Genomic DNA, 72,089 nt, shown 5'->3' on the forward strand with positions numbered 1-72,089 from the left:
CTTAGAGCGCGCGATATAAATTTGATCCCATGCTACGTCGAGGTTGTAGCCTCCCCACTTAGAGTTTTGCTTAACAGGTGTCGTGGGTGATTCCAGACACCGGTAAGTTAAGCTGGTGTGTGCAGGTCAGGCGTGTTTTCAATTAAAAGGCCGTAGGCGGAATTAGTCCCGATGGACTAAATAAATCCGTTACTCGTGGGTAAAGAGTACACCCTCTGCAGAGGTCATATCTATTTGGATAGCCATGTTCATGGGTAAGGACTTCAGTCCGAGATGGGTGTACTGACGGTCTTCGGATGGAGAAACGGCTAAACTAGAATCTAGTGACGGTCTTCGGATGGAGAAACGGCTAGACTATAACTTTGTTTATGACATGTGACGTATGAGGATTATGTTTATTATTATGGACTAACCATTTACATTATTTGAATTATTGAGTACCCCTGGGATGGTTCTACCTCCTGGATATTCACTGTGATTATTCTTATATAAGCCCTCTCTGTGGTGTCGCTCAGACGCCCGACTGCGGCATGCATGTTATTTAATTATTCTTTATAAGCCCTTTTGTGGTGTCGCTCAGACGCCCGACTGCGGCATGCTTGTTGTTTATTTATCCTTTATAAGCCCTTTATGTGGCGTCGCTCAGACGCCCGACTGCGGCATGTTTGTCATTTCTTTAATTATTTATAAGCCCTTTATGTGGCGTCGCTCAGACGCCCGACTGCGGCATGCATGTTATTTAATTATTCTTTATAAGCCCTTTTGTGGTGTCGCTCAGACGCCCGACTGCGGCATGCTTGTTGTTTATTTGTCCTTTATAAGCCCTTTATGTGGCGTCGCTCAGACGCCCGACTGCGGCATGCATGTTATTTAATTATTCTTCATGAGCCCTTTATGTGGTATCGCTCAGACGCCCGACTGAGGCATTATTAATTTATTTGCAACCTTTCGAGGAGTCATTTCAGACACTCGGTCGGTGCATTCTATTTTTTTCTCCTGTATTGCATGTTCATATTTCCCCTATATGCGTGCATCACAGATTTTCGTTTAATTCGTGACAGACGTTATGATCATGAATATTTCGGAGCATGATTATCCCTTGCTATATTATACCCGTGTCCTTAATGTTTGCGAGTACATTCAAAAATACTCACTGGCTTGTCCCTGGCTATTGTCTTGGCCAGATTTCTTGCGTGGAGAGAGCATTGCGATGACAGCCCCAGAGCCTACGCAATGATGATAGCAGCCTCGCGAAGATAGGAATTATCCTGGTCAGTTGTTCTTGTGGGAAATGGAGTCTCATAGACGCAGATGTACCACAAACCGCTTCCGCCATCAACCACCAGAAACCAAGTGTTGTACTCCTAGGCCACAATGGTCTTGTACTACATATTTTGTGCTTTGCTTGGAATTCTTGTATCAAGTTGGTGCCTCATCGGCTAACAGTAATCCTGGGGCTGGTGAGCACAAAGGCCGTTTTCTGGGAAATTAATATCCCGAAAATCCGGTCCTGACAGACTTGGTATCAGAGCCAGGCTGACCATTGGCTAATCCTATCTTAGCCAGGTCAATAAACCTAGGTTAACCAAACCACCAGACCTTAACCTAATCCCGGCCAAGCTTCTCGCGTAAGATAGCCCCACAGTGACCCGACGCCTTTCGGCAGAGGGTGCCCAACCTATCAGCCTAGCCCGTCGATCACGCGCCAGTGACCGACACCTAACACGTCTCATTCGCAAGCGTGCGAAGGAAGACTCCGTCCCCTTTTCCTATAAAAAGGGCGCGCTAGCCTCAACCCAGCACAGCACAGCCTCTTTCCCAAACCAAGCCACGATGCCTGGCCCCATTGTTCACAATGAGACCACAGCAACCAACCTGGGAGGTTTTGTGACCGTGCTCGCAAACCTCACCCGCCGTGCCTATGCATTAGAAGAGCCCCCGGAATATGTTGTGTACCAAGGACCCATGTACGGTGAGAGCCGTCAATTCTGGGCCACTGTACACATCTATGGTAGGGGTCTATCGCCAGAACGCCCCTACAGGTTCACCGGAAGGACAACTTCCTTTGAGCCACAAGCCATCCAGCTAGCAGCTCGAGAAGCTATAGTTCAACTCCGGCACTCGTCGCCCAGAGTTAACTGTCGCTCGTTCTACTACTACCCCAGTCGTGACGGGTCTGGTAGGCCGCCCCAGGTTGCCAACAGAGATCACGAGACAGATCCTGCACTATTGCATCTGGTGCGCTATGTAAGCGCACTAGAGCAACTGTTCGATCAAGTCACCCTTGATCTGATCGCAGCTCGTGGAGAACTAGTTCGACGAGCCCCGACGAGAGGAGAAATGGAGCCCGACGCCGACAACCCAGTCGTGCTGTTCGGACACCCGATCGAGCCCTTGAGGTCTGCCCCAGACATCAACCAGAGTGCTTTGGTGTCCCCAGAAGCGCTTCGTCGCCTTTTGGGAACCCGTTCCAACGGGACGGTGGCCAGCAACCCCCGCGATGGTCATCACCACTACCCCGACCCTGCAGCCCCTCAGCCTCAACTAGCAGATCCCGACGGTGAAACCCGTGGAGAAACCCCGGCGTCCACCAGGCCAGCCCACTTGGACATTAACGAAGTAGACTAAGTCGCTTGAGTAGTATCGAGCCTTAGTTTTCCTACGCCTTGTAATTGTGTGATCTTGTATCCTTATTATTAAATGCTGTCTGCTTGAGCGCCCCTTTTTTTTGAGTAGTAGCTATGCATAGGTATGTCAGCGTACAGATGCATCTTTTAATTTCCGGGCGCAGCTACCAAGACCAACCCCGACGGCACCCACTGTAATGCGTCACATTTATGAGATATGTATATCTGTGGCTTTGACCCAAGAACTGGATCGACAACTAGTTACCCTTCACCACGGTAAATAACCCAGCCCCAATGCTATATAAGAGGCCATCCCGTGACCTTGCCAAGTGCCCCTCACCTTGTGCGCAACACTCACAGCCATTTCTTTGCCATGCCGACCCCCAGTATTTATCTGAGAACTCGAGACGCATCCCCGGGTAGTTTTGTTAGATTATTGTGGGACTTTACCTGCAGTACCATGAGTGCCATCCATCCACCCCAGTACGAGTTGCTCAAATCGAGGATCACCCCATCCACCTCGAAATATTGGGCAGTGGTGCACATCCCTCCCGCATACCCAAACCAAGATCCAACGGAAGTCTCCTTCGTGGGGAAATCCATGCCGACTCCGCATATGGCCATAGAAGCTGCTGCATACGAAGCGCTCGCTCGTCTTCGATTCGCGGTACCCTATGCCAGCGAACGAGGATATTATTATTTTTCCGAGTCGTGCAGCACCCGGAGAAGTTGCATCTTTTCCCGGTGGACGAATTGAGAGGGATCCAGGACTGGCCAACCTTGCCCAGTATGTGATCGCTCAGGACCGTTTGACTCAGCGGGTAATGGGTTATCTCCAGAGCCTCGCTGATTTAAATCCTCAGATCACTATTGGCAGACCACTGAGGCCTGACCAGGAGAGACGCGTTCATCGACTGGTCAACCCGCTTCCCCCGATAGAAGAAGAGTGCGCCCTAGTACCAGAGACGTTTTCTCAGGATCCTGTCCGTTTACCGTTTTTATTGTAGACGTCACCGCTGTGTTTATTATCCCGGTATTTATTTATGTGTTGTAACTTGTGCGTGGTATCCAAAAATTTGTGCGACGGATCCAAATTTTGATTTCAATTATGTGAGCAGTTTTTCTGCTGTTAATTTTGTTTTAACTAATTTTCACTCGCGATAAATTTTGTAATGAGTTCTCTTTCCCCGAGTTGCTAAAGCGTATATATCTTCACGACATAGATTTTATTCGCGCAGCACCGTAACAGCAGACTCACAACTACAACCACTCGACCTCGTGCGCTAATTACAAATTCTCGTACACGTTTTTGCGCCTAACTGATCACACTCGAGGACACCACAGTCTCAGTAAGAGAGATTTGTGAGTAATCATTCGGGCACGAGTTGCCCCAGCACACCGACAACAGTTAGCACTCGATGCCGCACCTAATCCTCGTGATCGCGGCCACCGCGAAGAGCTAACACTCGAGCGGCAGCATCACGACGATCATCCAGGATCATCGCGCACAAGAGCACGGAGAACCCCAGCAACGTCACCAAACCTCCACACACCAGGGCCACGTACCAATCCGGCATTGCCTCCGCCATTAGAGCCTCGTCTCGAGCTCCTGCTAACAGCAATGGAGGAGAAGGGAGAAGAAGTAGAAGCGAGGCCAGGTGTGAGGAAGAAGAGAGGAGCACCGCGATTGTTTTATAGCTCGAGATTGGTGTACGGTGGGCGAGGTCCACCAGCGCCACTCGTCACTCGATCGCCCGTGTTCGGAGGCGAGTCCGCGAGCAGTGCCGACAGTGCACTGGCCCGCGAGGTGAGTGCACGCTGCACCGGCAGCTAGCACGCCGCGCACTACCGCAGTACGGCCTAGATGCCCTACGCGCTAGGCGTGTCGGTGGAGGAAGCACGGGAGAGCACGCGAGAGAGAAGAGAGAGCCAGAGGTAGAAGAAGAGGCCGACAGTGGGCCCTGGGTCCACCTGTCAGCCAGAGAGAGCACTGTGCTCTCGGGTACGACCAGCGTATTTTAATAATTTAGAATTTATTCTAAATTACTGTACCCAGCGTAGAAGCATCTCGTTTTTCCCCCAAACCATGGAATTTTCCGCGCAGCGCCAGTATACCACATTGTGGTTTTACGCCACTTATTGCCCTCTCACTGTAGCCACATCTTTATTGCACAGTGGAATGTTTTCTTTTGATAAGAGCAATGTATGTTCAAAACAACTTTTAACAAATCTCGACGACGAGATTTTTCTTAAGGGGGTTAGTGTTGTGACATCCCAAAATTTTGACCTTGTTTTATAAATTAAAATTTTGCTAGGAAATTAAACTTTTCCATTTGTCTAGATTTACTTTCTGTTATTATGGGTTTTACCTCAAGTGGAAACTTTCCAAAAGTATTATTGGCCTTGTATGCTCTCTCTATGAAACAATTCTTTATCAGTGGATTTAATTGCAAGGTTTGCTTTTTCTTGAGATTTACTCTTTTAAAATGATCTTTCATAAATGTGGAGCCTGTTTGCACTGCGACCATTTGACAAATTCATTTAATATTTCCACCAAAATTTGGGGATGTCATGTGATGTTCCCACATCACTTTTATCGAAAAATATCTTTTGGTTATTGGAGATTTTGAGCTCTACATCAACTTTTCAAATCTGGTCCAGTAGGCATTTTTGCACTGCAACCTATTTAAATATTCCTTTAAAAATTCTTCCAAGTGTTTGGAGATGTCAGTAGATGCATATAATTCAACTTTATACCAAAACCCATTGATGTTCTTTGAAACTTTTGAGTGAATCAACCTCTTTTTCATTCTGGTCCAGTTTGGTGTTTTGTACTGCAACCCTATTTTATTTTGCTCTAGTGCCCATGAGCTTTTTCCTGCTTGTAGCCCTCCCTGCAAAACCCTTATGTCCAGGAGAGTGGACCCATTGGAGGATTGTAAGTGCATGCAATGAGACCTTTTTCTGTCTGTCCAAAACTGTAGTTTTGCAAAACTTGCACTAGCAAGTTTCTGGTTTTGCCCAAATGATCTCGCCATCATCACCTACATCCAGGGAGACCCTGATCTAGAGTTTTTGGCCACTCCAAGAGTTGCCTAGATGCCCTTAGCATTTTGTCGAACACCTTGTGTTCAGGGACAGTTTTGGGCATGTTTCCTAGTTTGCATTATGATCTTGTTAAACTGGCCCAGCAACCTTGTCCACTAAGCCCCTGGCTATCCATCATCCTGCCCTGTTAATTGCCAGCCTCCCTCTCGCACTCTAGGCTGCCCTGGCATTTCGTCGAGCACGTCCCGTGCGTGCTCTGGGCGCGCCCAGAGCGCACGTTTTGCACGCGCGCGCACCGAGCCGCCGCGTCTCACTGCCGCCCTCGTCGCGTCCCGCCCCTGGCCCTTGCTCGCCTGCAGAGCCGCGCACTACACTCGCCCACTCACTAGAACCCTCCGAGCTGCCCCTGGCGCCCTACAGCGCCGCCGTCAGAGCCTTTGGCGGCACGCCGGCTTCGGCAGCGAGCTCCTGCCATGGTCGGCGCCACCCAAGCCACCCGCGCGCGCCAGCTGCCCCTGTGAACAGCTCGAGCTTATACTAGAGCCCGTCGGCACGCGCTCGTCGCCGCCACGTCGCCCTGCGGCTACAGAGCGCCGGTCGCCGGCGTTCTTATACACGGCCGCCACGGGACCAGCGTTTATAAAAGGAGACCCCGAGCTCCTCCGAGCGCTCAGGCGACCTCAGGCCTTCCCCCTAGTGCTCCCCTAGCCGTGGATTGACCGGAAGAGGCCATCTCCCCCACCTCAGGCCGGTTCGGCCGCCGCTGCCTTCCGGTGCCATTCGTCGCAACCAGACACTCCCCCGCTCATCCAGCGCCACCACTCGCTTCCCCTTGTTCTTGCGGAGCTGCCCAGCGGCTCAGCCTCGATCGGAAACCACCGAAGCCCAAAACCCACTTCACTCCCGTAGCCCCCTCCGCCGCGGAGCTCGCCGCCGGCGACTCCTCCCACCACCGTTGACCCAACGGCCACCGAGAGGACCTCCCCGGTCTGGCAGGTCCATCCCCGCCCTCGGATACCCGTGGGGAGCTGCCGTTCGTCGACGGCGATTGCCGGAGTCCCGCCCCGTTCGGCAGAGGAAGAGGAGGGAGAGGGCGGAATAGTCAAACCTGACCAGTGGGCCCCCCTGGACCCACTGTCAGCGACCCAGCCCCGCCGACGCGTGTTTTGGGTGGAGACGTGTTTCGCAAAATACGTTTTCGCTGAACAGAAAGCGTAAGCCCCCGAATACGTTTTCTTTTTCTGGTTTTATTAAAAACAGAATTTTGACCAAACTTTGACTGGCTATATCTTTTAAAATAAAACTCCAAATGAGTTGATTCTTTTTCCTACCTCTCTCAAATTTCATCTAGTTTATTTTAAGATTTATTTGAAAAATATTTGGGACAACTTTTTGTACTGTTTTGAAATGTTTGTTATTTGAATATTTTTCATAATAGGAAATGGAGAGAGAAGAAAACTTTCAAAAAGTACACCCCCTTGCATACTCTTGAAGGCAAGCATTCTGAACTTTGGCATAATGTTTTCGTGAGGTGTTTTGGTACGGTTACAACACCACCTCGACTTGGAGCACACGTTATTTTTATGTAACGATAAAGTCACACGCATGAGTACATATTGGAGATGCTTTACTGTTAGATTGGATATGCTGGTGATAGTGATCATCCTCGCAAGCTTTTCATGCATACCGGCAGGAAGCCGGGAAAGTCGTGGTCTTGGGTAGACACGAGCTTGTCCCTAGTTCCTCGTCGGGACGAGTGTGTCCGGTATGGCATGGTGAGGCTTGATGAGTGGTGAGCCTATCTGTTGATGAAAATATTTTTGGTTATGCTAATCATTCGGAGAATGCTTGGACCACCTGAGTCAGTCGTAGGTCGAGTCTTGTTCAGTCACTTCCCCTACTTGTTTTCTACTACCACTGGTCCCTGCCGCAGGTAGGGTATGGTTCAGTAAGTTGTCAACCCCTTAACAGAGCACACACCGTACAGAGAGGCCATGGTGGAAGATACCGGATGCATCCGGTAGGCATGCCACCTGGTCCGGGGGCATGGGTGTTTCCGGTTGGGACCGAGAGGGGGGCACCCCTTAGAGCGCGCGATATAAATTTGATCCCATGCTACGTCGAGGTTGTAGCCTCCCCACTTAGAGTTTTGCTTAACAGGTGTCGTGGGTGATTCCAGACAACGGTAAGTTAAGCTGGTGTGTGCAGGTCAGGCGTGTTTTCAATTAAAAGGCCGTAGGCGGAATTAGTCCCGATGGACTAAATAAATCTGTTACTCGTGGGTAAAGAGTACACCCTCTGTAGAGGTCATATCTATTTGGATAGCCATGTTCATGGGTAAGGACTTCAGTCTGAGATGGGTCTAGTGACGGTTTTCGGATGGAGAAACGGCTAAACTAGAATCTAGTGACGGTCTTCGGATGGAGAAACGGCTAGACTAGAACTTTGTTTATGACCTGTGACGTATGAGGATTATGTTTATTATTATGGACTAACCATTTACATTATTTGAATTATTGAGTACCCCTGGGATGGTTCTACCTCCTGGATATTCACTGTGATTATTCTTATATAAGCCCTCTCTGTGGTGTCGCTCAGACGCCCGACTGCGGCATGCATGTTATTTAATTATTCTTTATAAGCCCTTTTGTGGTGTCGCTCAGACGCCCGACTGCGGCATGCTAGTTGTTTATTTATCCTTTATAAGCCCTTTATGTGGCGTCGCTCAGACGCCCGATGGCGGCATGTTTGTCATTTCTTTAATTATTTATAAGCCCTTTATGTGGCGTCGCTCAGACGCCCGACTGCGGCATGCATGTTATTTAATTATTCTTTATAAGCCCTTTTGTGGTGTCGCTCAGACGCCCGACTGTGGCATGCTTGTTGTTTATTATCCTTTATAAGCCCTTTATGTGGTGTCGCTCAGACGCCTGACTGCGGCATGTTTGTCATTTCTTTAATTATTTATAAGCCCTTTATGTGGCGTCGCTCAGACGCCCGACTGCGGCATGCATGTTATTTAATTATTCTTCATGAGCCCTTTATGTGGTATCGCTCAGACGCCCAACTGAGGCATTATTAATTTATTTGCAACCTTTCGAGGAGTCATTTCAGACACTCGGTCAGTGCATTCTATTTTTTCTCCCGTATTGCATGTTCATATTTCCCCTGTATGCGTGCATCACAGAGTTTCGTTTAATTCGTGACAAACGTTATGATCATGAATATTTCGGAGCATGATTATCCCTTGCTATATTATACCCGTGTCCTTAATGTTTGCGAGTACATTCGAAAGTACTCACTGGCTTGTCCCTGGCTATTGTCTTGGCCAGATTTCTTGCATGGAGAGAGCATTGCGATGACAGCCCCGGAGCCTACGCAATGATGATAGCAGCCTCGCGAAGATAGGAGTTATCCTGGTCAGCTGTTCTTGTGGGAAATGGAGTCCCATAGACGCAGATGTACCACAAATCACTTCCGCCATCAACCACTAGAAACCAAGTGTTGTACTCCTAGGCCACAATGGTCTTGTACTACATATTTTGTGCTTTGCTTGGAATTCTTGTATCAAGTTGGTGCCTCATCGGCTAATAGTAATCCTGGGGCTGGTGAGCACAAAGGCCGTTTTCTGGGAAATTAATATCCCGAAAATCCAGTCCTGACAGATCAAGGCGCGCCAGTCGAGCTCCTCTCCTGAGATAAGGCCTCGTGAACGGCCAGTCCAACTCGCCATCAGGGTTAGTTATACGTACTCAGCTATCTTTCTCCATTACATTGTGTGTGCTTCCATCAATGATTACAAATGGTAACGAGGAGTGGTGTTGCAGGCTGCTATACAGAGTGAGAGAGATAGAACGGAGAATCTTCTGGCGGAGGCGGCGGAGAGGCAGCGGGAGTTGGAGTTGAGGACGACAAAGATGTTGGAGGAGGAGAGGGCACGGAATGACATGCAGACAAGGGCCATGTACGAGCTCCTTGTGGTAAGTTTCTTCTGCAGATTAGCCAAAACATTCATGTAGTGTTTGTCTCATTACTAACTAGTATGACTGAGTCGTCAAAACCAAATGTGCAGTCTGTGTGCGAGAAGACCGGTCAGACCGCTCCGCCGATGCTAGTGATTGCTCCTGGGACCACGGTGAGTTTAATTTGAATGGACATTACTTGCTAGTCTTAGCATTTGAGTGTCATCATGCTAACGATACATTGGAAATGATATTTGGTGCAGCGTAACTCCAGACAAGCATCGCACGATCCTTCTCCAGCTACCGGGACGAGCTAGCCCGCTCCTACACCTCCATGATCATGGTAAGTTTCTCTAGTGTTTTGCTTAACAAATGCATAAAGACCTAGACTTAGCCTTATTTCCTCCAATATGCTTACCACAATGACCTAGACTTAGCATATTTAGCTTAGTTAGCTCATAAACAATCCATTTTACCCAAGTTAGCTCTAAAATGACCCATTTTACCTTAGTTAGCTCATAAATGATCAATTTTAACCAAGTTAGCTCTAAAATGACCCAGTTTACCTAGACTAGCTCCAAAATGATCCATTTTACCTATGTTAGCTCTAAAATGACCCATTTTACCTAGGTTAGCTCCAAAACGACCCATCTTACCTAGGTTAGCTCCAAAATTATGCATTTTACCCAAGTTAGCTCTAAAATGACCCATTTTACCTAGATTAGCTCATAAAAGATCCATTTCACCTAGGTTAGCTCACAAACGATCAATTTTACCTAAATTAGCTCATAAATGTCATATATTCTTCTTCTTCTTCATTTTCTTCTTCTTCTTGTTCTTCTTCTCCAAAATGACATAAGTTAGCTATAAGTTAGGTCTAATATGCTTAGTTCACTCAAAGATGGCATAATTAGCTAGGTTGGCTCCATTTTACCTAAGTTGGCTCTAATATGCTCAGTTATCTCTACTATGCTTAGTTTCCTATAGGTTAGCTCCAAAATTACTTATGTTAGCACAAAATGACCAGGTTTACATAATAAACTTAATTATAGTCTTCTTCTTCTTCTCCAAAATGACATAAGTTAGCTATAAGTTACCTCTAATATGCTTAGCTCACTCAAAGATGGCATAATTAGCTAGGTTGGCTCCATTTTACCTAAGTTGGCTCTAATATGCTAAGTTATCTCTAATATGCTTAGTTTCCTATAGGTTAACTCCAAAATTACTTATGTTTGCACAAAATGACCAAGTTTACATAATAAGCTTAATTATAGTCTTCTTCTTCTTCTTCTAGTATTCTTCTAGTATTCTTCTAGTCTTCTTCTTCTTCTTCTTCTTCATTTTCTTCTAGGTTAGCTCCATTTTACTTAAGTATGCTTACTTCTTATAGTCTTCTTCTTCTTCTTCTTCATTTTGTTCTTCTTTTTCTAACATCTTGTTTATCATTTTGCAGATTTGATTTAATTCACGGAAGCTTGCATGGATGGAGTGCTTCTTTTGCATTTGTGCTTTCATAGTTGGAGTGCTTGTTTGGATGAACTATGTTTCTTTTGTATCGATGAACTATGCATGTATGGTAGGATGACACTATCGTAATATGTATGGTTGGATGCATGTATGTGGAACTTGCTATGTATGGATATCTCATATGTTTGCTGTGAACTTGCCATGTGAAAAATATATATGTATCATCTATTTGCTGTGAAAATGGTTGGGTATAAGAAAAAACAGAAAAAAGAGGCAATGCAGGCTCTTTGCCGTCTACCACCGACGGCACCGGGCTCTTTGCCGTCCGCCGCGGACGGCAAAGAAGCCACGTGGCAACCACCTGTTCTTCCTGGCAGCTGACCCATTTGGTCAGTTTGCCTACAGTGGCAGACGGCAAAGGCTTGATGCTCTTTGCCGTCAGCGGCGGACGGCAAAGGCTGCTGTTAGACGCCTAACGGACTAACAGCGAATTTATTGTCGTCAGCTTTCTTTGCCATCCACCGCTGATGGCAAAGGCCCCTTTGCCGTCTGCTTCAGAAAGCAGACGGCAAACAAGCTCCTTACCGTAGCCTACTTTGCCAGAGCCTTTTGCCGTCCGCCATCCTTGCCTTTGCCGTCTGCCGTGGCAGACGGCAAAGTAGCTGATTCCTGTAGTGAGTGAAGCATGAGAGAACAATAGTTTCTATAAAACAAATCCACCACCATGCTCTAAAAGATATAAGTGAAGCACTAGAGAAAAAACTATATAACTCAAAAGATATAAGTGAAGCACATAGAGTATTCTAACAATTTCCGAATCATGTGTGTCTCTCTCAAAAGGTGTGTACAGCTAGGATGATTGTGGCAAAGTAAAAAATAAAGACTCAAATAATACAAGACGCTCCAAGCAAAACACATATCATGTTGTGAATAAAAATATAGCTCCAAGTAAAGTTACTGATGGAAGTAGACGAAAATAGGGGATGCCTTCCGGGGCATCCCCAAGCTTTGGCTTTTAGGTGTCCTTAGATTATCTTGGGTGCCATGGGCATCCCCAAGCTTAGGCTCTCGCCACTCCTTGTTCCATAATCCATCAAATCTTTTACCCAAAACTTGAAAACTTTACAACACAAAACTTAACAGAAAATCTCGTGAGCTCCGTTAGCGAAAGAAAACAAAACATAACTTGAAGGTACTGTAATGACCTCATTCTTTATTTATATTGGTGTTAAAACTACTGTATTCCAACTTCTATATGGTTTATAAACTATTTTACTAGCCATAGATTCATCAAAATAAGCAAACAACACACGAAAAACAGAATCTGTCAAAAACAGAACAGTCTGTATTAATCTGTAACTAACGCAAACTTCTGGAACTCCAAAAATTCATCCAAAATAGGACGACCTAGACAATTTGTTTATTCATCAGCAGCAATTGAAATCAATATTTTATCACGTTATGGTGATTTTTAACAATTATTTTTGTGAACAGAAAGTTTCTGGAATTTTCAGCAAGATCAAATAACTATCATCCAAAAAGATCCTATAGGTTAAACTTGGCACAAACAATAATTAAAACATAAAAACACATCTAACCAGAGGCTAGATCAAATATTTATTCCTAAAAAGAAGCAAAAAGCAAAAAAAAATGGGTTGCCTCCCAACAAGCGCTATCGTATAACGCCCCTAGCTAGGCATAATAGCAATGATAGATATAGGTATTGCCATCTTTGGTAGGCAATCCATAAGGGCTCTCATAATAGATTCATAAGGTAATTTTATTTTCTTTCTAGGGAAGTGTTCCATGCCTTTCCTTAACGGAAATTGGAATCTAATATTCCCCTCCTTCATATCAATATTGCACCAATCGTTCTAAGGAAAGGTCTACCAAGAATAATGGGGCATGAAGGATTGCAATCTATATAAAGAACAATAAAATCTACGGGCACATAATTCCTATTTGCAACAATAAGAACATCATTAATTCTTCTCATAGGTTTCTTAATGGTGGAATCCGCAAGGTGCAAGTTCAAAGAGCAATCATCAAAATCATGAAAACCTAGCAAATCACACAAAGTCTTTGGAATCGTGGAAACACTAGAACCCAAATCACACAAAGCATAGCATTCATGATTTTTAATTTTAATTTTAATAGTAGGTTCCCACTCATCATAATGTTTTCTAGGGATAGAAACTTCCAACTCAAGTTTTTCTTCCTAAGATTCCATCAAAGCTTCAACGATATGTTTGGTAAAGGCTTTATCTTGACTATAAGCATGTCGAGAATTTAGCATGGATTGCAACAAGGAAATACAATCTATCAAAGAGCAATTATCATAATTAAATTCCTTGAAATCCAAAATAGTGGGTTCATTAATATCTAGAGTTTTGATCTCTTCAATCCCACTTTTACCAATTTTTGTATCAAGATCTAAAGATTCCGAATTTTTGGAATGCCTTCTAGGTAAAGGTGGATCATATTCAGTCCCATCATTATCAAGATTCATATCGCAAAACAAAGATTTAATAGGGGACACATCAATAACTTTTAGATCTTCATCTTTATTTTCCCAAAAAATTCTGGCTTAGCGGCCATCTTATGAACTAAGGTGGCCTGCTTATCCGAAACTTCAGCTATTAACTTCTCAAGATGAGCAATCTGAGATTTGAAACCATCAAATTCTTTAGACATATCATCAAGCTCTTTATTCGTATAACCCATAAAGATTTTTTGTTCCTTAAGCTCGTTTCTAAATAAATTATTATGCTCAAATTGTAAGACCATAAAACTCCTGACGTTGCTTTCGATCTCTTCTAACCTTTTAAGGTGAAGATCACCAAATCTAGGTAGAGCCATCATGACAAGCAAGCAATCCAACACACGAGCAAACAAGAAGCACGCGAAAAAGAGGCGAACGGAAAAGAGAGGGCGAATAAAACGGCAAGGGTGAAGTGGGGGAGAGGAAAACGAGAGGCAAATGGCAAATAATGTAATGCGGGAGATAAGGGTTTGTGATGGGTACTTGGTATGTTGACTTTTGCGTAGACTCCCCGGCAACGACGCCAGAAATCCTTCTTGCTACCTCTTGAGCACTGCGTTGGTTTTCCCTTGAAGAGGAAAGGGTGATGCAGTAAAGCAGCGTACGTATTCCCTTAGTTTTTGAGAACCAAGGTATCAATCCAGTAGGAGGCCACGCACGAGTCCCTCGCACCTACACAAACAAATAAAATCCTCGCAACCAACGCAATAAAGGGGTTGTCAATCCCTTCACGGTCACTTAGGAAAGTGAGATCTGATAGATATGATAAGATAATATTTTTGGTATTTTTATGATAAAGATGCAAAGTAAAGAAAGCAAAATAAAAACGGCGCCAGAAATAGCTTGTTGTCGGGAGATTAAATATGATGGAAAATAGACCCGGGGGCCATAGGTTTCACTAGTGGCTTCTCTCGAGAGCATAAGTATTACGGTGGGTAAACAAGTTACTGTTGAGCAATTGATTGAATTGAGCATAGTTATGAGAATATCTAGGTATGATCATGTATATAGGCATCACGTCCGTGACAAGTAGACCGACTCCTGCCTGCATCTACTACTATTACTCCACACATCGACCGCTATCCAGCATGCATCTAGAGTATTAAGTTCAAAAGAACAGAGTAACGCTTTAAGTAAGATGACATGATGTAGAGGGATAAACTCATGCAATATGATATAAACCCCATCTTTGTTATCCGCGATGGCAACAATACAATACGTGCATTGCTGCCCCTACTGTCACTGGGAAAGGACACCGCAAGATTGAACCCAAAGCTAAGCACTTCTCCCATTGCAAGAAAGATCAATCTAGTAGGCCAAACCAAACTGATAATTCGAAGAGACTTGCAAAGATAACCAATCATACAAAAAAGAATTCAGAGAAGATTCAAATATTGTTCATAGATAAACTTGATCATAAGCCCACAATTCATCGGTCTCAACAAACACACCGCAAAAGAAGATTACATCGAATAGATCTCCACGAGAATTGTGGATAACTTTTTATTGAGATCCAAAGAGAGAGAAGAAGCCATCTAGCTAATAACTATGGACCCAAAGGTCTGAGGTAAACTACTCACACATCATCCGAGAGGCTATGGTGTTGATGTAGAAGCCCTCCGTGATCAATGCCCCCTCCGGCGGAGCTCCGGAAAAGGCCCCAAGATGGGATCTCACGGGTATAGAAGGTTGCGGCGGTGGAATTAGTTTTTTTGCTCCGTATCTGGTAGTTTGGGGGTACGTAGGCATATATAGGAGGAAGAAGTACGTCGGTGGAGCAACGTGGGCCCCACGAGGGTGGAGAGCGCGCCCGGGGCGTAGGCGCGCCCCCTACCTCGTGCCTTCCTGGTAGCTTTCTTGACGCAGGGTCCAAGTCCTTTGGATTACGTTCCTTCCAAAAATCACGTTCCCGAAGGTTTCATTCCGTTTGGACTCCGTTTGATATTCTTTTTCTGCAAAACTCTTAAATAGGCAAAAAAACAGCAATTCTGGGCTGGGCCTCCGATTAATAGGTTAGTCCCAAAAATAATATAAAATTGTATAATAAAGCCCATCAATGTCCAAAACAGAATATAAGATAGCTTGGAACAATAAAAAATTATAGATACGTTGGAGACGTATCAGACGCACTCACCCTCCTGCAGCTGCGGCTCGAGTTCATTCCCTGGTAGCCTCCGATATCCAGGGGAAATCAAGCCCCCATCTTCCAGATCATCCAGATCTTCTTGCCGGATTGTAGACCGGATCCAGTCCCCCTGAATCCAGCCGGGCGGCAATCCGGACCTTGATGACGACCCCCGACTCATCTTCTTGCCCTTCGACTTCACCGTCGCCGTCGCCTTCTTGGTGCGCTCCAGGGCCGCCGTCTTGTCCTTCCCCATCATCGAGGATTGCTCTCGGGCGGAACAGCAGCGTTGAGAGCGGAGAGGGAAATGATGGAGTTGCAAAGGAGGAGAAGGGGCATAAGGAACACTATGCAATCACATTGACCTCAAGGCCTTTTATGGGTTCACTTACGAGTGGCTGACGCGTGGGACCAAACGATCCTGTCAAATCCCGCAACAGTCGCGCGCTCGGTTCATGGCGAAAAAGGCGGCGCGAGGATCGAGGCGTCCCTGCCTAATCCATCCCGTTTACTGCGGTGCCCTCTGTCCCGTGCGCTTCTCCAAATTTCAAATCCCGTGAGATCCGGGAATGGCAGCGCAACCAATCGCGCCCAAGATTTCATGCCGCTCTAACACCCGAAGCATATCTGCTTAAGTTCACTCGACAAACTCTGAATGGATCAAAGTGACTGAAGAAGGACTCAAAAGTTCTAAGATGATTCGCCGACCCCGGTAAAATGCCCCTGAAGCATAAAATTCGGGTCGGAATCATTTTTCAACCCCTTCTCCACTCGGACCCCGATCCATTCAGGGGCTAATGATGATGACATGTACCTAGGGTGGGGTAATAGCTCTGACCTAGACACCCTTCCCGAGGACACTTCCCTACAGTCAAAGACATTCAAAGGACAACAACACCTACCAACTGAAATTACCACGGAATACATCCCACTCAACCAATAGTTCCACTCGGATAACCCAATTCAATTCGACCAGGATGGCAACGGTCGGGCGTTCACTCTGTAGTCTTAATGATCATTTATATGACTTTATTGCTGGTGTTACCAGTAATGTCTCCTCTTTATGTACATTGAACCCCTAGTAACGTGGGTTGGCTGGGGTCTTGGCGCACTCTATATAATCCACGCCCTCCACTGAGACAAGGGTTTGCACCCCCTGTAACTTCACGCATAATCCAGTTGACCACCTCCGGGCACCGAGACGTAGGGCTTTTACTTCTTCTGAGAAGGGCCTGAACTCGTAAATCTTGCGTGCACAACCTCATCGTAGCTAGGATCGCCTCCTCCTACATACCCCCTATTCTACTGTCAGACTTAGAACCACGACAGTCGGGGATGAGTGGTGGTCTTTTCCAATCAATCTATCCCCCTAGGGGCATGCGTAGTAGTACTTTGCTTCGAGGGCTAATAAACTCTTGCAATAAGTATGTGAGTTTTTTATGACTAATGTGAGTCCATGGAATTTATGCACCCTTACCTTTCCGCATTTTTCTAGCCTCTTCGGTACCGTGCATTGCCTCTTCTCACCTCGAGTTATGGTGCAAACTTCGCCGATGCATCCAAATCCCGTGATATGATACCCTCTATCACACATAAGCCTCCTTATATCTTACTCAAAACAGCCACCGTACCTACCTATTATGGCATTTCGATAGCCATTCCAAGATATATTGCCATGCAACTTCCACTGTTCTGTTTTATTATGACACATATAATCATTGTCATATTGCTTTGCATGATCATATAGTTGACATAGTATTTGTGGCTCGGCCACCATTCATATTTTTTATACATGTTACGCTAGATCATTGCACGTCCCGGTACACCACCAGAGGCGTTCATATAGAGTCATATTTTTGTTCTAGTATTGATTTGTAAGTAAATAAAAGTGTGATGATCATCATTATTAGAGCATTGTCCCATGTGAGGAAAGGATGATGGAGACTGTGACTCCCCCACAAGTCAGGATGAGACTCCGGACGAAAAAGAGAGAGGCCAAATGAGCCCAAGAAAAAAGAGGCCAAAGTGCCCAACAAAAAAAAGAGAGAAAGAGAAAAAGTGAAAAAAGAGAAAAAAAATGAGAGAAAATGTAACATCCCAAAATTCCAAACTTTGGAACGTTATATTAATTAAGTAATAATGACCACTTGTGTGATTTGTTGTGTGAAATTGAGTGGAATTCGAAACTCTTTGAAAATTAAATGAGAGGGAATAAAATGACTTTCCCAAACTTTCATTCTTGCTTTTGGTTCCATGGAATTCAAAACAAACCCTAGAGTGAAGGTAACAGGACTTCTTCCATTTGAAATAAAAAAGGGGTTTTGAAAAGATTTGAATTACATTTGAAAATAATTCAAACTCAGAAACTTTATGCCACTCAAGGATTTTCAATGAGAGAAGATAATAGGACTTTTTCCAAATTTATGAAATAGAGTGGGGAGTGATGAGTACCGATTTCAAAATTTATTTGAAGTGTTTCTCTCTTATGTTTTAATTTAAAATCATTTCAAAATTCAAATACTTGAGTGAAGGAAACATGATCCTTCAGAATTCAGGAATATTTGAAAATAATTTGGAAGAATAAAACTAAAAGTATTTGCAACAGATTTGGAAATCAAATTCAAATCCAATTTGAAGTTACTAAAAAATATTTTTTCAAATAATTTGTTTGCCTCAAAAGAAATAGTTCATCTTTTTTCCTTATAAAATTCTTAGAATTTTGATATATAATATGCCTATGTAAAATTTAATTTTATTTTCCTTATTCCGTTTTCCTTTCCAGTTTTTATTTAAACTATTATTCGCCCTTGTGCGCAATATAAACTGAAGGCCGGCCCGTAAAAAAATTTATGTATATTTCGAAAAATATTATGATTTTTATTTTCTTTTTCCAAACAAATATATTTGTTTTTTTAACTGAAAAAAAACTGCAGCGCGCGCCCTATGCCTAGGTGCGGCTGGCCGAAGCCATGGAGGCCCCTCTTTTCTCCTGTGTTTCTCTTCTTCATTTACGTTTAGTTTCATATTGCCTAGCCTTTGAAGCCTCTTTTCCACCTATAAATATAGACCCATAGAGCCTCCAAAAATCATCCAACTCAGGATAAATCAATATTTTGGTTTGGCTTCGTAAAAATAAATAGTATTTTTTCTATCCGGCGGGAATTCTGGAAGTCGTCTCGTCTCTGAAGTTGTCTCTTCTCTGCGTTGTGAAGGTATTCTCATCGTTCGCATTTTTCTTTATATCCCGTAGTGTATTATTTTTAGACTAGTATACGTTAGAATAATTAGACTATCATTTAGTCTCTGTTTATACATTAGACTTAGAATTCTTTTAGCCGTACCTATTTTTCTTCTGTAAAACAGCTTGGCCCTGATTTTTCAAATAGCCATAACTTTTTACTCGTTTATCCAAATTAGATTAAACCAGTGCCTACAGTTTCGTCTTGATTCCACCTATCCAGTGAACCTATCACATCAACTTTGTGAAGTTTTCAGATTTCGAATATTTTCTTAGATTCATATTCAAACTTCCATTTGATCATATCTTTTTATCCGTAACTCCGTTTCCGATGAATCCAATTGTGTCGTATTCGTGTCGAATAAATCTTTTCTTTTGTACAATTAGTGTTATCTTTTCAGCATATATTTTTAATCATATCATGTAAACTATAGCGCATTTTCAATTGATTCCTTTTGTAATTTGAATCCCTAGATGTAATCTATCATCTTGAGCCATCACCACACTTTTTCAACGAAATTAGGATCTGATCTTGCAAAATAATTTGATTTGGTTCGTTTGGATTTTGCAATATTTCTTTGCCTTTTCTTTTGGATATGTGAGTGATTGCTTAAGTGTGGTTATAATTTCTTGCTAACGATAGATTGATCGGAGTGTGACGAGTAGAACTATCAGGAATTATGAGTGCGAAGAATCTCCATCAACAGTACAAGGCAAGTTCATACTTTGATCAAATTTTTCCACACCCAGTTTTTACTATGCATTAGTTCACCCTTACAAATTTTCATGAGTTGGATTGAGAATTGTGGGATTTATCATGTAGTTCATGAGGTAGGAACCCATGATTCTTGAAACACCCAGGGTATATTCGTTATTCATATATATTGCTTAGCCAGGCTCGTAGACGGGGATTGGTATGTGAGATTCATGCAACTTATGAGAGAGAAATAATTTTGGGTTAACCTTAAGGTGGAGACATTAACACAACTCTGGGTGGAATGGTTGGGGCACCTCGAGAATCCAGTGCTTGCCGTAGGGGATCCCGGAGGACCCGTGTGATCACCCTACGGAATGCCACCCAGGCTCAAAGGGATCATACGATATTTCTTGCCTAGAAACTTTCATGTGCAGCCACAAGCCATTATGGGCTCTGGCATAGTTGAGTAAGTTGGGTGAAACCTTTCCATGATAGGCTAGCAGATGTAGGGGAATTGTAGGTGTACCGGCCTATCAATCGGTTAAGGGGACCTCTTCGGATAGACTATGTCTCGTTCATCCGGTTCTCAAGCACTAGGCAGTGCGAGGACTACAACGGAGGAGATCGAGTCATGTGGGGAGAAGTGCGCAAACCTCTGCAGAGTGTACAAACTAATCATGATTAGTCGTGTCTCCGGTTATGGACAAATTTGAGTATCTAGAAGTGAATTATTGGTTGATCTCATCACTTTACATAATTATTGTATTGGGTTATTAATAATTTGGGAATTTTGGGATTGAGTTGGAGGAACCTTCTCAATAATGGCATAAACTTGGTAGTAAAATAAAAAATTATTCCTTTGTTGTAGGGAAAAATTAGCTTTATGCAAAATTAAACTTAGAGCCTCCACCAGCCAAATATGCATATGGAGATAGACATTTTCATTATTATTCTCTGGTGTGAAATTGCCAATGCATTCAACATACTGACCTACACGGCTGCAATTTCTCATGTTGCAGGAATCATACGATAAGTAAATGATACGTTAGTGTTACAATGTCTAAACTCAACTTTGCCGTTGGTGTTGTTGGGACTCTACATCTTTGTTGTCATTTCTGCTATATTGATTGAGGTAATAGTATTTATGTTACTTGATACATGTGATTGAACTCTATTATAAATCCTCGAGTACTGTGTGTGTTAGCATACCAATCCAGGGATGACACTTAACATAGAGACTCCGATCCATTCGGGTCAGATCACTACAGAAAAATAGAGAAGGCACAATGTTACTATGCTTTTCCACACTTGTGCTTCAAAGTAGTGTTGGGGAACGTAGTAATTTCAAAAAAAATCCTACGCACACGCAAGATCATGGTGATGCATAGCAACGAGAGGGGAGAGTGTTGTCCATGTACACTCGTAGACCGAAAGCGGAAGCGTTAGCACAACGATGTTGATGTAGTCGTACGTCTTCACGATCCGACCGATCAAGTACCGAACGCACGGCACCTCCGAGTTCAGCACACGTTCAGCCCGACGACGTCCCTCGAACTCCGATCCAGCCGAGTGTTGAGGGAGAGTTTCATCAGCACGACGGCGTGGTGACGATGATGATGTTCTACCGACGTAGGGCTTCGCCTAAGCACCGCTACAGTATTATCGAGGTGGACTATGGTGGAGGGGGGCACCACACACGGCTAAAAGATCAAACGATCAATTGTTGTGTCTAGGGTGCCCCCCTGCCCCCGTATATAAAGGAGCAAGGGGGGAGGTGCGGCCGGCCAGGAGGAGCCGCGCCAGGAGGAGTCCTACTCCCACCGGGAGTAGGACTCCCTCCCTTCCTTGTTGGACAGGAGAGGAGAGGGAAGGAGAGAGGGGGAAAGGAAAGGGGGGGCGCCGCCCCCCCTCCTTGTCCAATTCGGACATGGGGGGAAGGGGCGCGCGGCTGCCCCTTGGCTACCTCTCCTCTTCCACCAATTGGGCCCAGGAGGCCCAATAGCCTCCAGGGGGGTTCCGGTAACCCCCCCCCCCCCCCCCGGTACTCCGGCATATATCCAATAACCCCCGGAACCATTCCGGTGTCCGAGTATAGTGATCCAATATATCAATCTTCATGTCTCGACCATTTCGAGACTCCTCGTCATGTCCGTGATCACATCCGGGACTCCGAACAACCTTCGGTACATCAAAACATATAAACACATAATATAACTGTCATCGAAACGTTAAGCGTGCGGACCCTACGGGTTCGAGAACTATGTAGACATGACCAAGACACGTCTCCGGTCAATAACCAATAGCGGAACCTGGATGCTCATATTGGCTCCCACATATTCTACAAAGATCTTTATCAGTCAGACCGCATAACAACATACGTTGTTCCCTTTGTCATCGGTATGTTACTTGCCCGAGATTCGATCGTCGGTATCTCAATACCTAGTTCAATCTCGTTACCGGCAAGTCTCTTTACTCGTTCCGTAATACATCATCCCACAAGTAACTCATAAGTTGCAATGCTTGAAAGGCTTAAGTGATGTGCATTACTGAGAGGGCCCAGAGATACCTCTCCGACAATCGGAGTGAAAAATCCTAATCTCGAAATACGCCAACCCAACAAGTACCTTTGGAGACACCTGTAGAGCACCTTTATAATCACCCAGTTACGTTGTGATGTTTGATAGCACACAAAGTGTTCCTCCGGTAAACGGGAGTTGCATAATCTCATAGTCATAGGAACAAGTATAAGTCATGAAGAAAGCAATAGCAACATACTAAACGATCGAGTGCAAAGCTAACGGAATGGGTCAAGTCAATCACATCATTCTCCTAATGATGTGATCCCGTTGATCAAATGACAACTCATGTCTATGGCTAGGAAACATAACCATCTTTGACCAACGAGCTAGTCAAGTAGAGGCATACTAGTGACACTCTGTTTGTCTATGTATTCACACAAGTATTATGTTTCCGGTTAATACAATTCTAGCATGAATAATAAACATTTATCATGATATAAGGAAATAAATAATAACTTTATTATTGCCTCTAGGGCATATTTCCTTCAGTCTCTCACTTGCACTAGAGTCAATAATCTAGATTACACAGTAATGATTCTAACACCCATGGAGCCTTGGTGCTGATCATGTTTTGCTCGTGGAAGAGGCTTAGTCAACGGGTCTGCAACATTCAGATACGTATGTTTCTTGCAAATTTCTATGTCTCCCACCTGGACTAAATCCCGGATGGAATTGAAGCGTCTCTTGATGTGCTTGGTTCTCTTGTGAAATCTGGATTCCTTTGCCAAGGCAATTGCACCAGTATTGTCACAAAAGATTTTCATTGGACCCGATGCACTAGGTATGACACCTAGATCAGATATGAACTCCTTCATCCAGACTCCTTCATTTGCTGCTTCCGAAGCAGCTATGTACTCCGCTTCACATGTAGATCCCACCACGACGCTTTGTTTAGAACTGCACCAACTGACAGCTCCACCGTTCAATGTAAACATGTATCCGGTTTGCGATTTAGAATCGTCCGGATCAGTGTCAAAGCTTGCATCAACGTAACCATTTACGATGAGCTCTTTTTCACCTCCATAAACGAGAAACATATCCTTAGTCCTTTTCAGGTATTTCAGGATGTTCTTGACCGCTGTCCAGTGATCCACTCCTGGATTACTTTGGTACCTCCCTGCTAAAATTATAGCAAGGCACACATCAGGTCTGGTACACAGCATTGCATACATGATAGAGCCTATGGCTGAAGCATAGGGAACATCTTTCATCTTCTCTCTATCTTCTGCAGTGGTCGGGCATTGAGTCTTACTCAACTTCACACCTTGTAACACAGGCAAGAACCCTTTCTTTGCTTGATCCATTTTGAACTTCTTCAAAACTTTGTCAAGGTATGTGCTTTGTGAAAGTCCAATTAAGCGTCTTGATCTATCTCTATAGATCTTGATGCCCAATATATACGCAGCTTCACCGAGGTCTTTCATTGAAAAACACTTATTCAAGTATCCCTTTATGCTATTCAGAAATTCTATATCATTTCCAATCAGCAATATGTCATCCACATATAATATTAGAAATGCTACAGAGCTCCCACTCACTTTCTTGTAAATACAGGCTTCTCCAAAAGTCTGTACAAAACAAAATGCTTTGATCACACTATCAAAGCGTTTATTCCAACTCCGAGAGGCTTGCACCAGTCCATAAATGGATCGCTGGAGCTTGCACACTTTGTTAGCTCCCTTTGGATCGAAAAAACCTTCCGGTTGCATCATATACAACTCTTCTTCCAGAAATCCATTCAGGAATGCAGTTTTGACATCCATTTGCCAAATTTCATAATCATAAAATGCGGCAATTGCTAACATGATTCGGATAGACTTACGCATCGCTACGGGTGAGAAGGTCTCATCTAGTCAATCCCTTGAACTTATCGAAAACCTTTTGCAACAAGTCGAGCTTTATAGACAGTAACATTACCGTTAGCGTCAGTCTTCTTCTTGAAGATCCATTTATTCTCAATGGCTTGCCGATCATCGGGCAAGTCAACGAAAGTCCACACTTTGTTCTCATACATGGATCCCATCTCAGATTTCATGGCCTCAAGCCATTTTGCGGAATCTGGCTCACCATCGCTTCTTCATAGTTCGTAGGTTCGTCATGGTCTAGTAACATAACCTCCAGAACAGGATTACCGTACCACTCTGATGCGGATCTTACTCTGGTTGACCTATGAGATTCAGTAACAACTTGATCTGAAGTTCCATGATCATCATCATTAACTTCCTTACTAATTGGTGTAGGCATCACAGAAACCGGTTTCTGCGATGAACTACTTTCCAATAAGGGAGCAGGTATAGTTACCTCATCAAGTTTTACTTTCCTCCCACTCACTTCTTTCGAGAGAAACTCCTTCTACAGAAAGATTCCGAATTTAGCAACAAAAGTCTTGCCTTCGGATCTGTGATAGAAGGTGTACCCAACAGTCTACTTTGGGTATCCTATGAAGACACATTTCTCCGATTTGGGTTCGAGCTTATCAGGTTGAAGCTTATTCACATTAGCATCGCAGCCCCAAACTTTAAGAAACGACAACTTTGGTCTTGCCAAACCACAGTTCATAAGGTGTCGTCTCAATGGATTTTGATGGTGCCCTATTTAACGTGAATGCGGCCGTCTCTAAAGCATAACCCCAAAACGATAGCGGTAAATTAGTAACATACATCATAGATCGCACCATATATAGTAGAGTACGATTACGACGTTCGGACACACCATTACGCTGTGGTGTTCCGGGTGGCGTGAGTTGCGAAACTATTCCGCATTGTTTCAAATGAAGACCAAACTCATAACTCAAATATTCTCCTCCATGATCAGATCATAGAAACTTTATTTTCTTGTTACGATGATTTTCAACTTCACTCTGAAATTCTTTGAAGTTTTCAAATGTTTCAGACTTATGTTTCACTAAGTAGATATACCCATATCTGCTTACATCATCTGTGAAGGTGAGAAAATAACGATATCCGCCACGAGCCTCAACATTCATCGGACCACATACATCTATATGTATGATTTCCAACAAATCTGTTGCTCTCTCCATAGTTCCGGAGAACGGCGTTTTAGTCATCTTGCCCATGAGGCACTGTTCGCAAGTACCAAGTGATTCATAATCAAGTGGTTCCAAAAGTCCATCAGTATGGAGTTTCTTCATGCGCTTTACACCGATATGACCTAAACGGCAGTGCCACAAATAAGTTGCACTATCATTATCAACTCTGCATCTTTTGGCTTCAATATTATGAATATGTGTATCACTACTATCGACATTCAACAAAAATAGACCACTCTTCAAGGGTGCATGACCATAAAAGATATTACTCATATAAATAGAACAACCATTATTTTCTGATTTAAATGAATAACAGTATCGCATCAAACTAGATCCAGATATAATGTTCATGCTTAACGTTGGCACCAAATAACAATTATTTAGGTCTAAAACTAATCCCGAAGGTAGATGTAGAGGTAGCGTGCCGACCGCGATCACATCGACTTTGGAACCATTTCCCACGCGCATTGTCACCTCGTCCTTATCCAATCTTCGCTTAATCCGTAGCCCCTCTTTCAAGTTGCAAATATTAGCAACAGAACCAGTATCAAATACCCAGGTGCTACTGCGAGCATTAGTAAGGTACACATCAATAACATGTATATCACATATACCTTTGTTCACCTTGCCATCCTTCTTATCCGCCAAATACTTGGGGCAGTTCCGCTTCCAGTGACCAGCCTGCTTGCAGTAGAAGTACTCAGTCTTAGGATTAGGTCCAGACTTGGGTTTCTTCTCCTGAACAGCAACTTGCTTGCTGTTCTTCTTGAAGTTCCCCTTCTTCTTCCCTTTGCCCTTTTTCTTGAAACTGGTGGTCTAATTGACCATCAATACTTGATGCTCCTTTTTGATTTCTACCTCCGCAGCCTTTAGCATTGCGAAGAGCTCGGGAATCGTCTTATCCAACCCTTGCATGTTATAGTTCATCACGAAGCTCTTGTAGCTTGGTGGCAGTGATTGGAGAATTCTGTCAATGACGCTATCATCCGGAAGATTAACTCCCAGTTGAATCAAGTGATTATTATAACCAGAAATTTTGAGTATATGCTCACTGACAGAACTATTCTCCTCCATCTTGCAGCTGTAAAACTTATTGGAGACTTCATATCTCTCAATTCGGGCATTTGCTTGAAATATTAACTTCAACTCCTGGAACATCTCACATGCTCCATGACGTTCAAAACGTCGTTGATGTCCCGGTTCTAAGCCGTAAAGCACGGCACATTGAACTATTGAGTAGTCATCAGCTTTGCTCTGCCAGACGTTCTTAACGTCATCAGTTATATCGGCAGCAGGCCTGGCACCCAGCGGTGCTTCCAGGACGTAATTCTTCTGTGCAGCAATGAGGATAATCCTCAAGTTACGAAGCCAGTCCGTGTAATTGCTACCATCATCTTTCAACTTTGCTTTCTCAAGGAACGCATTAAAATTCAACGGAACAACAGCACGGGCCATCTATCTACAATCAACATAGACAAGCAAGATACTATCAAGTACTAAGTTCATGATAAATTTAAGTTCAATTAATCATATTACTTAAGAACTCCCACTTAGATAGACATCCCTCTAATCCTCTAAATGATCACGTGATCCATATCAACTAAAGCATGTCCGATCATCACGTGAGATGGAGTAGTTTCAACGGTGACCATCACTATGTTGATCATACCTACTATATGATTCACACTCGACCTTTTGGTCTCCGTGTTCCGAGGCCATATCTGTTATATGCTAGGCTCGTCAAGCTTAAACTGAGTATTCCGCGTGTGCAACTGTTTTGCACCCGTTGTATTTGAACGTAGAGCCTATCACACCCGATCATCACGTGGTGTCTCAGCACGAAGAACTTTCGCAATGGTGCATACTCAGGGAGAATACTTATACTTTGATAATTTAGTGAGGGATCATCTTATAATGCTACCGTCAATCAAAGCAAGATAAGATGCATAAAAGATAAACATCACATGCAATCAATATAAGTGATATGATATGGCCATCATCATCTTGTGCTTGTGATCTCCATCTCCGAAGCACCGTCATGATCAGCATCGTCACCGGCGCGACACCTTGATCTTCATCGTAGCATCATTGTCGTCTCGCCAATCTTATGCTTCTACGACTATCGCTACCGCTTAGTGATAAAGTAAAGCATTACAGGGCAATTGCATTGCATACAATAAAGCGACAACCATATGGCTCCTGCCAGTTGCCGATAACTTGGTTACAAAACATGATCATCACATACAATAAAATTTAGCATCATGTCATGATCATATCACATCACAACATGCCCTGCAAAAACAAATTAGACGTCCTCTACTTTGTTGTTGCAAATTTTACGTGGCTGCTACAGGCTTAGCAAGAACCGTTCTTACCTTACCTACGCATCAAAACCACAACGATAGTTTGTCAAGTTGGTGCTCTTTTAACCTTCGCAAGGACCGGGCGTAGCCACACTCGGTTCAACTAAAGTTGGAGAAACTGACACCCGCCAGCCACCTGTGTGCAAAGCACGTCGGTAGAACCAGTCTCGCGTAAGCGTACGCGTAATGTTGGTCCGGGCCGTTTCATCCAACAATACCGCCGAACCAAAGTATGACATGCTGGTAAGCAGTATGACTTATATCGCCCACAACTCACTTGTGTTCTACTCGTGCATATAACATCAACGCATAAAACCAGGCTCGGATGCCACTGTTGGGGAACGTAGTAATTTCAAAAAATTTCCTACGCACACGCAAGATCATGGTGATGCATAGCAACGAGAGGGGAGAGTGTTGTCCACATACCCTCGTAGACCGAAAGCGGAAGCGTTAGCACAACGCGGTTGATGTAGTCGTACGTCTTCACGATCCGACCGATCAAGTACCGAACGCACGGCACCTCCGAGTTCAGCACATGTTCAGCCCGATGACGTCCCTCGAACTCCGATCCAGCCGAGTGTTGAGGGAGAGTTTCGTCAGCACGACGGCGTGGTGACGATGATGATGTTCTACCGACGCAGGGCTTCGCCTAAGCACCGCTACAGTATTATCGAGGTGGACTATGGTGGAGGGGCACCGCACACGGCTAAAAGATCAAACGATCAATTGTTGTGTCTAGGGTGCCCCCCTGTCCCCGTATATAAAGGAACAAGGGGTGAGGTGCGGCCGGTCAGGAGGAGGCGCGCTAGGAGGAGTCCTACTCCCACCGGGAGTAGGACTCCCTCCCTTCCTTGTTGGACAGGAGAGGAAAGGGCAGGAGAGAGGGGGAAAGGAAAGGGGGGGGGCGCCGCCCCCCTCCTTGTCCAATTCGGACTTGGGGGGGAGGGGCGCACGTCTGCCCCTTGGCCGCATCTTCTCTTCCACCAATTGGGCCCATGAGGCCCAATAGCCTCCGGGGGGGTTCCGATAACCCCCGGAACCATTCCGATGTCCGAATATAGTCATCCAATATAGCAATCTTCATGTCTCGACCATTGCAAGACTCCTCATCATGTCCGTGATCACATCCGGGACTCCGAACAACCTTCGGTACATCAAAACATATAAACTCATAATATAACTGTCATCGAAACGTTAAGCGTGCGGACCCTACGGGTTCGAGAACTATGTAGACATGACCGAGACACGTCTCCGGTCAATAACCAATAGCGGAACCTGGATGCTCATATTGGCTCCCACTTATTCTACGAAGATCTTTATCGGTCAAACCGCATAACAACATACATTGTTCCCTTTGTCATCGGTATGTTATTTGCCCGAGATTCGATCGTCGGTATCTTAATACCTAGTTCAATCTCGTTACCGGCAAGTCTCTTTACTCGTTCCGTAATACATCATCCCACAACTAACTCATTAGTTGCAATGCTTTCAAGGCTTAAGTGATGTGCATTACCGAGAGGGCCCAGAGATACCTCTCCGACAATCGGAGTGACAAATCCTAATCTCGAAATACGCCAACCCAACAAGTACCTTTGGAGACACCTATAGAGCACCTTTATAATCACCCAGTTACATTGTGACGTTTGGTAGCACACAAAGTGTTCCTCCGGTAAACGGGAGTTGCATAATCTCATAGTCATAGGAACATGTATAAGTCATGAAGAAAGCAATTGCAACATACTAAACGATCGAGTGCTAAGCTAACGGAATGGGTCAAGTCAATCACATCATTCTCCTAATGATGTGATCCCATTAATCAAATGACAACTCATGTCTATGGCTAGGAAACATAACCATCTTTGATCAACGAGCTAGTCAAGTAGAGGCATACTAGTGACACTATGTTTGTCTATGTATTCACACAAGTATTATGTTTCCGGTTAATACAATTCTAGCATGAATAATAAACATTTATCATGATATAAGGAAATAAATAATAACTTTATTATTGCCTCTAGGCCATATTTCCTTCAAGTAGCACCATGTTCTTCATGATAGAGAGTCTCCTATTTTGTCACTTTCATATATTACTAGTCGGAATTTTTCATTATAAGACTTGGCTTGTATATTCCAATGACGGGCTTCCTCAAATGCCCGAGGTCTTCATGAGCAAGCAAGTTGGATGCACACGCAGTTAGTTTTCTTTGGAGCTTTCATACACTTATAGCTCTAGTGCATCTTTTGCATGGCAATCCCTACTCCTTGCATTGATATCAATTGATGGGCATCTCCATAGCCCGTTGATTAGCCTCATCAATGTCAGACTTTCTTCTTTTTTGTGTTCTCCACACAACCTCCAACATCATACTCTATTCCAGCCACAATGTTATATCCAGGGCTCACGCTCATGTATTGCGTGAGAATTAAAAAGCTGAAGCATGTTAAAAAGTATGAACCAATTGCTCAGCCTGTCATCGTGGTTGTGCATGATAAATACTTTGTGTTAAGAAGATGGAGCATAACAAGACTATATGAATTTGTAGGGATGACTTTCTTTAGCCATGATATTTTGAAAAAACATGATTGCTTTTTAGTAAGCTTGAAATATTATTGTTTTTATGTCAATATTAAACTTTTGTTTTGAATCTTATGGATGTGAATATTCATACCACATAAAGAAAGATTACATGATAAACATGTTAGGTAGCATTCCACATTAAAAATTCTATTTTTATCATTTACCTACTCGATGCCGAGCAGGAATTAAGCTTGGGGATGCTTGATACGTCTCCAACGTATCTATAATTTTTTATTGTTCCATGCTATTATCTTATCAATCTTGGATGTTTTATATGCATTATTATGCTATTTTATAACATTTTTTGGGACTAACTGATTAACCTAGTGCCAGTTGCTGTTTTTTTCCTTGTTTTTGTGTTTACAGAAAATAAATAACAAACGGAGTCCAAATGGAACAAATTTTTTTGTCTATTTTTCTTGGACCACAAGACACCCTGGAAGCTTCGGGAGGAGGCCAGAAGGGCCATGACGACGACAAGCTCAGGGGGCGCGCCCCCAAGCTTATGGGCCCCCATGGGTCCTCTAAAGCTAATTCTTCTTCTATAAATACTTAAATATTCCCCAAAGTCCAAAGGGCACACAAAAAACTTTTCCGCCGCCGCAAGTTTCTGTCTTCGCAAGATCCCATCAGGGACCTTTTCCACTACTCTGCCGGAGGAGGATTCGACCATGGAGGGTTTCTACATCAACCTTGCTATCCTAAAGATGATATGTGAGTAGTTTACCACAGACCTATGGGTCCATAGCTAGTAGCTAGATGGCTTCTTCTCTCTCTTTGATCTTCAATACAATGTTCTCCTCGATGTTCTTGGAGATCTATTCGATGTAATCTTCTTTTGCGGTGCGTCTGTTGAGATCTGATGAATTGTTGGTTTATGATCAGATTATCTATGAATATTATTTGAGTCTTCTCTGAACTCTCTTATGCATGATTTACATAGCTTAGTATTTCTCTCTGATCTATTGCTTTGGTTTGGCCAACTAGATTGATTTTCTTGCAATGGGGGAGGTGCTTTGTAATGGGTTCAATCTGAAGGAAATATGCCCTAGAGGCAATAATAAAGTTATTATTTATTTCCTCATATCGTGATAAATGTTTATTATTCATGCTAGAATTGTATTAACCAGAAACATAATACATGTGTGAATACATAGACAAACATAGTGTCACTAGTATGCCTCTACCTGACTAGCTCATTAATCAAAGATGGTTGAGTTTCCTAACCATAGACATGAGTTGTCATTTGATTAACGGGATCACATCATTAGGAGATTGATGTGATTGACTTGACCCATTCCGTTAGCTTAGCACTTGAGTGTTTAGTTTACTGCTATTGCTTTCTTCATGACTTATACATGTTCCTATGACTATGAGATTATGCAACTCCTGAATACCGGAGGAACACTTTGTGTGCTACCAAACGTCACAACGTAACTGGGCGATTATAAAGGTGCTCTACAGGTGTCTCCGATGGTGTTTGTGGAGTTGGCACATATCAAGAATAGGATTTGTCACTCCGATTGTCGGAGAGGTATCTCTGGGCCCTCTCGGTAATGCACATCACTATAAGCCTTGCAAGCAATGTAACTAATGAGTTAGTTGCGGGATGATGCATTACGAAACGAATAAACAGACTTGCCGGTAATGAGATTGAGCTAGGTATTAAGATACCGACGATCGAATCTCGGGCAAGTAACATACCGATGACAAAGGGAATGACGTATGTTGCTATGCGCTTTGACCGATAAAGATCTTCGTAGAATACGTAGGAACCAATATGAGCATCCAGGTTCCGCTATTGGTTATTGACCGGAGACGTGTCTTGGTCATGTCTACATAGTTCTCGAACCCGTAGGGTCCGCACGCTTAAAGTTCTGTGACGATCGGTATTATGAGTTTATATGTTTTGATGTACCGAAGGTAGTTCGGAGTCCCGGATATGATCACGGACATGACGAGGAGTCTCAAAATGGTCGATACATAAAGATTGATATATTGGAAGCCTACATTTAGACATCGGAAGAGTTCCGGGTGTAATCGGAATTTTACCGGAGTGCCGGAGGGGTTACCGGAACCCCCCGGGGGTTAATGGGCCTTGTTGGGCCCTAGTGGAGAGAGAGTGGGGCCGGCCAGGGCAGGCCGCATGCCCCCTCCCCCTCTGGTCCGAATTGTACTAGGAAGATGGGGGGGCGGCGCCCCCCTTTCCTTCTCCTTCTCCCCCTTCCTTTCCCCGTCCTAGTAGGAGTAGGAAAGAGGGGAGTCCTACTCCTACTAGGAGGAGGACGCCTCCTCTTGGCGCGCCCTACAGGGCCGGCCGGCCTCCCCTTGCTCCTTTAGATACGGGGGCAGGGGGCACCCTAGAACACACAAGTTGATCATTGATCTCTCCCAGCCGTGTGCGGTGCCCCCTCCACCATAATCCACCTCGGTCATATCGTAGCGGTGCTTAGGCGAAGCCCTGCGACGGTAGCTGCATCAACATCGTCACCATGCTGTTGTGCTGACGAAACTCTCCCTCGAGCTCTACTGGATCGTGAGTTCGAGGGACGTTACCGAGCTGAACGTGTGCTGAACGCGGAGGTGCCGTACGCTCGGCACTGAGGATCGGTCGATCGTGAAGATGACGTACGACTACATCAACCGCGTTGTCATAACGCTTCCGCTTAACGGTCTATGAGGGTACGTGGATGACACTCTCCCCTCTCATTGCTATGCATGACCATGATCTTGCGTGTGCATAGGAATTTTTTTGAAATTACTACGTTCCCCAACAGTGGCATCCGAGCCAGGTTATTGCGTAGATGTTATATGCACGAGTAGAACACAAGTGAGTTGTGGGCGATACAAGTCACACTTCTTACCAGCATGTCATACTTTGGTTCAGCGGTATTGTTGGATGAAGCGGCCCGGACCGACATTACGCGTACGCTTACGCGAGACTGGTTCTACTGACGTGCTTTGCACACAGGTGGCTGGCGGGTGTCAGTTTCTCCAACTTTAGTTGAACCGAGTGTGACTACGCCTGGTCCTTGAGAAGGTTAAAACAACACTAACTTGACGAACTATCATTGTGGTTTTGATGTGTAGGTAAGAACGGTTGTTGCTCAGCCCATAGCAGCCACGTAAAACTTGCAACAACAAAGTAGAGGACATCTAACTTGTTTTTGCAGGGCATGTTGTGATGTGATATGGTCAAGACATGATGCTATATTTATAGTATGAGATGATTATGTTTTGTAACGGAGTTATCGGCAACTCGCAGGAGCCATATGGTTGTCGCTTTATTGTATGCAATGCAGTCGCCCTGTAATTGCTTTACTTTATGACTAAGCGGTAGCGGTAGTCGTAGAAGCAATAGTTGGCGAGACGACAACGATGCTACAATGGAGATCAAGGTGTCGCGCCGGTGACGATGGTGATCATGACGGTGCTTTGGAGATGGAGATCAAAGGCACAAGATGATGATGGCCATATCATATCAATTATATTGATTGCATGTGATTTTTATCCTTTATGCATCTTATTCTGCTTTGTTTGACGGTAGCATTATAAGATGATCTCTCACTAAATTTCAAGATAAAAGTGTTCTCCCTTAATATGCACCGTTGCCAAAGTTCGTCGTGCCGAGACACCACGTGATGATCGGGTGTGATAAGCTCAACATTCGTCTACAACGGGTGTAAGACAGTTTTGCACACGCAGAATACTCGGGTTAAACTTGACGAGCCTAGCATATGCAGATATGGCCTCGCAACACTGAGACCGAAAGGTCGAGCGTGACTCATATAGTAGATATGATCAACATAGTGATGTTCACCATTGAAAACTACTCCATCTCACGTGATGATCGGTTATGGTTTAGTTGATATGGATCACGTGATGACTTAGATGATTAGAGGGATGTCTATGTAAGTGGGAGTTCTTAAGTAATATGATTAATTGAACTTAAATTTAACATTAACTTAGTACCTAATAGTATTTTGCTTGTCTATGTTGTTGTAGATAGATGGCCCGTGTTGTTGTTCCGTTGAATTTTAATGCGTTCCTTGAGAAAGGAAAGTTGAAAGATGATGGTAGCAATTACATGGACTGGGTCCATAACTTGAGGATTATCCTCATTGCTGCACAGAAGAATTACGTCCTAGAAGCACCGCTGGGTGCCAGGCTTGCTGCAGATGCAATTGACGATGTTAAGAACGTCTGGCAGAGCAAAGTTGATGACTACTCGATAGTTCAGTGTGCCATGCTTTACGGATTAGAACCGGGACTTCAACGATGTTTTGAACATCATGGAGCATATGAGATGTCCCAGGAGTTGAAGTTAATATTTCAAGCAAATGCCCGGATTGAGAGATATGAAGTCTCGAATAAGTTCTACAACTGCAAGATGGAGGAGAATAGTTCTGTCAGTGAACATATACTCAAAATGTCTGGGTATAACAATCACTTGATTCAACTGGGAGTTAATCTTCCGGATGATAGTGTCATTGACAGAATTCTTCAATCACTGCCACCAAGCTACAAGAACTTCTTGATGAACTATAATACGCAAGGGATGGATAAGACAATTTCCGAGCTCTTCGCAATGCTAAAGGCTGCGGAGGTAGAAATCAAAAAGGAGCATCAAGTGTTGATGGTCAACAAGACCACCAGTTTCAAGAAAAAGGGTAAAGGGAAGAAGAAGGGGAACTTCAAGAAGAAGGGCAAACAAGTTGCTGCTCAAGAGAAGAAACCTAAGTCTGGACCTAGGCCTGAGACTGAGTGCTTCTACTGCAAACAGACTGGTCACTGGAAGATGAACTGCCCCAAGTATTTGGAGGATAAGAAGGATGGCAAGGTGAACAAAGGTATATGTGATCTACATGTTAGTGATGTGTACCTTACTAGAGCTCGCAGTAGCACCTGGGTATTTGATACTGGTTCTGTTGCTAATATTTGCAACTCGAAACAGGGACTACGGATTAAGCGAAGACTGGCTAAGGACGAGGTGACGATGCGCGTGGGAAATGGTTCCAAGTCGACTTGATCGCCATCGGCGTGCTACCTCTGCATCTACCTTCGGGATTAGTTTTAGACCTGAATAATTATTATTTGGTGCCAGCGTTAAGCATGAACATTATATGTGGATCTTGTTTGATATGAGACGGATATTCATTTAAATTTGAGAATAATGGTTGTTCTATTAATATGAGTAATATCTTTTATGGTCATGCACCCTTGAAGAGTGGTCTATTTGTGATGAATCTCGATAGTAGTGATACACATATTCATAATGTTGAAGCCAAAAGATGCAGAGTTGATAATGATAGTGCAACTTATTTGTGGCACTGTCGTTTGGGTCATATTGGTGTAAAGCGCATGAAGAAACTCCATGCTGATGGATTTCTGGAATCACTTGATTATGAATCACCTAGTACTTGCGAACCATGCCTCATGGGCAAGATGACTAAATCGCCATTCTCCGGAACAATGGAGCGAGCAACGGATTTGTTGGAAATCATACATACTAATGTATGTGGTCCGATGAATATTGAGGCTCGCGGCGGGTATAGTTATTTTCTCACCTTCAAAGATGATTTGAGCAGATATGGGTCTATCTACTTAATGAAACATAAGTCTGAAACATTTGAAAAGTTCAAAGAATTTCAGAGTGAAGTGGAAAATCATCATAACAAGAAAATAAAATTTCTACGATCTGATAGTGGAGGAGAATATTTGAGTTACGAGTTTGTTCTACATTTGAAACAATGCGGAATAGTTTCGCAACTTACGCCACCCGGAACACCACAGCGTAATGGTGTGTCCGAACGTCGTAATCGTACTTTACAAGATATGGTGCGATCTATGATGTCTCTTACTGATTTACCGCTATCGTTTTGGGGTTATGCTTTAGAGACGGCTGCATTCACGTTAAATAGGGCACCATCGAAATCTGTTGAGATGACGCCCTATGAACTGTGGTTTGGCCAGAAACCAAAGTTGTCGTTTCTTAAAGTTTGGGGCTGTGATGCTTATGTGAAAAAGCTTCAACCTGATAAGCTCGAACCCAAATCAGAGAAATGTGTCTTCATAGGATACCCAAGGGAAACTGTTGGGTGCTACCTCTTGAGCACTGCGTTGGTTTTCCCTTGAAGAGGAAAGGGTGATGCAGCAAAGTAGCGTATGTATTTCCCTCAGTTTTTGAGAACCAAGGTATCAATCCAGTAGGAGGCACGCACGAGTCCCTCGCACATATACAAACAAATAAAATCATTTGCGTTCTGGTGATTTTTAATAATTATTTTCGTGAACAGAAAGTTTCTGGAATTTTCAGCAAGATCAAATAACTATCATCCAAGAAGATCCTATAGGTTTAACTTGGCACAAACACTAAATTAAACATAAAAAGAAGTCTAACTAGAGGCTAGATCAAAATTTTATTCCTAAACAGAAGCAAAAAGCAAAAAAAAACTAAAAATAAAATTGGGTTGCCTCCCAACAAGCGCTATCGTTTAACGCCCCTAGCTAGGCATAATAGCAAGGATAGATCTAGGTATTGACATCTTTGGTAGGCAATCCATAAGTGGCTCTCATGATAGATTCATATGGTAGTTTAATTTTTTTTCTAGGAAAGTGTTCCGTGCCTTTCCTTAGCGGAAATTGGAATCTAATATTCCCTTCCTTGATATCAATAATTGCACCAATCGTTCTAAGGAAAGGTCTACCAAGAATAATAGGACATGAAGGATTGCAATCTATGTCAAGAACAATGAAATGCACGGGCACATAGTTCCTATTTGCGACAATAAGAACATCGTTAATTCTTCCCACGGGTTTCTTAATGGTGGAATCCGCAAGGTGCAAATTTAAAGAGCAATCATCAAAATCACGGAAACATAGGAAATCGCACAAAGTTTTTGGAATTGTGGAAACACTAGCACCCAAATCACACAAAGCATAGGATTCATGATCTTTAATTTTAATTTTAATAGTAGGTTCCCACTCATCATAAAGTTTTCTAGGGAATGAAACTTCCAACTCAAGTTTTTCTTCATAAGATTGCATCAAAGCATCAACGATATGTTTAGTAAAAGCTTTATTTTGACTATAAGCATGTGGAGAATTTAGCACGGATTGCAACAAGGAAATACAATCTATCAAAGAGCAATTATCATAATTAAATTCCTTGAAATCCAAAATAGTGGGTTCATTAATATCTAGAGTTTTGATCTCTTCAATCCCACTTTTACCAATTTTAGCGTCAAGATCTAAAGACTCCGAATATTTGGAACGCCTTCTAGGTAAAGGTGGTTCATATTCAGTCCCGTCATTATCAAGATTCATATTACAAAACAAAGATTTAATAGGGGACACATCAATAACTTTTAGATCTTCATCTTTATTTTCATAGAAACTAGAAGAACACGCTTTCACAAAACAATCTTCCTTAGCACGCATCCTAGCGGTTCTTTGTTTGCACTCATCAATGGAAATTCTCATGGCTTTGAGAGACTCATTGATATCATGCTTGGGTGGAATAGATCTAAGTTTGAAAGAATCAACATCAAGAGAAATTCTATCAACGTTCCTAGCCAATTCATCAACTTTAAGCAATTTTTCTTCAAGCAAAGCATTGAAATTCTTTTGTGAATTCATAAACTCCTTAACACTATCTCAAATTCAGAGGGCATCTTATTAAAATTTCCATAAGAATTGTTGTAGGAATTACCATAATTATTAGAGGAATTACTAGGATACGGCCTAGGATTAAAGTTTCCTCTATACGCGTTGTTACCAAAATTATTCCTACCAACAAAATTCACATCCATAGATTCATTATTATTCTCAATCAAAGTAGACAAAGGCATATCATTAGGATCAGAAGAAACACTTTTATTAGCAAATAATTTCATAAGTTCATCCATCTTTCCACTCAAAACATTAATTTCTTCTATCGCATGTACTTTCTTATTAGTAGATCTTTCGGTGTGACATTGATAATAATTAACCATAATATTATCTAGGATTTTAGTAGCTTCTCCTAAAGTGATTTCCATAAAAGTGCCCCCCGCGGCCGAATCTAAAAGGTTTCTAGAAGCAAAATTCAATCCGGCATAAATTTTTTGTATGATCATCCACAAATTCAAACCATGTGTAGGGCAATTACGTATCATTAATTTCATCCTCTCCCAAGCTTGTGCAACATGTTCATGATCAAGTTGCTTAAAATTCATGATATCGTTTCTAAGAGAGATGATCTTAGCGGGAGGAAAAAACTTAGATAAAAGCATCTTTGCACTTATTCCAAGAATCAATACTATTTTTAGGCAAAGACGAAAACCAAGCTTTAGCACGATCTCTAAGCGAAAAAGGAAATAGCTTCAATTTAACAATATCATTGTCCACATCTTTCTTCTTTTGCATATCACACAAATCAATGAAGCTATTTAGATGAGTAGCGGCATCTTCACTAGGAAGGCCGGCGAATTGATCTTTCATGACAAGATTCAACAAAGCAGCATTAATTTCACAAGATTCAGTATCACACAAATCAATGAAGTCACACAATTTGGTATTATCTTGAGCCATCGTGACAAGCAAGCAATCCAACACACGAGCAAACAAGAAGCGAGCGAAAAAGAGGCGAACGAAAAAGAGAGGGGGCGAATAAAACGACAAGGGTGAAGTGGAGGAGAGGCAAATGGCAAATATTGTAATGCGGGAGATAAGGGTTTGTGATGGGTACTTGGTATGTTGACTTTTGCGTAGACTCCCCGGCAACGGCGCCAGAAATCCTTCTTGCTACCTCTTGAGCACTACGTTGGTTTTCCCTTGAAGACGAAAGGGTGATGCAGCAAAGTAGTGTAAGTATTTCCCTCAGTTTTTGAGAACCAAGGTATCAATCCAGTAGGAGGCCACGCACGAGTCCCTCGCACCTACACAAACAAATAAAATCCTCGCAACCAACGCAATAAAGGGGTTGTCAATCCCTTCACGGCCACTTACGAAAGTGATATCTGATAGATATGATAAGATAATATTTTTGGTATTTTTGTGATAAAGCTGCAAAGTAAAGAAAGCAAAATAAAAACGGCGCCAGAAATAGCTTGTTGACGGGAGATTAATATGATGGAAAATAGACCCGGGGCCATAGATTTCACTAGTGGCTTCTCTCGAGAGCATAAGTATTACTGTGGGTGAACAAATTACTGTTGAGCAATTGATAGAATTGAGCATAGTTATGAGAATATCTAGGTATGATCATGTATATAGGCATCACGTCCGAGACAAGTAGACCGACTCCTGCCTGCATCTACTACCATTACTCCACACATCGACCACTATCCAGCATGCATCTAGAGTATTAAGTTCAAAAGAACAGAGTAACGCTTTAAGTAAAATGACATGATGTAGAGGGATAAACTCATGCAATATGATATAAACCCCATCTTGTTATCCTCGATGGCAACAATACAATACGTGCCTTGCTGCCCCTACTGTCACTGGGAAAGGACACCACAAGATTGAACCCAAAGCTAAGCACTTCTCCCATTGCAAAAGAGATCAGTCTAGTAGGCCAAACCAAACTGATAATTCGAAGAGACTTGCAAAGATAACCAATCATACATAAATGAATTCAGAGAAGATTCAAATATTGTTCATAGATAAACTTGATCATAAACCCACAATTCACCGGTCTCAACAAACACATCGCAAAAGAAGATTACATCGAATAGATCTCCACAAGAGAGGGGGAGAACATTGTATTGAGATCCAAAAAGAGAGAACAAACCATCTAGCTAATAACTATTGAACCGAAGGTCTGAGGTAAACTACTCACACATCATCGGAGAGGCTATGGTGTTGATGTACAAGCTCTCCGTGATCGATGCCCCCTCCAGCGGAGCTCCGGAAAAGGCCCCAAGGTGGGATCTCACGGGTACAGAAGGTTGCGGCGGTGGAATTAGGTTTTTGCTCCGTATCTGGTAGTTTGGGGGTACGTAGGTATATATAGGAGGAAGAAGTACGTCGGTGGAGCAACATGGGGCCCACGAGGGTGGAGGGCGCGCCTAGGGGGGTAGGCGCGCCCCCTACCTCATGCCTTCCTGGTTGATGTCTTGACGTAGGGTCCAAGTCCTCTGCATCACGTTCGTTCCGAAAATCACGTTCCCGAAGGTTTCATTCCGTTTGGACTCCGTTTGATATTCTTTTTCTACGAAACTCTGAAATAGGCAAAAAAAACAGCAATTCTGGGCTGGGCCTCCGGTTAATAGGTTAGTCCCAAAAATAATATAAAAGCGTATAATAAAGCCCAATAATGTCCAAAAATAGAATATAATATAGCATGGAACAATCAAAAATTATAGATACGTCGGAGACGTATCATTGGGTACACCTTCTATCATAGATCCAAAGGCAAAACATTCGTTGCTAAGAATGGATCCTTTCTAGAGAAGGAGTTTCTCTCGAAAGAAGTGAGTGGGAGGAAAGTAGAACTTGATGAGGTAACTGTACCTGCTCCCTTATTGGAAAGTAGTTCATCACAAAACCGGTTTCTGTGACACCTACACCAATTAGTGAGGAAGTTAATGATGTTGATCATGAATATTCAGATCAAGTTACTACCGAACCTCGTAGGTCAACCAAAGTAAGATCCGCACTAGAGTGGTATGATAATCCTATTCTGGAGATCATGTTACTTGACCAAGGCGAACCTACAAACTATGAAGAAGCGATGGTGAGCCCACATTCCGCAAAATGGCTTGAGGCCATGAAATCTGAGATGGGATCCATGTATGAGAACAAAGTGTGGACTTTGGTTGACTTGCCCAATGATCGGCAAGCCATAGAGAATAAATGGATCTTCAATAAGAAGACTGACGCTGACGGTAATGTTACTGTCTACAAAGCTCGACTTGTTGCGAAAGGTTTTCGACAAGTTCAAGGAGTTGACTACAATGAGACTTTCTCACCCGTAGCGATCCTTAAGTCTGTCCGAATCATGTTCACAATTGCCGCATTTTATGATTATGAAATTTGGCAAATGGATGTCAAAACTGCATTCCTGAATGGATTTCTGGAAGAAGAGTTGTATATGATGCAGCCGGAAGGATTTGTCGATCCAAAGGGAGCTAACAAAGTGTGCAAGCTCCAGCGATCCATTTATGGACTGGTGCAAGCCTCTCTGAGTTGGAATAAGCGTTTTGATAGTGTGATCAAAGCATATGGTTTTATACAGACTTTTGGAGAAGCCTGTATTTACAAGAAAGTGAGTGGGAGCTCTGTAGCATTTCTATTATTATATGTGGATGACATATTGCTGATTGGAAATGATATAGAATTTCTGGATAGCATAAAAGGATACTTGAATAAGATTTTTTCAATGAAAGACCTCGGTGAAGTTGCTTATATATTGGGCATCAAGATCTATAGAGATAGATCAAGACGCTTAATTGGACTTTCACAAAGCACATACATTGATAAAGTTTTGAAGAAGTTCAAAATGGATCAAGCAAAGAAAGGATTCTTGCCTGTGTTACAAGCTATGAAGTTGAGTTAGACTCAAGACCCGACCACTGCAGAAGATAGAGAGAAAATGAAAAATGTTCCCTATGCTTTAGCCATAGGCTCTATCATGTATGCAATGCTGTGTACCAGACCTGATGTGTGCCTTGCTATTAGTTTTGCAGGGAGGTACCAAAGTAATTTTGGAGTTTCTCGTTTATGGAGGTGACAAAGAGCTGGTCATAAATGGTTACGTCGATGCAAGCTTTGACACTGATCCGGACGATTCTAAATCGCAAACCGGATACGTGTTTACATTAAACGGTGGAGTTGTCAGTTGGTGCAGTTCTAAAAAAAGCATCGTGGCAGGATCTATGTGTGAAGCGGAGTACATAGCTGCTTCGGAAGCAGCAAATGAAGGAGTCTGGATGAAGGAGTTCATATCCGATCTAGGTGTCATACCTAGTGCATCGGGACCAATGAAAATCTTTTGTGACAATATTGGTGCAATTGCCCTGGCAAAGGAATCCAGATTTCACAAGAGAACCAAGCACATCAAGAGACGATTAAATTCCATCCGGGATCAAGTCCAGGTGGGAGACATAGAGATTTGCAAGATACATACGGATCTGAATGTTGCAGACCCATTAACTAATCCTCTTCCACGAACAAAACATGATCAGCACCAAGACTCCATGTGTCTTAGAATCATTACTGTGTAATCTAGATTATTGACTCTAGTGCAAGTGGGAGACTGAAGGAAATATACCCTAGAGGCAATAATAAAGTTATTATTTATTTCCTCATATCATGATAAATGTTTATTATTCATGCTAGAACTGTATTAACCGGAAACATAATACATGTGTGAATACATAGACAAACATAGTGTCACTAGTATGCCTCTACTTGACTAGCTCGTTGATCAAAGATGGTTGAGTTTCCTAACCATAGACATGAGTTGTCATTTGATTAACGAGATCACATCATTAAGAGAATGATGTGATTTACTTGACCCATTCCGTTAGCTTAGCACTTGATCGTTTAGTTTACGGCTATTACTTTCTTATTGACTTATACATGTTCCTATGACTATGAGATTATGCAACTCCCAAATACCGGAGGAACAGTTTGTGTGCTACCAAACGTCACAACGTAACTCGGTGATTATAAAGGTACTCTACAGGTGTCTCCGATGGTGTTCGTGGAGTTGGCATACATCAAGAATAGGATTTGTCACTCCGATTGTCGGAGAGGTATCTCTGGGCCCTCTCGATAATGCACGTCACTATAAGCCTTGCAAGCAATGTGACTAATGAGTTAGTTGCGGGATGATGCATTACGGAACGAGTAAAGAGACTTGCCGGTAACGAGATTGAGATAGGTATTAAGATACCGATGATCGAATCTCGGGCAAGTACCGATGACAAAGGGAATGACGTATGTTGTTATGCGGTTTGACCGATAAAGATCTTCATAGAATATGTAGGAACCAATATGAGCATCCAGGTTCTGCTATTGGTTATTAACCGGAGACGTGTCTTGGTCATGTCTACATAGTTCTCGAACCCGTAGGGTCTGCACGCTTAAAGTTCTGTGACGACCGGTATTATGAGTTTATATGTTTTGATGTACCGAAGGTAGTTCGGAGTCCCGGATATGATCACGGACATGACGAGGAGTCTCGAAATGGTCGAGACATAAAGATTGATATATTGGAAGACTACATTTGGACATCGGAAGAGTTCCGGGTTAAATCGGGATTTTACCGGAGTGCCGGAGGGGTTACCGGAACCCCCGGGGGTTAATGGGCCTTGTTGGGCCCTAGTGGAGAGAGAGAGGGGCCGGCCAGGGTAGGCTGCGCGATCCCTCCCCCTCTGGTCCGAATTGGACTAGGAAGGGGGGGCGGCGCCCCCCCTTTCCTTCTCCTTCTCCCCTTCCTTTCCCTCTCCTAGTAGGAGTAGGAAAGAGGGGAGTCCTACTCCTACTAGGAAGATGACTCCTCCTCCTGGCGTGCCCTACAGGGCCGGCCGGCCTCCCCCTTGCTCCTTTATATACGGGGGCAGGGGGCACCCTAGAACACACAAGTTGATCATTGATCTCTCCCAGCCGTGTGCGGTGCCCCCCTCCACCATAATCGACCTCGTTCATATCGTAGCGGTGCTTAGGCGAAGCCCTGCGACGGTAGCTTCATCAACATCGTCACCACGCCGTCGTGCTGAGGAAACTCTCCCACGAGCTCTACTGGATCGTGAGTTCGTGGGACGTCACCTAGCTGAACGTGTGCTGAACGCGGAGGTGTCGTACGTTCGGTACTGAGGATCGGTCGATCGTGAAGTTGTACGACTACATCAACCTGCTTCCGCTTAACGATCTACGAGTGTACGTGGACGACACTCTCCCCTCTCGTTGCTATGCATCACCATGATCTTGCGTGTGCGTAGGAATTTTTTTGAAATTACTACGTTCCCCAACACAATCTTGCGGTGCTCAATCCCAGTGACAGAAAGGGACATGACACGTATTTGTATTGTTACCATTAAGGATAAAAAGATGGGGTTTTTCATATTGATTGGATCTATCCCTCCACATCATGTCATCTTTCTTAAGGCATTACTCTTTTGTTGTTAACTTAATATACTAGATGCATGCTGGATAGTGGTCGATGTGTGGAGTAATAGTAGTAGATGCAAACAGGAGTCAGTCTACTTATCCCGAACGTGATGCCTATATACATGATCATCACTTTAGATATCGTCATAACTATGCGCTTTTGTATCAATTGCTTAACAGTAATTTGTTTAACCACCGTATGCTTTCTTTCAAGAGAGAAGCCTCTAGTGAAAACTATGGCCCACGGGTCTATCTTTTATCATATTATTTTTAGATCCACAAAATAAAAAATAACTTGCTGCAATTTATTTACTTTTATTTTATTTCACACTTTTACTTATATTTTATACCTATCACTATCAGATCTCATCCTTTCAAGTAACCATGAAGGGATTGACAACCCCTTTATCGCGTTGGGTGCAAGTATTTGTTCGTTTGTGCAGGTGCAATTGTTGGAGACTTGTGTGTTCCTCCTACTAGATTGATACCTTGGTTCTTAACTGAGGGAAATATTTATCTCTACTTTGCTGCATCACCCTTTCCTCTTCAAGGGAAAAACCAACGCAAGCTCAAGAAGTAGCAAAGGGAGGGGGAGTCATGGCTTAGGGACGCTCTTGTCTGAAATGTGGGGTAACTTACGAAAGTACCCCCACCGGTTTTGACCACACGACGTTGAGGCAGCATATCCGGCTGAGGGGTAGAAGGGGGATTTCGGCGTGTCTGGGTTGGGCGACCGATTTCGGATGACGAGGGAGTTTTCGCACGCTTTGAAATTTTGGATTAAGAAGGCGTGGCGCGTGTTGAAGAGGCAGGAGTTTCGCAGCAGAAGAGACAAGAGATACTGTAGCTTAAAATTTTTGGGATAACAAGGCGCGGATTCCATGTTCGGGAGAATACGTGTACAGAAAAAGACAATTCTTTTATCTTATCATAGTCCTATAAAAGACTCAGTTGTTAATGATGGTGTGTCTGCCATCTATTATTTTTGACCATTAGATCTGCATCTAACGACTATGAGGTAAGTTGTGGCCTTTTTTCAACAATAGGCCACTTCTCTGCTCCAATTTGTAGCAACCCCCTTAGTATCTTGAAACCAACAATGTCCCCTCCCACACCTCAGCAAAACTGCCCATGGAATATATTATGAGTGAAAAATAATATATTTTTAGTGATATATGTATATCAAAACTAGAGTGTTTTCTTCCAAGTTTGTGAACATGTATTATTTTACTTTGGAACCGTTGCAACGCACGGGCACATTGCTAGCCATACAAGACAAAAGAGAGTCATGTTCCCTTTTACCATATTGCAACAAATGCCATTCAAAAACTACAAGAAGAAACTAAACAGTTCGGGGGAACAATATTAGCATGTACAGTACCAAATCAATTTGCACTTCCCTCAACAACAACAAAAACAAATCAATTTGCACCACAAGAAATAGTCATGTCCCGTTTTATATGATTACAGATGCCAGGATGTTGAATTTCAAATTTTGAATCCATGTTATGTTGAATTCAAATATATCGTTAGGAGATCTTGCGGTGTATAATGGATGCAGTCCTACATTTTGATCTTCCATCTTATATGAACATTTTACTTCATCCAATGAATATATATTGTCCTCTACCATATGGAGTAAAGTTCAACCAATTTTCCCTATTTGTATACGATTGTTGTCAAGTTATACCATCATTTAAATGTTATATTGATAACAAAAAACATGCATATAGTAGTAATCATATTTAAATATGAACTACATGTACCATACGAGGTCCAATTCAAATATTTGTATCCATTTTATGTTGAATTCGAATCACGGTACATTCATGATCTAGGTAGCCAGACGTTTGAAATAATCTAAACCCTGTTTTCATATATACAATGTGTTTAACACACACAACAATGCATGCCCCCTCCCCCCCGCCGCCGCCCCACACACACAACATTTGGATGTTAGCTTCGAAAGCCACACATTTTCTCAGATTCGAATAGTTACGTCCATGCACAGATGTAATGTGGTTAGATCATGCCTGCCATCCATATCTCAAATTCAAATCGATTTGGCCTTGTTCAATGTGTATATAGTATATAGCAGGTTTGATTTAAAACCACACCATGCATAGCTCCATTATATTCATGCATGCATGATTTACAAACATCATGAGCTCTTATTCAAATATTTGAATCGTCTCTGCGAGTCTTTTACACGTTCACACACACTCCTCCTCCCTTTGAGGATACCAATAACTTTCCTATCGTGCCTGCATATATGCACACACACTCCCCACCACTCGGAATCCTCTACATCGCGCACACACGTTCTTGTTCTTTAGGTCGGTCACCCATGATCTCCTTACGTCTCTCCATCTCCCTCTTTCCCACGCACACCGACCGATATGCCCCTCTAGCTAGCCAGGCCTGCCTATGACACACAAACGTGTACACACGTAGTCCCTCCCATCCTCTCACCATCACTACAAAAAAAGACACATCCGTGACATTTTGGGCCGAACGAAATTTTTTTCTGTCATACATATGACACTTCTATGACGATAATTGTGACAAAACCCGGTATCATCATAGATGTGGTGGGCTCCTACTTATATGACAAAAAATCATGACAGAAAATGGGCTTTTCGTCCTGGGCGGGCCGGAGACGCAGCTGCATGACATTCTTTGGGTCGTCCATGATGGAAAAACCTGTGGTAGAAGCGAGGGGGAGGAAAATTTCGGGGAGTTCCCGGTTACGGTGGGAGGTCGGGGGCCGAGCGATGCGCGTTTCTCTCATACACGTACGCGCGTGTGTGCGAGGCGTTGGCTCTAACTAAACCCGAGCGAGGCGTTGGGCTCTAACTGAACCCGAGCGATTGCTCTGCAGGCTACGCATTACTGAACCCGAGCGATCGATCGATGGCTGTTAACTGAACCCGATCGAACGATTCCTTCGCTACTGCTGCTAACTTAAGCCGATCGATTGGATGAACAGTGAGCGTTGCGGGGGGGGGGGGGGTTGGATGAACAGTGAGCGGTGGCGTTGCCTCTGGATGAACACGACCCCGTGGTGTGGAGGGCTGGATGAACAGTAGACGGTGGAGGGGTGCCCGTGGAGGGGTGGTTGAACAGGACCCCGTGGTGTGGAGGGCTGGATGAACAGTAGACGGTGGAGGGGTGCCCGTGGAGGGGTGGTTGAACAGTAGCCGGCGGAGTAGCGCGCGGTGGAGGCTGGATGAACAGGAGCTCGTGGAGGCTGGAGGAGGTCGACGGTAGCCCGTGGAGGCTGGAGGAGGTCGACGGTGGAGATGAACAGTATCCCGTGGAGTCCCGTTTTGCGGTACGCCACACCCCTCCCGATGAACAGGACCCCCGTTTCGACGGTAGCGCTCCAACACAAGTCCGTTTCCTCCGTTTTGCGGTACGCCACACACCTCCCGATCAACAGGACCCCCGTTTCGACCGTAGGAGGTCCGTTTCCTCCGTTTTAAGGTACGCCAGACCCCTCCCGATGAACAGGATCCCGTTTCGAACGTGGCCGGTCGAACACAAGGCCGTTTCCTCCGTTTTGCGGTACGCCAGGCCTCGTTTCCATCGCCTGTTCCGTCCAAGCCCTCCCGATGAACACGACTACGCATTCCGTTCCGACCCAGCCGGTTGGCTACCACGTGTTCCGTTGCCTCCCGATGAACACGACGCATTCCGTTGCCTCCCCATGAACACGACGCATTCCGTTGCCCCCCATGAACACGACGATGACACTGTTTCTCCGTTCCGACCCAGTCATGTACACGAGCCCTGGCCGTACGTATGCACGAGTAGGCGTTCGAGACCCTGCCCGTATGTACGTACGTGGCCGTATTTTCTTTCTTGCACCCTGGCCGTTGTACGTACGTGTACATGCTACGTGCGCGCCTCTACTACGACATGTACGTGCCTCTACTACGACACGTGTGTGCCTCTACATCGACCAGTATATATGTACGTACACGTTCGCGACCAGAATGACAACGCTATGTACGCTTCGACCAGGTGGGTCCCGACTGTGAGGCACTTCCTTGCCTGCGAAGATGTTACTGGTGGGTCTCAGCAGTCAGGGGGGCGAATCTTTTTGTTTTTTTTTTGCCCGGACGCACTTCCTTGCGTGTGAAGGTTTAGCTGCTGGGTCCCAGCAGTCAGGGGGGAATCTTTTTTTTTGCCCGGACGCACTTCCTTGCGTGCGAAGATGTAGCTGGTGGGTCCCAGCAGTCGGGGGGCGAATCTTTTTTTTTCGAACGCACTTCCTTGCGTGCGAAGATGTAGCTGGTGGGTCCCATCAGTCAGGGGGGCGAATCGTTTTTTTCGGACGCACTTCCTTGCGTGCGAAGATGTAGCTGGTGGGTCCCAGCACTCAGGGGGAAACGTTTTTTCGCGAAATACGATGGCCCGTCCGGTGGGTCCCCGCTGTCAGGTGGAGGAATAATTATTTTGCGCATAATAAGGAGGCACTTCCTTGCTGCGGCCGTGGACCCAGCTGTCAGCCTCTCCACGTACAGTCCACGTCCGATGGAAGCCATTCCTTGACCACGTTGACCACGCCGCGCCGAGAGCACCAGGGTGGTGGACGATGGCGAGGCCTAGGAAGGGGACGACGTGGAGCCGGGGAAGACGTGGCAGTGGATGCCCACGCGTAGAGGAGTATGAGGGTTCACTCGTTCGGCTCCGGTGTGAGGCTGTCGTCGCCGCAGAATAACATGGGGTGTGGGTGCGTAGAGGGATGGCCTGGCCAGCGTTTGGAGTAGTAGGGGGCGGTGAGGCCTCCGCGGCATCACAGCCGGCCACGGGCGGCAGGAGCAGGCAGCACGACCGGTGCTGCTTTGGGCGGCTGGAGCAAGAAGACCAGAGGTTGAAGAAGCACTACGGCCGTTGGATGGACATCGTACGGTCACTGGAGCTAGAATCGTTCATATATTGACTAAAGTTGACAAAGGCCTCCGTCCCAGTCAACTTAGTAGGCCCACAAGTCAGCCTCCCACCAAGGTGGGTCCCAGCTAGCAGGGGGTATTCATTTTTTTGTGCGTAATAAGGAGGCACTTCCGGTGGGTCCGAGCTGACAGCGGGGGGAACATTTTTTCACGAAATACGGTGGCCCGTCCTGTGGGTCCCAGCAGTCAGGGGAAACGTTTTTTTCGCGAAATACTGGTGGCCCGTCCGGTGGGTCCCTGCTGTCAGGTGGAGGAATAATTATTTTCCGCGTAATAAGGAGGCACTTCCTTGCGGCTGCCGTGGACCCAGCTATCAGCCTCTCCACGTACAGTACTCTTCCGATGGAAGTCGGTCATTGACCACATTGACCACGCCGCGCCGAGAGCACCACGGCGCTGGACGACGGCGAGGCCTAGGAAGGGTACGATGCGGAGCCGGGGAAGACGCGGTAGTGGAAGCCCGCGCGGAGAGGAGTACGAGGGTTCACCGGTTCGGCTACGGTGGGACGCTGCCGTCGCCGTAGAATAACAGGGGGTGTGGGTGAGTAGAGGGATGCCCTGGCCAGTGGTGGGAGTAGTAGGGGCGATGAGGCCTGTGCGGCAGCACAGCCGGCCATGGGAGGCGGGAGTAGGCGGTCCCGCCGGCGCTGCTTTGGCGGCTGGAGCAAGAAGATCAGAGATTGAAGAAACACGACGGCCGTTGGATTGACATCCAACGGTTACGTCTGCTAGAATCGTTTGTTGACGTATATAATAACTAAAAAAATCTTGCATACGCGTCAACTAAACAGGCCCACAAGTCAGACCACTCCCTCTTTCTTTAATAATTTATATATAGCTCATGGCAACTTCTTATGCAATTTATTGCAGTCGTTTTTTTTGGTTGGCCAGGGCCAATTTCGCATATTTCTGTGGGTTCCAAACTATTTTTAATACCGAAATGTCGAGCCAGATTTAAAGTACTTTGAAGATATATTTACATTAGTTTAATGCCCAGTGAAATAGGAATCTGAAAATGTGAAAAAATTCAGAAATTATAAAGTAATTGCCAATTTGTCATCTGTTTTTATATTTACAACCCATTTCATATTACTTTCAAGATTTGCAGGCGTCTTGAAATTGTTGCAGCCCATCAGGGCGTAGAAAAATAAGTAGGACTGGATTGGGTATTATTCAGAAAAAATAAACTGGGCTCATTTTCACAAAGAAAAAATAGCTGGGCTGGTCACATGGTGAACATAAAATATAAGCCTGGGCTAGACGGGCCACAGCCCAGTTCAAACCCTGCTCCGTCTCAACAATACCAAACAAAAAAATACTGCTCGAGTAGCTACGTCCCAGGTGTCAGCCGATCTTGTGTTGTTCTCTTGTCTATTGACTATATACGCTCACAATGTCGTGGGTCCCAGATGTCAGGAAAACACTAGGAGGAAGCATTTTAGTTTTCCATACGCTGACGTGGTGGGCCCCTACTGTCATCCTCTCCACGTACTTCTGCCGATTCCTGTTGTTTGTTGACCATGTTGACAACGCGAGAGGGCGGCGCCGCGGCGAGCGCAACAAAGCGAGCGGAGGACGTCCGCGTTAACGATTTATGACACGGTGGGGCGGCGATGCGTGCGCTGAGGCGCAGCCAGCCGTGGGAGGCGGAAGCTGGCGGCCCCGCCGGCGCTGGTTTGGTTTTGGCGGCTGGAGGAAGACAGGACTGAAGAAACATGACAGACTGTAAAAGCAGCAGGAGTACTTAACAACCTTAACTGAAACCAGCAGGGGCACTTAACAACCAAAGCTGAAAGCAGTATGAGTACTTATACAGGTTCAACCGTACAAAGCACGCCTCGAACAGTGCTACTTTACCTACAGTTAACCAAGGGTGAGGCCGCCAAGCCCCAGGACAAGGCCCGGGCGCCACCCCGCGCATCCACAACCTTCTGAAAGCGGCTTCATCTCGCAACGTGGTCAATAAACAGGATATTCTCTTTAGAGCCATGGAAAAGCATGAACATAATCTTCCATCCTATTCTCCAAGATGGACGGGCCTTCATTCTTTGAGACCACCCATGAATAAGCATCTTTTCACCTCCAAGGGGAATTGAGTAGGTCGACATAAACATCATGTTGTGACCAAGCGCAAGTCTGACCCGACCATGGTCAGGCATCTATATAGGAACAATAGAACTCGGCAGTTCCTGTTTCAAGAAGATCACAGTTGTAAAACTGTGTATAAGCAATAGTTTATGAACAACATATATAACAGAAAACAGCTCGTACCATAAGTTTCTCGACACAGTTGGACCTGTTCAACGAGTGCAGCAGTGGCGCACATATCCCACGTGGTCTTCCACCATTGAAACGCCCCACAAGGACCTCAAGACGATCAATAAAGTGTAGGAACTTGTGTATGTCGATCCAGTCAACTTCAGTGCCATTAGTAAGAGCCGAGTTATTACAGAGTAACAAACGAGCAGACTGCTTAACTCTGAAAAAACCTACACGTGCCACCAATTATAAGAAAATATTAGTTAGAAGTAGCATCTTCGTGAGAGATTCGTTGCTACTTCTAAAGTTAAATTGTGATTAGTTAGACAGAATAGGTGGATTAAGAAGTAATCGAGGCAACAAGCAAGAACCAGATACAATACTAACATGGATGAACAATTGGAACGACGTCGGGGTGGAAGATCGCAGTGAAGATGAGACCAGGTTCTGCTATTTCTATCAACATTCGTGCGTCAACTTTCAGTCCGTAACACTTGAGAAAGTTTATCCAAGCTCGGCCATAAAAAAAGCAGCAATCTTCTTGGTTCATGAACCCAACTCGGAACTTATATCCATGGCTTGTCTTCACTGTGACCATTAAACTAGTGTATTCAGTTATGGCACGGCCGAGCATCTTGAGTACATGTGTTCTGGCAGAGCAAATAATACACTGCAGGAAAAATAATATGAGAACACAACATGTTCAAAAAAACCCCACCCTCCAGGATAGAAAAGAGGATTCTAGGAACATACTGTGCGCGTTTCAAAATGCTGTGTTAGGATGAGAAGGAACAAGTGTGGCGTCTCGCCGAGGGCGCAGAAACCTGTAGGGTACTCGCACTTTGGGCACTACAAATGAAACACACAAGATTTAGTAGGAAAAAAATGCATGAACGGCGGCGGCTGCCATCCTAGGATTACCTGCGACCAAGGGACTTGGATTTATCGGGGATGGATGAAGAATTCGTACCTGGTTCTCCATGAGAAAACCTATGCAATCGCCGAGAGGGGGTTTTCTCTGAGCAAGCAGACGAGGGAGAAGGGGATTAAGGCCCAGTGAAATATTGCCGCTTCGTCCATCCAGCTTACTGCTAAAGCTGGAAAGGGGGGTTGTGATTTGACGGCTCATTGGGCATTACTGTGGCGCTATTACCGGGGTGTGTCTACCGTGAAGTTGTGCACTCTAATTTGTGCATATGGCACGTGGACCCCGTTGCCGGTTGCCCCACATATCAGCGAAAGGAAGCAGAAAGACAGGAGTAACTAGTTACACATAAATATATATTTTGACAGAGAGATACTCCCTCTGTAAAGAAATATACAAATCTTTTATATCACAGGCTCACCTTGCCGAGAAATATGCTCCCTCTGCAATGCACGGGCATTATGGGGGTTCAGCTTTTTTTATGGGGGTTCAGCTGAGAATATAATACTCAGATAGGCTCACGGTTCTGGACTTTGGGCCGCAGGCCGACCCTGCATGTTTGGGGGCCCATGTGTTCTACCTCAGCGCTTTTCATATTGCAAGCGATCGGTACGGCGCTGGTTTTAGATGCTGTCGTAAGGCGAATACACAAAATTGAATAAAACACGACAGCTGTTGGAATGAAATCGAACGACAGTTCCTAACCAGCAATCAGAGTTGCAATGCTATCAATGATATACCATGTGATAAATAATACTGTCGTACTACGTATACACACAGGACACTTGTTTCACCATGCCAGATTATTACATCAAAATCTCTCGGAGGATAGATCAGTTCGGCAGTTGCGTGCTGCTACTGAAGAATTTCAAAGTTGATTTGGACCAGCTCTCCTTGCCGAGAAAGTTCGATTTTGACATCATCCCCTACCGCAAGATATGATTTAGATTTGAACCTTGACCATCCTTTAGCATCAATCATCATGCGACCATCCTTTGTACTTACGGTATATTGAGCAGGTTCATACACACCAAGGCTGCGCATGGTAAGAGAAACTTGGCCGCGGTCGCCCGGACTGTTGAACGACTCCCTCGTTGCTCTAGGAATTCTCTGTTTGCAAACAAGAAGACATACCCAAACAGTTAGATCAACACAGTGAATCATGTGAACCAACATGGAAAGAAAAAAGAACGAAGCACTTGGGCGGCCAATGCTTACCAAGAAAGTGGACATGTCGGTTTTTGTAAGGACTTTGGTATATGAAGTGCGAACTGCAGCCTAGTCTGTTGCCGGTGCAACTGCACGGGACGGAGCAGATGCAACTGAACGGGCCGGTGCAGGTGCCAACGCCGCTGCTGCTCACAGAGATGGTGCTCCTTGTAGAGCTGGTGCCCGTGTCGGAGCAGGTGCCGGTGTCTATGCCCGATCCTCCGGTAGATCAGACTGATCCGCTGACGCGGTCGGTGCCCAATCCTCAGCTGGATCAAACTGAGCTGCTGCCGCTGTTAGTGCTAGAGCAACTGCCGGTGCTCCATCTGTGCGAGACAGCGGCGATCGTGTCTGGTCTGCTATGATCAGCTTTCTAACTTGACTAGGATCCGTGACCGTGATCCAGTTTTTTTCTTCATTTCTTTTAAATGCGAGAAGGACTAATTGTGGCATTTTTGTTAAACCAAACTACAGTTCATCATAGGGATTCAGCTTGTACTCAGACAATAGACTGATCCAATTTTTTCCAGTAATATAAGTGATGGACAGTGCCTTCGTTACTGACACGGCATAAGAAGTGAAACTTGCAAAAATAGCCATCGTAGAGCAAACCAAACGGTTTATTCTGTGATGAATGTCACATGGCAAAACCTGCATCGTAAAATTGCAGGAAAGGAAAGAAAACATGACATTAAATCAATAAGATTTAGACAGTAAATCAATAAGATTTACTTGATGTGACACGAGTGAATCCTTACCAGGAAATCACTATGTTGAAGTACTAAACAGAAGATTGATCGTCCAACTACGCGTGGCATGCAGGGGCCCCGCCTACTCCCACAAGTAGGACAGTCCAAAGGTCGTGACAAATCGTATGGATCGAACATCCATGGGACTAGAAATCCTGGTGGGTGCGATAAACCCTGCAATGCATATAGATATTGGAGTGTAACCATAATTGATAAACCGTCCTCACAAAAAATATGATCTGGATACTTCAAAATATACAGACTGAATTGAGTGGACAGACATTAACATAGACCGTTCACACACCAAAAGCGGCAGTACTAATAAACAATACAGGGTTCACAAACACAAATCAAGTACTGAACAATAGTACTTAGTACAGACAAGCAAAGTTGCACTAACTAAACTCTGCAGACTATTTCTTGCCACCGACCTACGGGATGAACCCTGCATAACTGACTAGGGCATGGACTTCGTGTGAGATGTCTACATGCACCATCACCATCTTGTCAACCTTGGAGAACCTAACAGAGTGGTCTTTCCACTCATAAACATGATGATGAAGACAGGCTGCATCAGATTTGTTCGGAAGCTTTACAAGAACCACACCCTTCGTAATCGAAGGCACAGCCAGGAAATTGTTATGGTCAAGTACAGCCTCGAGAACACACCTGACAACAATGCTACAGGAAAACACTAGTTCAGGACACGTGGCGACAAGGACACAGCAGCTGGATAGTTCAGCAGTAGAACTCATCATCAGGTCTTCCAGTTCACACGGCATGACTTTGAGAACTTCATCTCCACCACGGACCTGGTTCTAATTCAAACAGAAACCATATTTTATTACTACCTTCGTTCAGAAATATAAGATGATTTTCGATATTATACTCCATATATGACTACATATACGCACAGAAATGAGTGAACAAAGACACTAGAACATGTCTTCAAAGGCATGAGAGCAGAGGGATTACATGCAATATCCATAACACAAGTTACTGAGGCAAATATACCCTCTTAAAAGGTAGCATTGATGTTCATAAAGTACTCCCTCCGTCCCAAAATTCTTGTCTTAGATTTGTCTAGATACGGATGTATGAAGTCACATTTTACTGTTAGATACATCCGTATCTAGAAAAATCTAAGACAAGAAATTTGGGACAGAGGGAGCAGTTGAAAGTAATCTATAAGAAATCAGTGTCAACCTCTCGCATGTTTTGGTCAAAAGAGGAATTTAGAACCGTCATTTGGCACACTAAAATCACATGCAAGATCACCCAGAAAGTTGTACTACCAGTACTAGTACTGCGTGTTAGATGCAAAAACACGATCAAGATCGAGAAAAAGATCGTCAACAAGAGACATTACCTGGACTTGCTTAATGAGGGATCCTGGAGAGGGGGGCTTGGACAGGGCGATGGCTTTGAGCTTGTCTGCGGTAGTCTCAGCGGGGTGCTTGTGCTTCTTCGTACCATGAGCCTCGACAGTTTTGGCCAGAGCTATAGACATCACGTCGGCCGGTGCTCCCGCGTCCATCCAAGAGAGGAAGCTGAGAGAGAAGAGTGAAAGGAGGAACGAGATGAGGGAGAAGCGAAGCGAGTGGGGGTTTTCTTCAAGAGAGGAAGCTGAGAGAGAAGAGTGAAATGAGGGTTGCTTCGTCCGTCCAACTTACTGCTGGAAAGGAGGGGGTTTTGTGATTTGACGGCTCATTGGGCATTACTGCGGCGGTTCGATCGAGGTAGTCTACCGTCACTCTACTACGGAGTAATTTAGTGCATGGTTGGTGGACCCAGGTGCTGGCTGTCCCACACGTCGGCGAAAGTGAGTAATTTAGTGCATGGCTGGAGGAGGATCCGCACGGTAGAGCGTGTCCACTGTTTTTCTGAAGAAAAAAATGATTACAGCAAGCGTTTCCACTCTTACGACGGAGGAGTGCGAAACACGGCAGCCACTTGAACATACACAGTGCTCCTACTACTAGGCATGTGCAGTGGTTCATACGTCAGTACTACACAATCTTGTTGCTAGTGTAGTAAGATATTGTGACGCCCGGTTAATTAAGCTACAGTAATCCCACGCTAATGATGCCACGTCACCACGGTTACTGTTGCTAACCTCGCGATGATTCGAAACCGTTTTCAAAAATTTAAACAAAAATGTTCGGTGGGTGCCAAATATTGCACTGATAATTATTGTGGAGAAAACATATTTTTAGAAAATTCCTAAATGCATTAAAATGAAATAAAACAGAAAAGAGATAAAATAAAATAAAATAAAAAGAAACAAACAAACAAAAAAAAGAGCAAACCCCTTCCTGGACCTAACCCCCCTCTCACTGGGCCAGATGGCCCAGCTGGCCGGCTCATCTGGGCGGCCCAACCCAGCAGCCCACCTTTCCCCCGGTCGCCTCCCTCCTCCCTGTTCCCCCGACCCAGCGACCGCGCTCGCCGGTCGCCACCGAACCCTGTTGCCGTCCCCGTCGGAGAGGGGATAAGGGCGACATCCCCTCGACGCCTCGAGCCCTCCCCTCCACTCACCCGCTCTCCCTCTCGGCCCCTGCGCCTTTCCCCCTCAGCTCCACCTCGTTCCCCACCGCAACCGAGCGCCGCCGTCGCCATGGCTGCGCCATAGCCGCGGCCACCGAGCCCCGTTCTCCTCCCCGACGTGTCCACGAGCTCCGCCGCGTCGAGCCCGTCCTCCTCGACCATGGGCCCGAGCCCCGGGAACCCTGCATCGACCCCGCACCATCTTCTTCCTCGTCGGATCCCAGCCGCCGTTCGCCGTCGGTTCCGACTGCACCACGCCTTCCCCGCGCCCGCTCTAAACGGCTACGCCCCGCTGTGAGCTCCTGCTCCTCCTCCCCCTCTCCATTAGCTCGCTAGCTTGCCGTAGCCACCGCGCCGCGTTAGGCCGCACCCTCCGCCGCCTGGCCTCGTCGCCGGCGTGGCCACGGCGACCTTTTGGTCCCGTTCGTGCCTCCGTTGCCTTGGCCGCATCGTGTAGGCCTCGCCCCGCTCTTCGGTTTGCCCCAGTTCGCACGGTAGCCCTGCCTCTGCCGCACGCCCGAACCACCCCGCCGCCGGCGAGCTCCTGGCGCTCCGCTCCGACCTCCCCAGCACCCCGCACCGCCACCGTTCGACGCGCGGCGTCGAGCCGCGTCAAACGCAAGCAACCGCGGCCCCTGGGACCCCCTGTGCGCTAAACCCGAGCCGAGCCCGCCGCGCGCCGCCACGATTTGGCTCGCCGGAGCTGTTCCGGCGCCGTCCGCCGACGTGGCTAAGTGGGCCCCCCTGGGTCGCTGCCAGTGGGTCCTGGTGGCCCAGTTGACTGGGTTGACCTTAGTCAACTGCTGACTGGGCAGCCCAGTGTCACTGTCATGCGTGCCCCGCCGGATAAGTAAACTAAATAAAATGTTTTTATAAATAAAACTAATTAATTAATCTAAATAGGCACTGACAGGTGGGGCCTACCTGCTAATAACCTTGTTTAAGTTAGTTATAAAACTCTGTTAGTGCCCTGTCAATGACATGTGGGTCCCACTGGACCCACCTGTCTGGTTTGACTGGTCAGCCGACCTGTTGACCTGCTGACATCAGCGTTACCTCATGCTGACGTCATAATTCATTTTTGCTAAATTCAAATAATTCCAGAAATTCAAATAATCTTTGAAAATTCATATCTTTTAAACCATAACTCGGATGAAAATGTTTTCTACATGAAAGTTGCTCAGAACGACGAGACGAATCCGGATACGCAACCCGTTCGTCCGCCACACCTCCCTAACCTATCGAACTCGCAACTTCCCCCCTCCGGTACCTCTGTCCGAAAATGCGAAACACCGGGAATACCTTCCCGGATGTTTCCCCCTTCGTCGGTATCACCTATCACCGCGTTAGGGCACACCTAGCACTGTGTATTGTCATGTTACGCTTTGTGTCGCTTTGATTGCTCTGTTATTTATTGTGTTCCCCCTCCGTTACTTCTTTCCGGTAGACCTTGAGACTACCGACGACCCCCAGTTCGACTACGGAGTTGACGACCCCTCCTACTTGCCAGAGCAACCAGGCAAGCCCCCCCCCCTTGATCACTAGATATCGCCTATTCTTCTCTATACTGCTTGCATTAGAGTAGTGTAGCATGTTACTGCTTTCCGTTAATCCTATCCTGATGCATAGCCTGTCATTGTTGCTACAGTTGTTACCCTTACCTGCTATCCTACTGCTTAGTATAGGATGCTAGTGTTCCATCAGAGGCCCTACATTCTTGTCCGTCTGCCATGCTATACTACTGGGCCGTGATCACTTCGGGAGGTGATCACGGGTATATACTTATATACTCTATACATGACACATGTGCTGACTAAAGTCGGGTTGGCTCCTTGAGTACCCGCAAGTGATTCTGATGAGGGGGCTGAAAGGACAGGTGGCTCCACCCCGGTAGAGGTGGGCCTGGGTTCCTGACGGCCCCTGACTGTTACTTTGTGGCGGAGCGACAGGGCAGGTTGATACCACCGAGGAGAGAGGTGGGCCTGGCCCTGGTCGGCGTTCGCAGATACTTAACACACTTAACGAGATCTTGGTATTTGATCTGAGTCTGGCCATTTGGTCTATACGCACTAACCATCTACGCGGGAGTAGTTATGGGTATCCCGGCGTCGTGGTATCAGCCGAAGCCTTCGTGACGTCAGCGACTGAGTGGCGCGCGCCGGATTGGACTAGAACGCCACTAGGCTAGGTCTGCTTCCGGCCGCGTACGCAACGTGCAGGTGTGCATAGGGCGATGGGCCCAGACCTGTGCGCGCATAGGGTTAGACCGGCGTGCTGACCTCTCTGTTGTGCTTAGGTGGGGGCTGCGACGTGTTGATCTTCCGAGGCCGGGCATGACCCAGAAAAGTGTGTCCGGCCAAATGGGATCGAGCGTGTTGGGTTATGTGGTGCACCCCTACAGGGAAGTTTATCTATTCGAATAGCCGTGTCCCTCGGTAAAAGGACGACCCGGAGTTGTACCTTGAGCTTATGACAACTAGAACTGGATACTTAATAAAACACACCCTTCCAAGTGCCAGATATAACCCGGTGGTTGCTCTCTAACAGGGCGACGAGGAGGGGATCGCCGGGTAGGATTATGCTATACGATGCGACTTGGAGGACTTCAATCTACTCTCTTCTACATGCTGCAAGATGGAGGCTGCCAGAAGCGTAGTCTTCGACAGGATTAGCTATCCCCCTCTTATTCTGGCATTCTGCAGTTCAGTCCACTGATATGGTCCTTTACACATATACCCATGCATATGTAGTGTAGCTCCTTGCTTGCGAATACTTTGGATGAGTACTCACGGTTGCTTTTCTCCCTCTTTTCCCTTTTCTATACCAGATTGTCGCAACCAGATGCTGGGGTCCAGGAGCTAGAGATCCCCAGGATGATTCTACATGGAGTTCGGCTTCGAGGAGTAGTTAGGAGGTCCCAGGCAGGAGGCCTTGCCTTTTCGATCGTTGCTACTTTTGTGCTAGCCTTCTTAAGGCAAACTTGTTTAACTTATGTCTGTACTCAGATAATGTTGCTTCCGCTGACTCGTCTATGATCGAGCACTTGTATTCGAGCCCTCGAGGCCCGTGGCTTGTATTATGATGCTTGTATGACTTATTTATGTTTTAGAGTTGTGTTGTGATATCTTCCCGTGAGTCCCTGATCTTGATCGTACACATTTGCGTGCATGATTAGTGTACGGTCAAATCGGGGGCGTCACAAGTTGGTATCAGAGCCGACTGCCTGTAGGAATCCCCCTTTCCACACTCCTTGGCCGAAGTCGAGTCTAGACATTACAAAACTTTTACTAACATGGATGTGTGTCTTACGGGCACACGTCGCCATTGGGTGGTATTAGGATCTTTTACTCCTTGCCTATACTCTGGGACTCTGATCTCTCTTCTATTTGGGTTAAATGATTTTACTAAATCTAACATTAGGATCTCGTTATCACTTTCACCCGGAGAGCCCCTTATTACTGATGATCGTCTGTTGCACGTGAAGACCCTGAAGATACTCTCCGCTGATAACCCGAGAACTTGTGTTCATCGCTTTTGCAATTCCCTTTCATCGATAAACTCCTATGGATAACCACGTATACTCGCCATTCATACAATGTTTCCCAGATGATCTTGTTATTACAAGATACCCCGAAATTCTCTCTGTTGTTCCAAGAATCCTTTGAGCTTACTACCTTGCTGTTCATTGTCACCTGAATACCCCTACGGATAATCCTCGCACTTACCGAGTATCCACTCATCCCCAGTTGATTCAAGTATTTCACAAAAGTGTTCAAAATATCATTCGATCTTCCGAAAATCTTCAGGAGCCTGTTGCTCTTGAAATTCTTGCTTACTAGCATTATGGTTAATCCCATAAGTCTATAATCTTATTGGCATCTTTTGTCATTATCATTTTGAGTCCGTTGATTCAATTTGTTGCGAATGCTCGCAATCCTCAATCATATCCTAGAATTCATCCTTCCGGCTCAGACGTCATTTTAAACGTGAGTTGGATCTCGACCTATCAAATTGCCATCAATTGTACCCCTAAGCCTACTCAAATTATCCATCCTTGATCTGAGCGTTGCTTCTGACCCCCTGATTTGGAAATCATAATTCTTTTGCATTTGAACTTTGAGTTAGTCAGTTGTTTCTATAATCAGATCTCCTTGCATTCTTCTTCCTCTGGTTGAGTACCGATGCTCACATCAGATCCCTTGTGGACCATCGGTTCCTTTGTTGGATTTTATCCGACAGTGTCCTTCCTATTGAATAACCTTGTGAGCCTTTCCATGGGTATATAATGCCTTTGGTAAATTGTATCCTCTGTTTTCTCAACCATGCTCTGTTTTCGAGCTGGTGGTATTTACTATTGAAGCTGGTGGTATATGTTTCCACGATGCCCTGACGGGTTGAACCTATGCCTTCCTTAATATGTGTGAACTCAGAAGTTTTCACGAGTCATACTCATCTGGTATTTCACCAGGTAAAACTTTCAACACTAATGCCTTTATCAAAGCGAGGAGTGAATGGAAGGTTATACATTGAAGAAGTGGGAGTCGACCTTGAACCTTGAGTTCATGCCCATGGACACGATGTATAACTTATCATGGAAGCTGCTTGTAAAAATAATTACCCCCCTTGTTATAAGTTCATCTTATATCCGTGGTTCGATCATTTATGATCGTGGTTTCTGACCATGTTCTCCTTTAAATACCATCTCTCGTGCAAGTTTAAGCACTTGCCCTCTGCAGAGCAATACCTCCGTCCAACCTCTACTTTGGTCTGTCATCGAGTATTACCCCCCTGGTATCTCGAGAATGTCAAGGAACTACTTAACTTCTTATGAGTTCTTCATCAAGTGCTACATTCTCACTGATTCCAATTTTCCACGGGCTCTGAGTTATTAATCACGCAAAGACACCGATAACTGAACCGAGTCCGCACTATGGTTCAACAACTCTTAGTAATCTTCTTTAAGTACGAGTTTGTACCCGATCACGCCATTCCTAGCCTGTTTGGCTATATCATTATCTTGATGATTTTAACTGTGCTACCTGTCCTTATTCCCGGAGCACCACTTTCAACGATGAGCTAAGCTTACGTCGATTTTCCTCGTCATATCGTTTCACCTCGAACAACAAACTTAACCCCGAGTTTGTGTAGTATCTGTGGCTCGAATAATCTTTTGTTGCATCAGTCCTTTTGCTTGATGCAGTCGCTGATCAATTGCTTCTTCGTGGATCCCCTCGACAACAAAATGTCATGATCATCATCAACATTTTGACTCCTTCCAGGATATCAATGGAATTCTTGAGGATAAGTGCCATCCTCGTTCCTTGGTAATTTGAGTTACCATCGACAACATCCTTACATTCCTTTCATCACAAACTTAATCATGTTATGGAGCTCCTTGCTAACCAGCTTATGTTATGATCTACCTTGGAGTATTACCATATTTTATGTCAAGGATATTGTGAGAATTTCTCCACCTCTTGAGAATTCTTGATATAGTAATACTTCTCGCCATCTCCAATTGTTTTCTGATCCCCGTGTTGTTTCTAACCGGAAAACCGACAATTGAACTATGATGTGCGACTTCAAAACTTCTAGCAACCCTATTGCTTTGAAGTTAATGGTCGATATTTCATTCTTAGACCATTGGTTATCGAATCACCGTTCTAACATTGATCATTCTACCTAAGCCCATATTCGGGTGCACCTTTCAACCAATGTTTAGTTGTGTATGTTTTCCTCGAGCATACCTCATTAAGTCATTCGATCTAGCTAATGTTATCTCCTTGTTCACATAGTTGTGGAAATCCATCTTTTGGAAATCTCAATGGATTGTCGCTGCGTCAATCAGTCACCTCCTCACCTCTCCTTGATTTAATGATGAACCCTTGTTCGGGACTCGCTTCCATAGTTCATCTCCCAAGAATCTTCGATGCCGTTTCGACAATTTGTGTTGCACCTTTTCTTCTCAGGCATCCTGAGTCTGAGTTATCCTGACACCAATCAGATCTGAATCTCGGTCAGATATGATGGTTGGAACATATTTCCAAGAGTTATAACATTGGCCTATTTATGACCCAGTAAGGTGATGTCATTCCTAACACACCTGGCCGGAGGACCTATTGTTATAGTTTTCTTTTTTGCAAGGTTAGTCATTCTTCCGTAAGGAAATTGTAAGACTTATTCTATAAGTTGTTCCTGATGGATCCTTTTTGTTTCCAAAGTCTGATCTTCACCTGTTGACCATGTCAATGCTATCTCGAAGCATGTCTATGGTACTCCGATTTTCAACAGGAACATTTGAAGCCCAATGCTAAATGTTTCTCGCTCAATTATCCAAACACCGTTGTATGGGTGATGTCATGAAATTTCTCTCACCTTACCTAAAGAGTTTTCTACATTATATCATGTCCTCGATATCATGCTCTACTTGTCCGTGGGAAGGATATACCCTTGAAATATGTGTTTAAATACATTTTCCTTTCCATTGTTCTATTTACTCTGATAATCATATTTTCCTTTCCATTGTTTTGTTTAACCTTTCTTGTAATCTGACTTAGCTGAGCAGAGATAATTCCCTGCTTAGTGAGCACCTCGTTGTACCACTCTCTCAGTAGACCATGTTACTTTTGTTGATGACATTTCGGTAGCCACCGATGGATGAGAACTTTGCCTATTGGTCCGCCTCGTTTCAACGAGCAGGAAAATGGTTCTCTTCGTCCCTCGCCCTTGGTACCAACGTGTTGCCGACATAACTGACAGGGTATTCTCTGACATGCCTTGCTATCATGACCGTGCAAGATGTCACTGCTCCTAAAAAAACCCACATGGTGGGCCCATAACCCACAGTTCCACAGGATCGAAACCTGACTCTCCTGTACACCCCCGGTTTCCAAAGTTATTCCTCGCGCTTGACTTCTTATGTAACTCACGGGCCACCTGCCAAGTGATCTATTCGGGTATCAGACGCAATACTTATTCTCGTTGCTCTGAACCCCTTTCACCTTCTGATAGGCATCGAACGCTTGCCTATCGGTTTGAAACTTCTCATGGTACCTTCTTACTTTGCTCTCGACATCTTCTTAAGTTTCAATTCGAGAGATACTTATGCTTCTTCCCCGGAGTTAACCGCCTGGTGCTCGATCTTGTTAGAATCCGTCCTTATAGGGTTTTCCCTTCTCACCCTTTCGTAAGTACGGTGAAGATCCTGAGGGAAGGACGACAAAGTTCATCATGATGACCTGGAGCAGAGGACTGGAGGCATCAATATAATGGATCGACCTCTTCGAGAAGAGCAACTATGACCGACAAGAATCATTAGAATTTCGTAACCAGATCCCTTCCCCCTTATAACCGCTCCTAAATCTCGGGACGAGATTTCTTGTAGTGGAGGAGATTTGTGACGCCCGGATAATTAAGCTACAGTAATCCCACGCTAATGATGCCACATCACCACGGTTACTGTTGCTAACATCGCGATGATTCGAAACCGTTTCAAAATTTAAATTCAAATTAATGTCAATAATAAAAGTTTTCAAAAATTTAAACAAAAATGTTCGGTGGGTGCCAAATATTGCACTGATAATTATTGTGGAGAAAACATATTTTTAGAAAATGCCTAAATGCATTAAAATGAAATAAAACAGAAAAGAGATAAAAGAAAATAAAATAAAAAGAAACAAGCAAAAAAAAAGATCAAACCCCTTCCTGGACCTAACCCCCCTCTCACTGGGCCAGATGGCCCAGCTGGCCGGCTCATCTGGGCGGCCCAACCCAGCAGCCCACCTTTCCCCCGGTCGCCTCCCTCCTCCCTGTTCCCCCGACACAGCGACCGCGCTCGCCGGTAGCCACCGAACCCTGTCGTCGTCCCCGTCGCAGAGGGGATAAGGGCAACATCCCCTCAACGCCTCGAGCCCTCCCCTCCACTCACCCGCTCTCCCTCTCGGCCCCTGCGCCTTTCCCCCTCAGCTCCACCTCGTTCCCCACCGCAACCGAGCGCCGCCGTCGCCATGGCTGCGCCATAGCCGCGGCCACCGAGCCCCATTCTCCTCCCCGACATGTCCACGCGCTCCGCCGCATCGAGCCCCGGGAACCCTACATCGACCCCGCGCCCGAGCCCCGTGAACCCTACATCTACCCCGCGCCATCTTCTTCCTCGTCGGATCCCCGCCGCCGTTCACCGTCGGTTCCGACTGCACCACGCCTTCCCCGCGCCCGCTCTAAACAGCTACGCCCCGCTGTGAGCTCCTGCTCCTCCTCCCCCTCTCCATTAGCTCGCTAGCTTGCCGTAGCCACCGCGCCGCGTTAGGCCGCACCCTCCGCCGCCTGGCCTCGTCGCCGGCGTGGCCACGGCGACCTTTTGGTCCCGTTCGTGCCTCCGTTGCCTTGGCCGCATCGTGTAGGCCTCGCCCCGCTCTTCGGTTTGCCCCAGTTCGCACGGTAGCCCTGCCTCTGCCGCACGCCCGAACCACCCCGCCGCCGGCGAGCTCCTGGCGCTCCGCTCCGACCTCCCCAGCACCCCGCACCGCCACCGTTCGACGCGCGGTGTCGAGCCACGTCGAACGCAAGCAACCGCGGCCCCTGGGACCCCCTGTGCGCTAAACCCGAGCCGAGCCCGCCGCGCGCCGCCACGATTTGGCTCGCCGGAGCTGTTCCGGTGCCGTCTGCCGACGTGGCTAAGTGCCCCCCCCTGGGTCGCTGCCAGTGGGTCCTGGTGGCCCAGTTGACTGGGTTGACCCCAGTCAACTGCTGACTGGGCAGCCCAGTGTCACTGTCATGCGGGCCCCGCCGCATAAGTAAACTAAATAAAATGTTTTTATAAATAAAACTAATTAATTAATCTAAGTAGGCACTGACAGGTGGGGCCTACCTGCTAATAACCTTGTTTAAGTTAGTTATAAAACTATGTTAGTGCCATGTCAATGACATGTGGGTCCCACTAGACCCACCTGTCTGGTTTGACTGGTCAGCCGACCTGTTGACCTGCTGACGTCAGCGTTACCTCATGCTGACGTCATAATTCATTTTTGCTAAATTCAAATAATTCCAGAAATTCAAATAATCTTTGAAAATTCATATCTTTTAAACCATAACTCGGATGAAAATGTTTTCTACATGAAAGTTGCTCAGAACGACGAGACGAATCCGAATACGCAACCCGTTCGTCCGCCACACCTCCCTAACCTATCGAACTCGCAACTTCCCCCCTCCGGTACCTCTGTCGGAAAACGAGAAACACCGGGAATACCTTCCCGGATGTTTCCCCCCTTCGTCGGTATCACCTATCACCATGTTAGGGCACACCTAGCACCGTGTATTGTCATGTTACGCTTTGTGTTGCTTTGATTGCTCTGTTATTTATTGTGTTCGCCCTCCGTTACTTCTTTCCGGTAGACCCCGAGACTACCGGCGACCCCCAGTTCGACTATGGAGTTGACGACCCCTCCTACTTGCCCGAGCAACCAGGCAAGCCCCCCCCCCCTTGATCACCAGATATCGCCTATTCTTCTCTATACTGCTTGCATTAGAGTAGTGTAGCATGTTACTGCTTTCCGTTAATCCTATCCTGATGCATAGCCTGTCATTGTTGCTACAGTTGTTACCCTTACCTGCTATCCTACTGCTTAGTATAGGATGTTAGTCTTCCATCAGAGGCCCTACATTCTTGTCCGTCTGCCATGCTATACTACTGGGCCGTGATCACTTCGGGAGGTGATCACGGGTATATACTTATATACTCTATACATGACACATGTGGTGACTAAAGTCGGGTCGGCTCGTTGAGTACCCGCAAGTGATTTTGATGAGGGGGCTGAAAGGACAGGTGGCTCCACCCCGGTAGAGGTGGGCCTGGGTTCCTGACGGCCCCCGACTGTTACTTTGTGGCGGAGCGACAGGGCAGGTTGATACCACCGAGGAGAGAGGTGGGCCTGGCCCTGGTCGGCGTTCGCAGATACTTAACACACTTAACGAGATCTTGGTATTTGATCTGAGTCTGGCCATTTGGTCTATACGCACTAACCATCTACGCGGGAGTAGTTATGGGTATCCCGGCGTCGTGGTATCAGCCGAAGCCTTCGTGACGTCAGCAACTGAGTGGCGCGCGCCGGATTGGACTGGAACGCCACTAGGCTAGGTCTGCTTCCGGCCGCGTACGCAACGTGCAGGTGTGCATAGGGCGATGGGCCCAGACCTGTGCGCGCATAGGGTTAGACCGGCGTGCTGACCTCTCTGTTGTGCTTAGGTGGGGGCTGCGACGTGTTGATCTTCCGAGGCCGGGCATGACCCAGAAAAGTGTGTCCGGCCAAATGGGATCGAGCGTGTTGGGTTATGTGGTGCACCCCTGCAGGGAAGTTTATCTATTCGAATAGCCGTGTCCCTCGGTAAAAGGACGACCCGGAGTTGTACCTTGAGCTTATGACAACTAGAACTGGATACTTAATAAAACACACCCTTCCAAGTGCCAGATATAACCCGGTGGTCGCTCTCTAACAGGGCGACGAGGAGGGGATCGCCGGGTAGGATTATGCTATACGATGCGACTTGGAGGACTTCAATCTACTCTCTTCTACATGCTGCAAGATGGAGGCTGCCAGAAGCGTAGTCTTCGACAGGATTAGCTATCCCCCTCTTATTCTGGCATTCTGCAGTTCAGTCCACTGATATGGTCCTTTACACATATACCCATGCATATGTAGTGTAGCTCCTTGCTTGCGAATACTTTGGATGAGTACTCACGGTTGCTTTTCTCCCTCTTTTCCCTTTTCTATACCAGATTGTCGCAACCAGATGCTGGGGTCCAGGAGCTAGAGATCCCCAGGATGATTCTACATGGAGTTCGGCTTCGAGGAGTAGTTAGGAGGTCCCAGGCAGGAGGCCTTGCCTTTTCGATCGTTGCTACTTTTGTGCTAGCCTTCTTAAGGCAAACTTGTTTAACTTATGTCTGTACTCAGATAATGTTGCTTCCGCTGACTCGTCTATGATCGAGCACTTGTATTCGAGCCCTCGAGGCCCGTGGCTTGTATTATGATGCTTGTATGACTTATTTATGTTTTAGAGTTGTGTTGTGATATCTTACCGTGAGTCCCTGATCTTGATCGTACACATTTGCGTGCATGATTAGTGTACGGTCAAATCGGGGGCGTCACAGATATGACGATAACAAATGATGTTGTGCGCATGTCAACTACTCCTACATGTAACATAGTACCGCTTTTTCGACTGTCCGGTCGAGAATGAACGGTGAGATCAATGTTAACAGAACTAGGTCCACAGCGCACGGAGAGTACGGTGCTACAGTACTCCACGAAACATGAACCATATGAAGCACGAATAGTGTTAGGCAGGGTGTATGAAGGGTGCACGGGATGGGAGCAATAGTTCCCTTCTCGACCCACTTTTGGGTGTTTGGCAGAGTGCATGAAGGGTGCATGAGTCCAAACTAGTAGGTTGAATAAAATACACGAAGAGGAAACAACTATATTGAGATGACAATGCAACCAAACACACCCACACGCTTTGTGCTACAGTGACTGATCTGCACCATCTGAGTTTGATCCAACGGTCATGTTGCGCCGAGACATGGACATGCCCATGCAGAGGGCGCCTAAACACCAAATGAGTCCCTCTGCTGCTCGAGGCGCACGACGTTGGTGATGCAGGGTGCAACCGCCCGCAGAGCCCGCTCCCGGTCGACGGGAGCCAGCTCGGCAAAGACGGCGTCCAATGGCACGAATGGATTCCGATGACAGAGCCCTGATAGGATTCGCCCGGCAACGGCGACGGCAGCCCACAACCCCTCCTTGTCCAGCTCAGCCCCCACCATCGCGCGGAGACGGCTCAGCTCCTCGGAGATATAGGTGAAGAAGGAGACCAGGTCAGGAAGCCGCAGCTCGTTGAAGTCGACCGGGTCGTCGAACGGGTTTAGCTCGACGGCCGGCATCATTGCGCTGGCACGACGGTAGGCATCGAGCAGCCGCAACACGTGCGTGCCAACTTGGTTCACCCAGTGGCTGAGGCGATCCTGGACCTCGTCACGATCGGCCCGCTCACGCTCCAGCCGGCTCCCCTAACGGCCTATCGTATCTCCCGCTTTATGCAGCAACGCCACCGATGCCTCGAGCATCTTTGTGGTGGACGCCTGCCGCTTTTGAAGCTCCGTGAACTCCCGCACATAATGGAGGAGCATGGCACTCCTCTCCTCCTTGAGCTCACGGAGCTCCACGTCCTTGGCGCTGAGCTCCGCATCCTTGGCATGGAGCTCCTGTGTCAGGCACCTCACCACGGCCTCCGTGATCAGCTGCGCCGCCATGGCACCAGGTAGAAGCAATGTTGAGAGGAAGCAAAGGGGGCGAAATGGCTGAAAGGCAATGCAATCTACGGGAAGGCGGAGGGAGCGGGGAATCTTTTGGTTTTCACCAGGTAAAACACCAGTCGACGACATCTCACATAAGGGTGAACGAAATATGCCCTAGAGGCAATAATAAAGTTATTATTTATTTCCTTATATCATGATAAATGTTTATTATTCATGCTAGAATTGTATTAACCGGAAACATAATACATGTGTGAATACATAGACAAACAGAGTGTCACTAGTATTCCTCTACTTGACTAGCTCGTTGATCAAAGATGGTTATGTTTCCTAGCCATAGACATGAGTTGTCATTTGATTAACGGGATCACATCATTAGGAGAATGATGTGATTGACTTGACCCATTCCGTTAGCTTAGCACTCGATCATTTAGTATGTTGCTATTGCTTTCTTCATGACTTATACATGTTCCTATAACTATGAGATTATGCAACTCCCGTTTACCGAAGGAACATTTTGTGTGCTACCAAACGTCACAACGTAACTTGGTGATTATAAAGGTGCTCTACAGGTGTCTCCAAAGGTACTTGTTGGGTTGGCGTATTTCGAGATTAGGATTTGTCACTCCGATTGTCGGAGAGGTATCTCTGGGCCCACTCAGTAATACACATCACTATAAGCCTTGCAAGCATTGTGACTAATGAGTTAGTTGCGGGATGATGTATTACGGAACGAGTAAAGAGACTTGTCGGTAACGAGATTGAACTAGGTATCGAGATACCGACGATCGAATCTCGGGCAAGTAACATACCGTTGACAAAGGGAACAACGTATGTTCTTATGCGGTCTGACTGATAAAGATCTTCGTAGAATATGTTGGAACCAATATGAGCATCTAGGTTCCGCTATTGGTTATTGACCGGAGAGGTGTCTCGATCATGTCTACATAGTTCTCGAACCCGTAGGGTCCGCACGCTTAATGTTACGATGACAGTTATATTATGAGTTTATATGTTTTGATGTACCGAAGGTTGTTCAGAGTCCTGGATGTGATCACGGACATGACGAGGAGTCTCGAAATGGTCGAGACATAAAGATTGATATATTGGAAGCCTATGTTTGGACATCGGAAGTGTTCCAGGTGAAATCGGGATTTTTCCGGAGTACCGGGAGGTTACCGGAACCCCCCGGTAACTTAATGGGCCTTAGTGGGCCTAGGTGGAAGAGAGGAGAGGAGGCAGGGCAGGGTCGTGCGCCCCTCCCCCCCCCCCCAGTCCGAATAGGACAGGGAGAGGGGGGGCACCCCCCCTTCCTTCCTCCCCTCCACCTCTTCCCCCTTCCTCTCCTAGTCCAACATGGAAAGGGGGAGTCCTACTCCCGGTAGGAGTAGGACTCCTCCTGGCGCGCCTCTCCTCCCTTGGCCGGCGGCCTCCCCCTTGTTCCTTTATATACGGGGGCAGGGGGCACCTCTCTACACAAAATTGATCAACGATCTTTTAGCCGTGTGCGGTGCCCCCCTCCACCATATTACACCTCGATAATATCGTAGCGGTGCTTAGGCGAAGCCCTGCGTCGGTAGAACATCATCATCGTCAGCACGCCGTCGTGCTGACAAAACTCTCCCTCAACACTCGGCTAGATCGGAGTTCGAGGGACGTCATCGAGCTGAACGTGTGCTGAACTCGGAGGTGCCGTGCGTTCGGTACTTCATCGGTCGGATCATCAAGACGCACGACTACATCAACCGCGTTGTGTTAACGCTTCCGCTATCGGTCTACGAGGGTACGTGGACAACACTCTCCCCTCTCGTTGCTATGCATCACCATGATCTTGCGTGTGCATAGGAAATTTTTTGAAATTACTACGTTCCCCAACAGTGGCATCCGAGCCTGGTTTTATGCGTTGATGTTATATGCACGAGTACAACACAAGTGAGTTGTGGGCGATATAAGTCATACTGCTTACCAGCATGTCATACTTTGGTTCAGCGGTATTGTGAGATGAAGCGGCCCGGACCGACATTACGCGTACGCTTACAAGAGACTGGTTTCACCGTTGCGAGCACTCGTTGCTTAAAGGTGACTGGCGGGTGTCTGTCTCTCTCACTTTAGTTGAACCGAGTGTGGCTACGCCCGGTCCTTGCGAAGGTTAAAACAGCACCAACTTGACAAACTATCATTGTGGTTTTGATGCGTAGGTAAGAACGGTTCTTGCTAAGCCCGTGGCAGCCACATAAAACTTGCAACAACAAAGTAGAGGACGTCTAACTTGTTTTTGCAGGGCATGTTGTGATGTGATATGGTCAAGACATGATGCTATATTTTATTGTATGAGATGATCATGTTTTGTAACCGAGTTATCGGCAACTGGCAGGAGCCATATGGTTGTCGCTTTATTGTATGAAATGCAATCGCCATGTAATTGTTTTACTTTATCACTAAGCGGTAGCGATAGTCGTAAAAGCTATAGTTGGCAAGACGACAACGATGCTACGATGGAGATCAAGGTGTCGCGCCGGTGACGATGGTGATCACGACGGTGCTTCGGATATGGAGATCACACGCACAAGATGATGATGGCCATATCATATCACTTATATTGATTGCATGTGATGTTTATCTTTTATGCATCTTATCTTGCTTTGATTGACGGTAGCATTATAAGATCATCTCTCACTAAAATTTCAAGATAAAAGTGTTCTCCCTGAGTATGCACCATTGCGAAAGTTCTTCGTGCTGAGACACCACGTGATGATT

The sequence above is a fragment of the Aegilops tauschii genome, chromosome 4 (assembly GCF_002575655.3).
Source record: "Aegilops tauschii subsp. strangulata cultivar AL8/78 chromosome 4, Aet v6.0, whole genome shotgun sequence".
Classification (NCBI taxonomy): Eukaryota; Viridiplantae; Streptophyta; class Magnoliopsida; order Poales; family Poaceae; genus Aegilops; species Aegilops tauschii.